The sequence below is a fragment of the Tasmannia lanceolata genome, unplaced genomic scaffold (genome assembly GCF_043159265.1).
Source record: "Tasmannia lanceolata isolate RefF3 unplaced genomic scaffold, GAP_Taslan_0.1 ptg000013l, whole genome shotgun sequence".
In the NCBI taxonomy this organism is placed as follows: domain Eukaryota; kingdom Viridiplantae; phylum Streptophyta; class Magnoliopsida; order Canellales; family Winteraceae; genus Tasmannia; species Tasmannia lanceolata.
In genome coordinates this window covers 6,263,182-6,335,270 of record NW_027518690.1, presented here as the reverse complement: position 1 = coordinate 6,335,270, position 72,089 = coordinate 6,263,182, and the positions used below count along the sequence as shown (strand labels likewise).

General features: G+C 38.4%; 4 protein-coding genes across 4 annotated transcripts; all 4 read left to right on the top strand.

Annotated features, from left to right (window-relative positions):
- Window positions 1-686: 686 nt before the first annotated feature.
- LOC143889634 (alpha-terpineol synthase, chloroplastic-like) lies at window positions 687-6,056 on the top strand. Its single transcript, XM_077393911.1, has 7 exons — window positions 687-944; window positions 1,332-1,593; window positions 1,672-2,047; window positions 4,495-4,713; window positions 4,828-4,966; window positions 5,311-5,559; window positions 5,644-6,056. The coding sequence occupies exons 1-7, from the start codon at window positions 714-716 to the stop codon at window positions 5,938-5,940; spliced, it is 1,773 nt and encodes a 590-aa protein (XP_077250026.1). The 5' UTR covers window positions 687-713; the 3' UTR covers window positions 5,941-6,056.
- Window positions 6,057-20,422: 14,366 nt separating this feature from the next.
- LOC143889633 (alpha-terpineol synthase, chloroplastic-like) lies at window positions 20,423-25,778 on the top strand. The gene is made up of 7 exons (XM_077393910.1): window positions 20,423-20,681; window positions 21,069-21,330; window positions 21,409-21,784; window positions 24,195-24,413; window positions 24,528-24,666; window positions 25,033-25,281; window positions 25,366-25,778. Exons 1-7 carry the CDS (start codon window positions 20,451-20,453, stop codon window positions 25,660-25,662), a joined length of 1,773 nt encoding a protein of 590 aa, XP_077250025.1. The 5' UTR covers window positions 20,423-20,450; the 3' UTR covers window positions 25,663-25,778.
- Window positions 25,779-40,215: 14,437 nt separating this feature from the next.
- On the top strand, window positions 40,216-45,522 carry LOC143889632 (alpha-terpineol synthase, chloroplastic-like). Its single transcript, XM_077393909.1, has 7 exons — window positions 40,216-40,474; window positions 40,862-41,123; window positions 41,202-41,577; window positions 43,961-44,179; window positions 44,294-44,432; window positions 44,777-45,025; window positions 45,110-45,522. Exons 1-7 carry the CDS (start codon window positions 40,244-40,246, stop codon window positions 45,404-45,406), a joined length of 1,773 nt encoding a protein of 590 aa, XP_077250024.1. The 5' UTR covers window positions 40,216-40,243; the 3' UTR covers window positions 45,407-45,522.
- Window positions 45,523-63,228: 17,706 nt separating this feature from the next.
- Window positions 63,229-64,609, top strand: LOC143889629 (alpha-terpineol synthase, chloroplastic-like). The gene is made up of 3 exons (XM_077393905.1): window positions 63,229-63,487; window positions 63,875-64,136; window positions 64,215-64,609. The coding sequence occupies exons 1-3, from the start codon at window positions 63,257-63,259 to the stop codon at window positions 64,592-64,594; spliced, it is 873 nt and encodes a 290-aa protein (XP_077250020.1). The 5' UTR covers window positions 63,229-63,256; the 3' UTR covers window positions 64,595-64,609.
- The last annotated feature ends 7,480 nt before the right edge of the window (window positions 64,610-72,089 follow it).

The following is a 72,089-nucleotide window of genomic DNA, read 5'->3' as shown; positions in this document are numbered from 1 at the left end:
ATAGCCACCAAGGTTAAAGCTATTGGGGTGAGGATAGCCACCAAAGTTAAAGCTATTGTAATTGGCATTCGATCTTCGCCAAGGTTAAGAAGATCAAATAGTGAAGCCATCAACGGGTTTGGTTGGTGGAGTGGAGTAGGCCTCGGATTTGAGGACCGAACCACTTTAAATCTCGGGTGCACTCTTTCTATCTCTTTGCTCTTTTATTTGCATTGCACCATTAGATTTAACTTGTATGCTTGAATATTAATTCTTGATCTCTTAATCTTAAAATCGGTTTAAAGGTTTTAAATTGGTAGATTCTATTTCTTAAAACAACCATATTCTCCCTCCTCATTGTGTTTCCAATCTAGTATAACTTGGGACCCCCCTACATCGGATTTTCAATGAGTCTATAAAATTCTTTACTCCTTCGGAGAAGGGAGGAGGAACTTCAACCATCCCAAACAGGACTTTTGTTTGATTCCAGAAGGACCCCAAAAGATGCTTTCCACCATTGATAAAACCTGTCTCATTGGCACACTCTCTATGGCCCTACCAAGCTTGTGATTCCATCTCCCTTGGTAGGTCCACCTTGAGGAGCGCATGTTAAAACAACCATTTTTTTTTATAACCACATTTTTATTTCACGTGTTACATACATACATATGACAGGGATCGGAAGAGGGTATAAAGATCCTCATCATTCTTCTTACAATTATAGCTCAACTAAGATGGCTCTTTCTCTCATCTCTCTCTCCAACCCTTGCTCCTTCTCACGCTTGCTACCTTCTCTTCTGCCTTCACCTACAGCTCCAGCTAGGAGAAATGCACACATGGCTATGAAGATTACATGCAGTCTAAGCACCCATATGTTGGAGACGACCATTAATCGACGATCAGCAAATTACTCAAAAAGTGTTGGGGATTATGACTTCATTCAGTCACTAAAGAGTGATTACACAGTAATTATTGCAATTCATAGTATTTTCTATCGTTGATGCGAAGGATTTACACTTATTTTTCCGTTCATTATGCCATATTATAGTACCAGATCTAAATTTATTGTAATCAAACGTATGTCAATTTTCAATCACATGTTTTGTGGGGCATGTTAGAATATATTAGATTTGGTAAGATCTGGCCATTCGATCATCCAATGTTAGTTTAATTACCTAGGATAGATTACGATACTTGTCTAGATAAGAATAATCTTCATTGATCTATTTTCATACTTTCCTTACTATCTTTTTATGTTTATACTTTAATTGCTCTATATAAACATTCATTAGGGTTTTGTGTAATCATTCTTGCATAGCCAGTAAATCCAATTTTCTCTCTAATCTTTATAGGTTCATATGTACGAGAGACAAATCGAGAAGATGAAGGAAGATGTGAGGCGTTTGCTCAAAAGAGTGGACCAACCCTTAGCTCAATTGAAGCTGATTGATACCCTTCAACGCCTTGGTGTGGGATATCACTTCAAGAATGAGTTTAAGGAAGCTTTAGGTAACATATCCACCGATGAAAGCAGCATGAGGATGGAGGGCGATCTCTACGCAACAGCTCTCCGATTTGGGCTCCTTAGACAACATGGGTTTGAAGTCTCACCAGGTAAATTTACTCTCATGCCATAACAGTTTTTCTAAACTTGTTGTAATCCCTGAAGTTTGTATTTTTCGTGAGAAACAGACGTTTTCAATGGCTTCATGGACGAGAAAGGCAACTTAGTGGCATCACTTTGTGAGGATATAGAGGGTATGTTGAGCTTGTACGAAGCTTCATACCTAGGTTTCGAAGGGGAGATAGTCTTGGACGAGGCCAAAGCATTCACGATTAGGTATCTCAAGGATTTCAAAGAGAAGAAGTTAGATCAAGACTTGAAAAGGCGTGTCGAGCATGCCTTGGAGCTTCCTTTCCATTGGAGGATGCCAAGGTTACAGGCTAGGTGGTACATAGAAACATATGTTGGAGAAAAAGACATGAACCCTTTCTTATTTCAGTTTGCTAAGCTGGATTACAACATGGGGCAGGCTACATACCAGACCAATATTAAAGCTGTGTCTAGGTAAGCACATATGAAATATCACCCTTGTACAACTCTCTCTCTCTCTCTCTCTCAGATACATATACATCCATACATAGATACAAATATATATATATATATATATATATATATATATATACATACAAATATATATATATATATGTATACATACATATATATGTATATATATACATATATATATATATATATATATATATATATATATATATATATATATATATATATATATATATATATATATATATATATAATATTACTTAAATGGGAATTGCTAGCGTCCATCGCAAAAGGCATTTCGCGGCTGGTATGTCGCATGTCAAACCACCCAACTTGTTAATGAAGAAGGCATTTCGTAGAAGGCATTTCGCGGCTGGGCTTTATTTAATTATAAACTATGGAGATTTTATATGGTCCCTGAACATGAAGTCTAGTGTCGGGATCACGGCCCTTGATATTTGATCCAAAAAGTAAGCTGCAGTTGTATCAAATATCAAAGGCTGTACTTTTGTCATACTGCCTACACAGGACTCGATGCTTGGGCACCCTATAATTTCTCTAAATTATAGATAGGGGACTGATATCTACAGTACCATATTAGTTATGATTATTGCACTATTTACTTTGTTTTAGGGCAATGATGAATTCGTACCCCCTGCAGTTTGCATACGCACCCCTTATACCATGATTTGACGTGAACCAGTGCTTAACTTTAACACTTTTTGACGTCAAATCACGCTATAAGCGAGCGTATGCGTACTGCAGGGGTGCGAATTTATCATTGTCCTTGTTTTATTCTTTTTTAATTAGCTTTCCATGACTTTGCGTAAATATGGGAGTGTCTAGGTAACTTTGCAAAAGCAATTTGCAGCCTTTTCTTTTTGGGAGAAAAGGGCTAGGGGTGCAACTTGGGTCGGGCTCAACCCGAACCCGACGGTTCAACCTTTGGCTCGGGTTATATGTTGTCATTTTCTCGGGTTGGGTTGGGAAAAGCCAACCCAATTTAATTTCAGGTTAGGTGAGGGTTGAGGCCTTGGCAACCCGACCCGACCCGACCCGAGTTGCACCCCTAAAAAGGGCCAACTCATATGAGTTAAACAGATAAGACAATTTGAGGTGAGTTGGCTTTTGTCTTGTAAAAAAAGAGGGGCCACAAAATGCCATTGTCCATTATTGCAATAATCACACTCCCATCTTTTTTAACAAGCTTTTAGCAATGTTCTAGTTGGCTATTGGCAGATGATAGAAATCCAAAAAAGTTATGCATGGCCAATCAATGACGGTCTGAAAAAACTAGTGGGGCTTTATCATCAGTACACTGGTGCTGATATCATTTCCGTATACATCTAACGGATGTCAAATTGCCAACTCTTATGAGTGAAATGGATAAGAAAATTTGAGAGTTGGCTCTTGTGTCTTAGAAAAGAGGGGCTGCGAAATGGCTTTGTCCATAATTGCTAATTTGCAATAATCACACTCCCATCTTCATTGACAATTTTCTATTTAGAGGATGATAGAAAGGGGAAGGATATTCCCCTCCCCCCTCTACGGATAAAATTCCCCCTTTAACGTTATTCGTTAAGTTTTAAAGGCAAAGAAAAACGTTAAAGGGGGTGAATTTATCCTCAAGCAGTAAACCATTCTCACAGAAAGCGTTAGGGCTGGTAATTTCACCAGTGAAAACGGGGATCCGCCCCACACGGGGCGGGGATTCTCCGACTTGGAGCGGGGACGTGGACTTAAAATATTCTCGAAAGCGGGGACAGGGGCGGGGATGGGGGTGGAGATGGCCCCGCCCCGCCCCGCCCCATTTTAATATGCAAGCCATTATCAATATCCACTTATTTTAGTAATGTTTTGGTATTTTTTTGTTAACAGTAAATATTTCTTTTAGGCTAGTGATATTGGCACTACCATATTTTGATAAGTGCACAAACACAACTTGTTTTTTTCCTTTTAAGGGCGTTAAAAACCTTTTTTGAGTAGAGGATTTTTAGTCCAGGATAGGGGCGGGGCGGGGATGGGGATTAGATATTCCCCGCGAAGCGGAACGGGGATTCCCCGCCATCCCCGAAGCGGGGACGGGGACAAGGAATGCAACATCCGGCCCAGCCCCGCCCCGCCCTGTTGCCAGGCTTAGAAAGCGTTAACCGTGGGGGGTATAATTTCCCTTATAGAAATCACTAAAAATTAATTGACCGACAATAAATTAAGGGTGATGATATCCCCCCCCCCCCCCCTTATAACATGATTTGACATAAAGTTGCCCACTTTTCACATCAAATCAGGTTATAAGAGGAGTGTGCACTTAATGCAGGGGGAGTGAAAATATCATCTCCCTAAATTAATGACGGCCTAAAAAAGAGGGAAGTTATTATCAACACACTGGTGCTGATATCATTTCTGTATACATGTCACATTTGTCTTTTTCTGTTGCTCTTAACTCATAGGTGGTGGAAGAATTTGGGACTTGGTAAGCAGTTGAGCTTTTCTAGAGACCGTTTGCTGGAGTGCTTCTTATGGGCTCTTGGAACCATGTCAAAACCAGAATTTGGATACAGTAGAGAAGTGGTTACAAAAGTTAATCAACTAATAACAACCATTGATGATGTCTATGATGTCTATGGCTCAATAGAAGAATTGGAGCTCTTTACTGATGTTGTTGACAGGTAGAGAGTTTGTATGTATATTTGGGATCTCAACTAGAGAGTTTGCCAATATTCCAGGACCCTACAATACTTGTCAAATTCTAATATATCAAACATTTGATGTACTTTTTGCAGATGGGATGTTAACTCTTTGGAAAAACTTCCAGAGTACATGAAGATATGTTTTATGGCTCTCTTCAACACTACCAACGAAATGGCTTATGTGGTCCTAAAAGAACAAGGATTGGAAATCACAAGGCACCTGAAGAAACTGGTAGTGCATTCATTCTTTCCCTTATCAAGTTAATTTTCACTCTTTGACAATTCAACTGTAATTTCAAAACTCCTCCAAGCCATTGTTAACTCACTAGATTCTAGTCCCTTCAATATGGATGAGTTCTTGTTCAAGTCCGAATGTTTCCCTCAACGTTAATCAAAACACCTTTGACTCTCCTGCTGTGACTGCCTCAATTGTCTACTCGGTCGGGCAACTAACTACTAGAACAAACCGCATCGAGTTGACTAGGATTCGTACACCCTCATTTTAAAAGTAATTTCATTATCATGCGCGCCCAATTTGTGTTTAAGATATCTAATGAGAGGTTTTATTTAATTTAGTGGGCAGATTTATGTAAAGCATACCTTGTGGAGGCAAAATGGTATTGCAATGGATATACGCCGACACTTGATGAGTATCTAAGCAATGCCTGGATTTCAATATCAGGACCAGTTGTGCTAGCCCATGCTTATTTATCAGCGAAAACAAAGATAACAAATGATGCACTTGATTGCATAGACAAGTATTCTAACCTTTTACGCTGGTCGTCGATGATTCTTCGACTTTGGGATGATTGGGGGACTTCAACGGTAAATTGCCTATACTTAGCTTCTATGTTGCACTATTTAATTCGCCGACTTAATTGTATATTTATAATTTTTTCAACATTATAGGACGAGCTAGCAAGAGGTGATGTTCCCAAATCGATCCAATGTTACATGCACGAAACAGGTGCAACAGAGGAAGTTGCTCGTGAACATATAAGAGGTCTAATTAGTGGTACATGGAAGAAGTTGAATAAAGAATCTTTCTCCTGTTCCCTTCCTGAATCTCTAATCAATGCTGCATTGGATCTTGCAAGGATGTCCCAATGCTATTATGAATTTGGTGATGGATTTGGTTCCCCAGATAAAGAGACTGAAGAGCGATTCAGATCATTGCTGGTTGAACCCATTTCGATTAAGGAATAAGAAGTCTTATTTGGTCTATATAGATGATTATCAATTTCTTAATAGTAGATATCGGATGATATATTAATGTAACATTATTTATATGATTATGAACTTGCAATAAAGAGATTGAAATAGACTTTGCCTTTATAATTATTTAAAACCCATTTTATGTTGTGGACTGACAAGAATATTTATATGGAAAAATACGCTCATTGGCAGAAGGAAAAAATCCATATCCAATAGAACAAATCTATAGTTACACACACACATATGGGAAAACAATTTCTGAGCTCGAGCTCTGATGGCTTTCTGAACTCAAGCATCAAAAACTCAAGTGGGGTCACATTTTTGGAGTGATCCAAAGCATTCATTTGAATAGACCTCACATAGATAGGGTGTGTACCAAAAATCATGTCCATAGGACCATCCTAACCCATCCAAAAGTGGAGGGAAAATGGACATATACTGTTTCTCCACAAATCTGCCCATTTTTCCCTCCACAAATGGAAGGGTTAGGATGATCCTAACCACCTTTGTTTTTGTGAACACCCTATCTATGTAGGGGTCTTTCAAATGAATGCATTGGATCACCCCAAAAAATGTGGGCCCACACTGTTTTTGACCTCAACCTCAGAAACAGTTTTCCCTACACACACACACACACACTCACTAGTAACCCGGACCCATGCTATGTATGGGTGTAAACTGGCGGGCCCTGCCCCATCAAAGTATGCGTCGCAAAATAGTAGGAATCACACTCAAAATCAGAGCACAAGGCAAACCGATGGGAATGTTTCTGAAAATTTTGATGAAGTATGCAGAGAATTTGTATCTAAGACAAGGATGAAAACTCCCTTGAATTCGTTAGGATTAACATTTTGTACTGTGCTAATGAAACTCCCAGGACTCAACTATGGATGTTTGTAAAGACCATGCAATCCAGCAGTTCTTCAGATTATCAGAATTACAAACATATCTGATCCATATTCATTCTCTTCTTAGTAATGCGATGACAGAACCCCGAAAAATAAGTGGTATTAGAATGAAAGAAATGAGCACAATATTATATTTTAACATGCCCCATAAAACATGACAAAGAGTTTCTAGAACACCGGAAAATTCAAAGATGAAAGTGATGGAATGCCATGAAGCTTTCAAGGACTCTTCCATAGTTCCATGTAGGGAAACGATCGCCTCCTTGAGCTTATAGCTCAGCTCCACACTTTTAACTCAATCTCCACTCAACAAAATGTGTAATGATCCCAAAAAAGTGCTTTCTATAGGCTCGACCAATCCAAGCAGAACTCTATATCACACAGTAAGATGCAGAGACATTGAAATTAAGAAACATCAAGTTGCAATACAGGAATTGAATGTAACAGTTTCTTAATTTCAATGTCTCCGCATCTTACTATGTAGGAACTGAATGTAACAATCTTATTCTCAATGTCTCTACATCTTACTGTGTATGAACTGAATGTAACAATTCATGTCGAATAGTTTTTTGATCCATTAGAACTAGAAGAATTCTTAAGAAGGTGTTGGGTATATAATATAACCCATGTATGTTCTAATATAAGCCCAAAAAGATAATTGACCGGTGTAGTGGGCCTATTTGGGCTAGAGCCCACTAACCTATTAAAACCCTAGTGTATCTAATATATGTAGGGGCTGGAGGCAACAAACTTGGTATTCCAAACTAGATACCATGGGTGTAATGCTTCAAGCAACCTCTTGCTTGAACTAATTACTCTAACAATCTTGAAGCATTAGGTTTAAACCCTAATTTGGGCATGAGATTATAGCACACAAGAATCGATTTGGGCGTGCTATTATCGGTCGTGAAGAACCCTCTTTGCCGGAGAAAACATCAACGAGGGTTCTAAACTCCCACATCGGCTTAGGTCACGGATTCACACAGAGATGGTGAATTTTGGGCAGATCTTCAATCTTTCTTTCCCACCTGCAAGAAGCTTAAAAAGAAAGAAGAGAGACGAATTTCTTTCCCACCTGCAAATCACCCATTAAAAGATTTTTAAGATATTTGTAGAATCTTCTTTGGCTTCTTCAATATTTCTGTCCTCCCTTTTTGGCTTTTTCTAATCTGGGCAGAGAGACCATGTGTGTGAAGGATAGAGAAGAGGTGGGTGAAGGGATGGATTTTCATTCAAGGATTTTGAATACCCAGATCGAGAATTGGGAGAAAGATTCTCAGATTAGTCCCAATGATCGGATTTCTTCTCCCATTTTGGGTGAGAAATCTGAGACGACACTATACAACCGCCGGTTGATTCTCGCTGGAATCAAACAATTACACACACAGGGGAAGCAAACCTCCCTCGGATTTGGGGATTATCTCGGAACCCTTTCTCACGGCAGTTGATCTTTGGGTTCTTCTCTCTATCTCACTCTGGAATTTTGTTTTTGGGATGAAACCCATCTTGACGATACAAATTTGGGTATCTGTTGATTTGGGTCAAAATTAATTTGGTGTCTGAATCCCTACTTGTGGCTGCAAGTTCTGGTGGCCTAAAACTGCTTATCCTTGGAGGCCGACCGAACAGCAGCAGTTGGGTTTGGTGTGGATTCTTGTGGCCGGTACTTCTTGCCGTCGGGTCCCTTTCTCGTTGGTTTTGCCGATTTTTTTTTCGCAGGGCTATTTCTGGCGAGAAATCTGGACAGGATTTACAAGATAACAACTTTGTAAATCGCGAGTTATACAGAAGGCCAATCTGTTTTGGGATTTGCAACTGGTTTTAGACCAGTTCTTGCCAACTAGTTTTGCCGACAGTTGGATAGTCTGAACAACCCTCGCCTCGGGTTTCGCCTTGGCTGGTTCTTTGTTCTTGGTTCACCCCCTGTAAATCCCAATAGGTTGGGTTTGGGTTTTTCCCTTGGTGGTAATCTCTTGCTGTTGGGCTTCATCTTGGATATCTCGGATTCGAGTTTGGATTTGGTTCGCGACTTGGTTATTCTTATTTGGTTATCGCGCTTCGCAAATCAGGTGCACTCTTTCCATATTTTATTTTGGTAAATTAGACTAAAATGGACAAGACTGTAATTCCCTTTGAGATGGTCAAACGTTAATCGTTTGGACACACCATATAAGGAAGCTACTATGTTGGTAGATAAGGCTGAGCCTAAAAGTTTCACTACCATGTTGAAAAAAAAAGGGCCAGTACTTCTTCAAATTGGTGGTCGGATACAGAAGCCATTTGTCATGCTCACAACTCAAAGAAAATTTTCACTGGTGTTATCGAAGTAAAGGAGACTGGTACAGTGGCTAGTGGAGCAGACATGGAGGTCACTCACACTGGTACTGTGAACTTGGCCCTTTCTTCAGGTAAACAACTAACTTTATAAGATGTTAAAGTAGTTACTATTATTTTGGTATATGCACTTCATTTATATGTGGTAGAGTACCCAAGAATTTTGGTGAGGACTTTGTCACCTACCCTTTGGAGAATGATCCATCATCCTATCAGGAAGTGATGAGATCTAGGGACTCTTTGTTATGGGCAGAAGCCATTCATGATTAAATGAGCTCTCTGTCAGAGAATTTAACTTGACAGCTAGTCGATTTGCCAAAAAGGGCTAAGACTATGGGCTGTAAGTAGATATTTGTATGTGCTTATACAAAATTTTGTTATGGTCTTAATCAAACACCTAAATTGTGACATCAAAAATTTGACAAAGTAGTAAAGAGCTTTGGGTTTTCTGATCAATTACTCTGATAAATGCTTTTACTATCATTTTGTGTCAAATAAGGTCATGATTATTTGCTTATATGTAGATGTTGATTCTTGTTTCCAATCTCTCTCTGTGGTGAGTAATGTGAAACTAACCTTGGGTAAATAATTCGACATGAAAAGACCTCGGTGTTGTTAACACCATTCTTGGTACGAAAGTAAGTTTTTGAAAGGCAAGGAATCGCCCTTGGCCTAGCCCATTATATGAAAAAAAAAAAACATACTTTCCTTTTGAGGATGCAGTGAGTGCAAACCGATTGAGACACCATTTTAATGATACCAAGAAGCTGATCTCTAAGGAAGAGACAGTGTGAATCAGTTAGATTATTCTAAACTGATTGGTAGTCTCATGTATGTTATGTGTTGCACTAGGCCAGACATAGCCTTTACAGTTGCCATGATGAGTCTTTAGACTAGCAATCCTGGCCATGAGCATCGGCTGCCCTTATGAGGCTGATGAGATCTCTTTCGAGTACTCAAGAGTATGCTCAAAACTATGGTGGCCATCCACTTATCGTGGAAGAATAGTCTGATGTATCATAGGGATCAGAATCAAGGGACAGCAAATCTACTGCTGTTGTGTGGAAGTTGAATTGGAACTTTATGCTCTAGCTTCAGTTGCAAATGAAAACAGAGGAGATAAAGATTCTGATTATGGTTATGGACATTCCACTGACCCAGTTAAGGATTAATTCCTTAAGTGTGCCCTCGCCAAGGGAGTGAACAAAGATCGAATCCCTTAACCCCATCAAAACTGTGGGGGAGATGGGGTTAAAGTCTGTATAGACAGGACTTAACCTACATCCATGTTATTTTGAATCTTCGAATCTCCCTTTGGGCCAAGATAGGCACTTGATATGTTTCGATGATGTTTACAGTTGTTGTGTGTCATTCCACATTTGATGACATGTCCTTTTTGGGAAAAGTTGTACATTCCAAACTTGATGATACATCTTAACTCAAATATGGATAAGATGACTGTAACATTCCAAAAAGAAACATGAAATAATTCTTTGCAAAAGTAACTATTTGGTCTTGTTCTTTATTGAAACTTGACAAGTAGGAATGGTTCTTTGCAAAAGAAGCTATTTAGGTCTTGTTCTTTATTTAAACTTGACAATGATGCCTGTGGTGAGAGTGATACTGATACTTTTTCATCCATTTAAGAAATTGTACTATGTTCTTATGGTAGAACTAGATACTTTCGTGAATTATGGGATTGTACTAAGTTCTTCTTAAAGTAGAATTAGATACTTTCATGTGTAATTCATGTTTTACACAACTGATTGGATTCATTCTCATGAAATCCATATTTTGATAATTCACAGGGATTAGCGAAAAAGGAGGAGCTTGTCTTGATTTGGACTTTGATGATGATGATGACTTACTTGATGAGTAAATCTTCTAAAGTCATAAAGACTATGCTTTCATTTCAGTATGTATAGAGTTCACTTTTTTGTGGAACTTTATTTTGGATCTCGATGAGAATCATACCCCATTAATGAATTCATCTAAGATCAGTGGGGTTCACTTATATGTGAAACTTCCTTTTGGTTGAGTTTAGCTTGTTGTATATCTAAAACTCTTGGTTTGTCATAAAAGGATTCGTGTTTGCAGTTGGATTACAGATCTTTTATGATATAGACCATATGGTGATGTGGATGATTCAATATTTTGTTGTGAACATTACACTATCTATCTATTGGATTGTGCTATATGTAGAACATAGGAGGAGATTGTTGGGTATATAATATAACCCATGTATGTTCTAATATAAGCCCAAAAAGATAATGGACCGGTGTAGTGGGCCTATTTGGGCTAGAGCCCACTAACCTATTAAAACCCTAGTGTATCTAATATATATAGGGGCTGGAGGCAACAAACTTGGTATTCCAAACTAGATACCTTGGGTGTAATGCTTCAAGCAACCTCTTGCTTGAACTAATTACTCTAACAGAAGGCAACTCATGTATTATATCTTGGAGCCAATCTGATAATAGGTGTAAGGATCTAACTCAGATTTAGGCAGAATCTCCAAAAGAAAATTCGTGAAAGAGCCTCTGAATTCAAATTCTGATAAAGTACAGACTCAGAGCCGGTGGAATTTGTTAAACAACTCTATGTTGACTTTTATTTTTAAAAAAACAAAAGTTCTTTATTATTCAAAATTTACAAGAGGGGATTCTATTTTGTCTTTTTGTGGTTTGTCCTTTAGGACTTACTTTATGCTTTTGAAAGCCTCTCCCAAAATTTGAACTTCCCTCCAAAGGAGCTAATGTCTTGTGAAAACCTTTAGTCCAAGATGGGAAGTTTATGAGGAAAAGAGTGTCCATATATATATACTTCCACTCTGATTGTCTTGTGAATGAGAAAGTGGAAAAAGAGAGACCCTCACGCATGAGCCGTCGGTTGGCCCGGTGGGCTAGACCATATCACACGCGCGCGTGGGTTCGAAGCTCTTCTTTTATTTTTCCTTTTTTCCTCTCATATTTTTCTTAAAAAATAATAATTTTGTTACCGTTTGGAAACGTCTCCACGTGCTTAGTGGGCCGTTTAGGAAACGCTAATTACGCAATAAGTATCGCAACGTTTCGATTCCCAACGGATTCTGTCCTTTCTATAAAAATTGGATTTAGAGAAAGAAAAATCTATCCCAAGCGGAAAGTCTTCCTCTCTCCTCGTTCATCTCCTTTCTGCAACTGTTGTTTTCTCCAAAGCTTTCTGATAAAGGCATTTTTGGCACTAATAAGCGAGTTCTAAGGCATCCGGGTTGTGTGAGTGCACACCCCTGGAGCGAGAGTTGTTGTATCCTGGAGGCATACGCCCATCTGCACCGTTGATTCGTCATAGTGGGCGCGAGATTTGCCTTAAGGACAGTGAAAGAGCCTCTGAATTCAGATTCTGATAAAGTACAAACTCAGAGCCGGTGGAATTTGTTAAACAACTCTATACAAGTGCAAATTTTCCCAGTGCTAAATTAGATTAGATCCTACAAGAGGGCCGAGCTTTAGAGTTGAGAAACTGTCACGCAAGAGAAAGGGTAAGGGAAAAGGAAGATGATACAATACTTTCAAATTTGTAGTTTTGGCTCTAATGGTAGGCCACAAAGATAAAATTGGCAGCAGGATCGGAAAAGAATTAGGATCCTTTTTATAGAAATTGCTCTGATACCAATTTTAATGTGGATCAGAGGTGGGTCAGCAGTAGACGAAGAATTCCATGGAATTTCTGAAAATTATAAAAAATGAAAACACTAGTTTCACGAAGAAAAATGAGGAAAATGTGAGTTAAATCCATCGAATTAATATGCATACAACAATGAAGGGCAAATAGAAGAGAAGGAAGAATAATCTACTTGAAATGTAAAGTAGAAAGGTAGAGAGGGAAAGTACATCCTTATAGTCAAGGAGCTCTCCTTACTCTCCTCCACATCTTCCCCTCAAAGCCACCAAGAACTTTCCCCAAAGAGGCTAGAAATTCTCCTCAGCCTTGGCTAGAAAACACTCAATTATCTATAGTTAAAAGCTCATGTTAACTCTCTCTCTCTCTCTCTCTCACACACACACAAATATCATGAAAGTCCAGATGAATTGCCGTGATTAGATGATATTAACTATTTAATGAATCCCAAGTCTTTTATAACAAGCAAAAAAATTTTACTGTAAGCAGTACTAAGTTGTTACTATGAAACAAGCAAAATTAATTCTTTTAGGCCATTTTTGGATGGCAGGAATTTTCAGGAAAAGTTTGGAAAAGAATTTTTTTCCCAAAATTTCCTCCTTTTCCAGTGTTTGGTTACACATGAAAAAGTAACTAGAACTGGTGCAGTTCAAGTTTTATTTAGATGAACCTTCAATTTATAATAATATTCCTCTAAATCAGCCATAATCACAACATTTCTGATGCAGTGCATCTTGCTTTCCAATTTTACCATTCGGAATTAGGAAGTTACCATTTCAATCATTACCTAAAAGATATCGGTTTCATTTTACCAAGTTACCAACCATGGCAACAAGTGCCAATCCGTGGGATTTATATTTAGGAAACTAGCCTTTGTTAGTTTAATAATTTAGCAGATTCCTTTCTTAAGTCTAGCTAAATAGTAATAAATTACTTTTTAATTAGTACCCGATAGGAATGAGATCTAAAACAACTTTTATTTTCTATTTAATTTTTCAATGCAAAATTATGTAAGATCTTTACACCTAGATTAGAGTTGCTACTTTCTTTGTTTGTTTTTAGTTTCCAAAGTTAGAATAAGGATCTCATTAGCCTATTTAAACTCAATGTAATGGAGAAGATCTTGGTTTTTTTGACAATTAAAGTATTGAATGAAGAGGGTTCTTTTATTGTGGAGAAAAGGTGTTTTTAGACTTCTTTCTTAGAGTTTCCCTCCAACATGGGTTAGCTTTTGAGCACCACAATTATCTTTTGTTATTTTTTTCGGATCATCATCGCCGTTATCGATCGCACGCCCATCCGGCGTCAATTGGTATCAAAGCTAGGCTCTGCGGGAGTTTTATCTACTGTGGATCCAGGAAGGCGATGATTATCTAATCGATGAAGCAATTGTAACTGGGTGAAATTCCTATCTTTTATGGTGATACTGAGTATGAGTGCACTACTTGGATCGAGGCTATCAAGACGTGTTGCGAGCCATACGGACTGAGCCAAAAATATTTGATTTGGTATGCCAAGGAGACTATAGCAAGTCGCGCCAAATCTTTATGGATACTCATGGAGCAAGAGCGGCGCAAATTGAGAAGACCACCATTCGATAATTGGGAGGAGGTACGTGGTCATTTCTTAAAAATGTTTGCACCGGTAACGTATCAACATGCCATAGATTTTCAGGCTAGAAAAGTGCGTAACCAAAAAGCCCAAAAGGCCAAGGACTTTGCTAGAAGAAAAACCGCATGCCTTACAATTCAAAAGACATGGCGAATGTACCGGACTAAGAAGGAATACCGAAGTCAAGTTAATTCTGTCACTATTATTCAAAGTTGGGTTCGTCAGAAAATTGCCCGTGACAATTACTTGCGAATCAAATGGGCTACATATGTCATTCAACAAGCCTGGAGAAATCGAATCACTCGGCATCGTTCACGTGAGCATCAAAATCCACCAACGGAAGATCTAAAGATCACCGATAGCAAATTGGAATGTCAGGTAAAAAATTTGACACGCCAATTAAATGAAGAACGTGAGTTGCGCCTCGGAAAGGAGGGAGCTTTGCAAGACCTTAAGTGTAAATTCAAGGCCTTGAGGGAACGCTTCCAAGAGTCAAAGGGCTATGTAAACAAGCATAACTATCATGTGAAGGACAAAGATCGGCCCCACGTCGATGATTGGCCATCCGTTGAGAATAGTGACGGGTTCTTTCTACCTCAACAACCTCGATTCAACGAGCAATCGAGAGCAAGTTTTCAAGTCAAATCAAGTACCATCGCTCACCCAAAAATGCCAGATTAATAGCACGATGGAAGTATTTGATTCGTTGGAAAGGACTTCAGTTCGAGGTAGGCGCGAGAAGTTATGCTACCATGGCAACTCATATCCTTTACTCATAATTCAAATTGGAACTCGTGGTCGAGTTTTTTCAAGAAGAGGAGTCAGATGCAGGGCATCTTGCTTTGCAATTTTATCATTCGGTATTTGGAAGTTACCATTTCAATCATTACCTAAAAGATATCAGTTTCATTTTACCAAGTTACCAACCATGGCAACAAGTGCCAATCCGTGGGATTTAGATTTAGAAAACTAGCCTTTGTTAGTTTAATAATTTAGCAGATTCTTTTCTTAAGTCTAGCTAAATAGTAATAAATTACTTTTTAATTAGTACCCAATAGGAATGAGATCTAAAACAGCTTTTATTTTCTATTTAATTTTTCAATGCAAAATTATGTAAGATCTTTACACCTAGATTAGAGTTGCTACTTTCTTTGCTTGTTTTTAGTTTCCAAAGTTAGAATAAGGATCTCATTAGCCTATTTAAACTCAATGTAATGGAGAAGATCTTGGTTTTTTTGACAATTAAAGTATTGAATGAAAAGGGTTCTTTTCTTGTGGATAAAAGGTGTTTTTATATTTTTTTCATGGAGTTTCCCTCCAATGTGGGTTAGCTTTTGAGCACCACAATTATCTTTTGTTATTTTTTTCTTCAAATCATCAATCATCATCGCCGTTATCGATCGCATGCCCATCCGGCATCAATTTCTCACTAACTAATAGAAACAAAATGAAACAAAAAAAAATCCTATGAAACAAATTTCCATCAAAAATGTTTTATCTCAATCCAAACAGGCAGAGATCAATTTTCGTAGGCAGATGCAACAATAGAAATTTGTTAGAAGAATTCCCAAAGGCCCATTTTGGATTGGATGAAATTTTTGGAAAACTTCGAAAAAGAAAAAGGTTCATAAAATTTCATTCTTTTCCATTCCTTGATTACACGTGAAAAAAAGTGACTTGAGCCGCCACCATCCAAGCTTTATTTACAAGGACCTTTAATTTATAAATATATCTCTAAATTTATCATGTCCTTCTAAATTATGGAAATAAAAAAATCCTAAGAAAATATTTTCCTCAAAAATGTGTTTCCTGCAACCCAAACAGTAGACCTAGCAAACGAGTGGGCCGGGCAGGGTCAAAATGACCTGGTAAAATTTACGGGTCACGAATGTTGGACCCGCACCAGGCTCGTACGGGCCAGGTCGACCTGCGGGTCACCCCTTTTTTTGGTAAAAAAAAATTTTCCTGAATTTTTAAGATTTTTATTGTTTTTATAGGTATTCGCTAGCCACCTTCGCCAAAGGCTACTTTTCGCCCATCCTTTGATGTTAGCCATTTCTGTGACTTTTTGAGAGATTTGCCTTATTCTTGACGTGGTGAAAATTGCACCGAAGTACCACTTCTGCAAAGGTGGCAAGCATAATAAAAATCATTAGTGAATAATAATGATGCCGTAAGTCCTAAGTTTTGGACAAAAGTTACGGAAAAATGGCTTGAAAGTAAAAAGACTAGGAAAAAAAGTATTGAAAGAGCTTTATATGACAACTACGGAAAAAACTATAAAGAAAATGCATGAATACATGACAATTACGGAAAAAATCCCAAAATAAAACATTGTTTCATTTGAAGTGAATTGTGGCAGACTTTAATGCTTTTTTAAGTCAAATCACATTAACAGAGGGGCGCATAATCCTACAGGAGGGTGAAAAATCATCTCCCTTTTTTTCCTGGGGCTGATAAAGTCACCAAAAAAAACCCCTATCCGCCCACTTTCCGATTGTGAAGTTCAGTCTTTTTTTTTTTGAAATGGCAAGATGAATTCATTAAAAAGGAAGGGGACCGAGGTGGGCCTCAACCAAAATTACAAGAAAATAAAACAAGAATAACAAGAAAGACAAATCTCAGGGAGGAAGGAAGTCAAACCACTCCAACTCCAACCTCCTAACTCCACTCCTAACTACACTTAAAAGAAGAGTGGGTATGGTTTCGTAAATAACGGCAAAGTCAAGGGCATTGTGGCTTTGATTAGTGTTAGAGGAAAGGGGGAAAAAATGCGTGTTTACATATATATCTATCTTAAATGCTTATCATGTGATTAGAGTGGGAGCAACGGCAACAGGCCAAATTGTGATGGCCAGCAATATCCATGGCTGATATCACCTCATTACATGTGGCAATTGATCTATCCGTACGATGATTGTTTTCCTTAGGCTCCGTTTGTTTCTTTTTCCGCGTAAAATGGACATAAAACCAAGGGTTGGGGTTGGGCTTGTAGCTTTAATGGTTGATTATTTGTTCCTCAACCTTGAGGTCGCAGGTTCAATCCCAATTTACTTTACCTCAAAAAAAGGATTAACTATTTTTACTAGGGTCAGGCCTCTCTAGTGTACTAATGACTACTCTTTTACACTGAAGGGGGCTATAGCAAGTGTAAAAAGGGGGGTAAATATATCATTTCCTTTAACCAATGTAGTCCTTTTAAACATTTAGTGTAATCTTCAGGGTATTATATTACCATGTTTGCCGACAGGATATTTTTTTTTAGAGATCGCGCGAGTTTATTCATTCCCAAGTTTCAAAAAAAAAAAAAAAACATGAAACATGACTAACTATTGATAGATGTGATAAGTCTTTTTCTCCGTTTTACTACCACACGCCATGCTTGTTGATTGTAAGCAAACCAGGACTTCCCATAAAGCAAAATTTCGTCTTTGGAGAAATATCTCGTGTTACATGAGATGGAGGAGGGTATAACTAATCTCACCATTATTCTCACAATCATAGCTTTGAATAAGATGGCGCTCCCTATACTTTCACTCGCCATCCCATGCTCCTTCTCACGGCTGCCACCTTCTCTTCTACATTCAACTATACCTCGAAGAACTGTAAATATGGCTAAGCACATCACATGCACTCTAACCACCCAAACGTTTGAGGAGACGATTAATCGTCGATCAGCAAATTACCCACAAAGCTTTGGGGATTATGACTTCATTCAGTCACTAAAGAGTGATTACACGGTTATTATTGCACTCCATGGTGTTTTCTAACAATGATGCAATGGATTTGTAGTATAACTTCATTCAGTCACTAAAGAGTGATTACACAGTAATTATTGCAATTCATAGTATTTTCTATCGTTGATGCGAAGGATTTACATTGATTTTTCCGTTCATTATGCCATATTATAGTACCAGATCTAAATTTATTGTAATCAAACGTATGTCAATTTTCAATCACATTTTTTGTGGGGCATGTTAGAATATATTAGATCTGGTAAGCCCTGAGCCCAACACAAACTTGAGCCCCCGTCTCATTTCAAAATTCCTTAGAAAACATCCATGTACAAGGGAAAGTCGGCGTGCACCTAATCGCATGGGTCTGACACCTTTTCCAATGAAAAGTGAAAAATGGATAGTCCCACATCAACTAAGCACAAAAACTTGCCTCGTTCAGTGAGTGTAAGCCCAATGGTTTTCACCTTGGCATTCCCATCTTGTTTTGATGATTCCAATACACAAGTGATCTTTTATCACTAATGTGTTTGAATGTCTAAGTTGTAGATTATGATAAAGTAAGATCAAGGATGCTTGGATTGAAGGCCAAGAAGCTCACATTGGACCACCAATTGGAAGGCCAAAGTCATCAAGCAAGAAGTCATGAAGACTTGAAGACATGAAGAAATTCATATTCAAGACCATTTTTTGTCTTTTAGAATGTATTTGATCCAAACCTAGATTAGGCTTTTAGAGGCATAATTAAGTTAATCTCACACACCATAAATAAACAAGTGATTGTATTTGTGGAGTTCCAACACCTTGGAACCCTCATAGCAATCCCATCATGGTTGAGAATTGGAAGCCCAAAACAGAATTGAAAATCTGCTCTGCATAGGCTTCTCGGAACTCCGAGAGTTTTTCTCGGAACTCCGAGAGTTTTTCTCGGAACTCCGAGAATTCTCGGAACTCCGAGAATTATTCTCGGAACTCCGAGAAAAGGTCCAGTAGATCATTTTCATCTTCTGTTAGGATTCCCGGAACTCCGAGATTTTTTCTCGGAACTCCGAGAATTATTCTCGGAACTCCGAGAACACTCCAACGGTCTGAAAAAGAGCCGTTTGGAATTTTGCTAGAATTACCTCAATGCCATTGAACGGTCATATTTTGGTTTTCCTATAAATATGGGTGTTCTAAACATACAAACCATCAATCCTAACACTCTAAAACTTCATTTGAATATCCAAGAGTGAATCAAACTTCAATTGTGCCTCTCATCACCATCTTTAGGATTTGGATCATAGGCTCAAATTTGTACATCCATTTTGTAACCCTTGTGAGGGATTTTTCATTTCTTTCTTTCAACCTTCGAGTGTTGTATTCGGGCGAGTATTCGGAGAAGCGAAGCCCATTCTCCGTGGTGAGAATAGCCACCAAGGTTAAAGTTGTACATCCATTTTGTAACCCTTGTGAGGGATTTTTCATTTCTTTCTTTCAACCTTCGAGTGTTGTATTCGGGCGAGTATTCGGAGAAGCGAAGCCCATTCTCCGTGGTGAGAATAGCCACCAAGGTTAAAGCTATTGGGGTGAGGATAGCCACCAAAGTTAAAGCTATTGTAATTGGCATTCGATCTTCGCCAAGGTTAAGAAGATCAAATAGTGAAGCCATCAACGGGTTTGGTTGGTGGAGTGGAGTAGGCCTCGGATTTGAGGACCGAACCACTTTAAATCTCGGGTGCACTCTTTCTATCTCTTTGCTCTTTTATTTGCATTGCACCATTAGATTTAACTTGTATGCTTGAATATTAATTCTTGATCTCTTAATCTTAAAATCGGTTTAAAGGTTTTAAATTGGTAGATTCTATTTCTTAAAACAACCATATTCTCCCTCCTCATTGTGTTTCCAATCTAGTATAACTTGGGACCCCCCTACATCGGATTTTCAATGAGTCTATAAAATTCTTTACTCCTTCGGAGAAGGGAGGAGGAACTTCAACCATCCCAAACAGGACTTTTGTTTGATTCCAGAAGGACCCCAAAAGATGCTTTCCACCATTGATAAAACCTGTCTCATTGGCACACTCTCTATGGCCCTACCAAGCTTGTGATTCCATCTCCCTTGGTAGGTCCACCTTGAGGAGCGCATGTTAAAACAACCATTTTTTTTTATAACCACATTTTTATTTCACGTGTTACATACATACATATGACAGGGATCGGAAGAGGGTATAAAGATCCTCATCATTCTTCTTACAATTATAGCTCAACTAAGATGGCTCTTTCTCTCATCTCTCTCTCCAACCCTTGCTCCTTCTCACGCTTGCTACCTTCTCTTCTGCCTTCACCTACAGCTCCAGCTAGGAGAAATGCACACATGGCTATGAAGATTACATGCAGTCTAAGCACCCATATGTTGGAGACGACCATTAATCGACGATCAGCAAATTACTCAAAAAGTGTTGGGGATTATGACTTCATTCAGTCACTAAAGAGTGATTACACAGTAATTATTGCAATTCATAGTATTTTCTATCGTTGATGCGAAGGATTTACACTTATTTTTCCGTTCATTATGCCATATTATAGTACCAGATCTAAATTTATTGTAATCAAACGTATGTCAATTTTCAATCACATGTTTTGTGGGGCATGTTAGAATATATTAGATTTGGTAAGATCTGGCCATTCGATCATCCAATGTTAGTTTAATTACCTAGGATAGATTACGATACTTGTCTAGATAAGAATAATCTTCATTGATCTATTTTCATACTTTCCTTACTATCTTTTTATGTTTATACTTTAATTGCTCTATATAAACATTCATTAGGGTTTTGTGTAATCATTCTTGCATAGCCAGTAAATCCAATTTTCTCTCTAATCTTTATAGGTTCATATGTACGAGAGACAAATCGAGAAGATGAAGGAAGATGTGAGGCGTTTGCTCAAAAGAGTGGACCAACCCTTAGCTCAATTGAAGCTGATTGATACCCTTCAACGCCTTGGTGTGGGATATCACTTCAAGAATGAGTTTAAGGAAGCTTTAGGTAACATATCCACCGATGAAAGCAGCATGAGGATGGAGGGCGATCTCTACGCAACAGCTCTCCGATTTGGGCTCCTTAGACAACATGGGTTTGAAGTCTCACCAGGTAAATTTACTCTCATGCCATAACAGTTTTTCTAAACTTGTTGTAATCCCTGAAGTTTGTATTTTTCGTGAGAAACAGACGTTTTCAATGGCTTCATGGACGAGAAAGGCAACTTAGTGGCATCACTTTGTGAGGATATAGAGGGTATATTGAGCTTGTACGAAGCTTCATACCTAGGTTTCGAAGGGGAGATAGTCTTGGACGAGGCCAAAGCATTCACGATTAGGTATCTCAAGGATTTCAAAGAGAAGAAGTTAGATCAAGACTTGAAAAGGCGTGTCGAGCATGCCTTGGAGCTTCCTTTCCATTGGAGGATGCCAAGGTTACAGGCTAGGTGGTACATAGAAACATATGTTGGAGAAAAAGACATGAACCCTTTCTTATTTCAGTTTGCTAAGCTGGATTACAACATGGGGCAGGCTACATACCAGACCAATATTAAAGCTGTGTCTAGGTAAGCACATATGAAATATCACCCTTGTACAACTCTCTCTCTCTCTCTCTCTCTCTCTCTCTCTCTCAGATACATATACATCCATACATAGATACAAATATATATATATATATATATATATATATATATATACATACAAATATATATATATATATATATATATATGTATATATATACATACATATATATGTATATATATACATATATATATATATATATATAAATATTACTTAAATGGGAATTGCTAGCGTCCATCGCAAAAGGCATTTCGCGGCTGGTATGTCGCATGTCAAACCACCCAACTTGTTAATGGAGAAGGCATTTCGTAGAAGGCATTTCGCGGCTGGGCTTTATTTAATTATAAACTATGGAGATTTTATATGGTCCCTGAACATGAAGTCTAGTGTCGGGATCACGGCCCTTGATATTTGATCCAAAAAGTAAGCTGCAGTTGTATCAAATATCAAAGGCTGTACTTTTGTCATACTGCCTACACAGGACTCGATGCTTGGGCACCCTATAATTTCTCTAAATTATAGATAGGGGACTGATATCTACAGTACCATATTAGTTATGATTATTGCACTATTTACTTTGTTTTAGGGCAATGATGAATTCGTACCCCCTGCAGTTTGCATACGCACCCCTTATACCATGATTTGACGTGAACCAGTGCTTAACTTTAACACTTTTTGACGTCAAATCACGCTTTAAGCGAGCGTATGCGTACTGCAGGGGTGCGAATTTATCATTGTCCTTGTTTTATTCTTTTTTAATTAGCTTTCCATGACTTTGCGTAAATATGGGAGTGTCTAGGTAACTTTGCAAAAGCAATTTGCAGCCTTTTCTTTTTGGGAGAAAAGGGCTAGGGGTGCAACTTGGGTCGGGCTCAACCCGAACCCGACGGTTCAACCTTTGGCTCGGGTTATATGTTGTCATTTTCTCGGGTTGGGTTGGGAAAAGCCAACCCAATTTAATTTCAGGTTAGGTGAGGGTTGAGGCCTTGGCAACCCGACCCGACCCGACCCGAGTTGCACCCCTAAAAAGGGCCAACTCATATGAGTTAAACAGATAAGACAATTTGAGGTGAGTTGGCTTTTGTCTTGTAAAAAAAGAGGGGCCACAAAATGCCATTGTCCATTATTGCAATAATCACACTCCCATCTTTTTTAACAAGCTTTTAGCAATGTTCTAGTTGGCTATTGGCAGATGATAGAAATCCAAAAAAGTTATGCATGGCCAATCAATGACGGTCTGAAAAAACTAGTGGGGCTTTATCATCAGTACACTGGTGCTGATATCATTTCCGTATACATCTAACGGATGTCAAATTGCCAACTCTTATGAGTGAAATGGATAAGAAAATTTGAGAGTTGGCTCTTGTGTCTTAGAAAAGAGGGGCTGCGAAATGGCTTTGTCCATAATTGCTAATTTGCAATAATCACACTCCCATCTTCATTGACAATTTTCTATTTAGAGGATGATAGAAAGGGGAAGGATATTCCCCTCCCCCCTCTACGGATAAAATTCCCCCTTTAACGTTATTCGTTAAGTTTTAAAGGCAAAGAAAAATGTTAAAGGGGGTGAATTTATCCTCAAGCAGTAAACCATTCTCACAGAAAGCGTTAGGGCTGGTAATTTCACCAGTGAAAACGGGGATCCGCCCCACACGGGGCGGGGATTCTCCGACTTGGAGCGGGGACGTGGACTTAAAATATTCTCGAAAGCGGGGACAGGGGCGGGGATGGGGGTGGAGATGGCCCCGCCCCGCCCCATTTTAATATGCAAGCCATTATCAATATCCACTTATTTTAGTAATGTTTTGGTATTTTTTTGTTAACAGTAAATATTTCTTTTAGGCTAGTGATATTGGCACTACCATATTTTGATAAGTGCACAAACACAACTTGTCTTTTTCCTTTTATGGGCGTTAAAAACCTTTTTTGAGTAGAGGATATTTAGTCCAGGACAGGGGCGGGGCGGGGATGGGGAATAGATATTCCCCGCGAAGCGGAACGGGGATTCCCCGCCATCCCCGAAGCGGGGACGGGGACAAGGAATGCAACATCCGGCCCAGCCCCGCCTCGCCCTGTTGCCAGGCTTAGAAAGCGTTAACCGTGGGGGGGTATAATTTCCTTATAGAAATCACTAAAAATTAATTGACCGACAATAAATTAAGGGTGATGATATCCCCCCCCCCTTATAATATGATTTGACATAAAGTTGCCCACTTTTCACATCAAATCAGGTTATAAGAGGAGTGTGCACTTAATGCAGGGGGAGTGAAAATATCATCTCCCTAAATTAATGAAGGCCTAAAAAAGAGGGAAGTTATTATCAACACACTGGTGCTGATATCATTTCTGTATACATGTCACATTTGTCTTTTTCTGTTGCTCTTAACTCATAGGTGGTGGAAGAATTTGGGACTTGGTAAGCAGTTGAGCTTTTCTAGAGACCGTTTGCTGGAGTGCTTCTTATGGGCTCTTGGAACCATGTCAAAACCAGAATTTGGATACAGTAGAGAAGTGGTTACAAAAGTTAATCAACTAATAACAACCATTGATGATGTCTATGATGTCTATGGCTCAATAGAAGAATTGGAGCTCTTTACTGATGTTGTTGACAGGTAGAGAGTTTGTATGTATATTTGGGATCTCAACTAGAGAGTTTGCCAATATTCCAGGACCCTACAATACTTGTCAAATTCTAATATATCAAACATTTGATGTACTTTTTGCAGATGGGATGTTAACTCTTTGGAAAAACTTCCAGAGTACATGAAGATATGTTTTATGGCTCTCTTCAACACTACCAACGAAATGGCTTATGTGGTCCTAAAAGAACAAGGATTGGAAATCACAAGGCACCTGAAGAAACTGGTAGTGCATTCATTCTTTCCCTTATCAAGTTAATTTTCACTCTTTGACAATTCAACTGTAATTTCAAAACTCCTCCAAGCCATTGTTAACTCACTAGATTCTAGTCCCTTCAATATGGATGAGTTCTTGTTCAAGTCCGAATGTTTCCCTCAACGTTAATCAAAACATCCCTCAACGTTAATCAAAACACCTTTGACTCTCCTGTTGTGACTGCCTCAATTGTCTACTCGGTTGGGCAACTAACTACTAGAACAAACCGCATCGAGTTGACTAGGATTCGTACACCCTCATTTTAAAAGTAATTTCATTATCATGCGCGCCCAATTTGTGTTTAAGATATCTAATGAGAGGTTTTATTTAATTTAGTGGGCAGATTTATGTAAAGCATACCTTGTGGAGGCAAAATGGTATTGCAATGGATATACGCCGACACTTGATGAGTATCTAAGCAATGCCTGGATTTCAATATCAGGACCAGTTGTGCTAGCCCATGCTTATTTATCAGCGAAAACAAAGATAACAAATGATGCACTTGATTGCATAGACAAGTATTCTAACCTTTTACGCTGGTCGTCGATGATTCTTCGACTTTGGGATGATTGGGGGACTTCAAAGGTAAATTGCCTATACTTAGCTTCTATGTTGCACTATTTAATTCGCCGACTTAATTGTATATTTATAATTTTTTCAACATTATAGGACGAGCTAGCAAGAGGTGATGTTCCCAAATCGATCCAATGTTACATGCACGAAACAGGTGCAACAGAGGAAGTTGCTCGTGAACATATAAGAGGTCTAATTAGTGATACATGGAAGAAGTTGAATAAAGAATCTTTCTCCTGTTCCCTTCCTGAATCTCTAATCAATGCTGCATTGGATCTTGCAAGGATGTCCCAATGCTATTATGAATTTGGTGATGGATTTGGTTCCCCAGATAAAGAGACTGAAGAGCGATTCAGATCATTGCTGGTTGAACCCATTTCGATTAAGGAATAAGAAGTCTTATTTGGTCTATATAGATGATTATCAATTTCTTAATAGTAGATATCGGATGATATATTAATGTAACATTATTTATATGATTATGAACTTGCAATAAAGAGATTGAAATAGACTTTGCCTTTATAATTATTTAAAACCCATTTTATGTTGTGGACTGACAAGAATATTTATATGGAAAAATACGCTCATTGGCAGAAGGAAAAAATCCATATCCAATAGAACAAATCTATAGTTACACACACACATATGGGAAAACAATTTCTGAGCTCGAGCTCTGATGGCTTTCTGAACTCAAGCATCAAAAACTCAAGTGGGGTCACATTTTTGGAGTGATCCAAAGCATTCATTTGAATAGACCTCACATAGATAGGGTGTGTACCAAAAATCATGTCCATAGGACCATCCTAACCCATCCAAAAGTGGAGGGAAAATGGACATATACTGTTTCTCCACAAACCTGCCCATTTTTCCCTCCACAAATGGAAGGGTTAGGATGATCCTAACCACCTTTGTTTTTGTGAACACCCTATCTATGTAGGGGTCTTTGAAATGAATGCATTGGATCACCCCAAAAAATGTGGGCCCACACTGTTTTTGACCTCAACCTCAGAAACAGTTTTCCCTACACACACACACACTCACTAGTAACCCGGACCCATGCTATGTATGGGTGTAAACTGGCGGGCCCTGCCCCATCAAAGTATGCGTCGCAAAATAGTAGGAATCACACTCAAAATCAGAGCACAAGGCAAACCGATGGGAATATTTCTGAAAATTTTGATGAAGTATGCAGAGAATTTGTATCTAAGACAAGGATGAAAACTCCCTTGAATTCGTTAGGATTAACATTTTGTACTGTGCTAATGAAACTCCCAGGACTCAACTATGGATGTTTGTAAAGACCATGCAATCCAGCAGTTCTTCAGATTATCAGAATTACAAACATATCTGATCCATATTCATTCTCTTCTTAGTAATGCGATGACAGAACCCCGAAAAATAAGTGGTATTAGAATGAAAGAAATGAGCACAATATTATATTTTAACATGCCCCATAAAACATGACAAAGAGTTTCTAGAACACCGGAAAATTCAAAGATGAAAGTGATGGAATGCCATGAAGCTTTCAAGGACTCTTCCATAGTTCCATGTAGGGAAACGATCGCCTCCTTGAGCTTATAGCTCAGCTCCACACTTTTAACTCAATCTCCACTCAACAAAATGTGTAATGATCCCAAAAAAGTGCTTTCTATAGGCTCGACCAATCCAAGCAGAACTCTATATCACACAGTAAGATGCAGAGACATTGAAATTAAGAAACATCAAGTTGCAATACAGGAATTGAATGTAACAGTTTCTTAATTTCAATGTCTCCGCATCTTACTATGTAGGAACTGAATGTAACAATCTTATTCTCAATGTCTCTACATCTTACTGTGTATGAACTGAATGTAACAATTCATGTCGAATAGTTTTTGGATCCATTAGAACTAGAAGAATTCTTAAGAAGGTGTTGGGTATATAATATAACCCATGTATGTTCTAATATAAGCCCAAAAAGATAATTGACCGGTGTAGTGGGCCTATTTGGGCTAGAGCCCACTAACCTATTAAAACCCTAGTGTATCTAATATATGTAGGGGCTGGAGGCAACAAACTTGGTATTCCAAACTAGATACCATGGGTGTAATGCTTCAAGCAACCTCTTGCTTGAACTAATTACTCTAACAGAAGGCAACTCATGTATTATATCTTGGAGCCAATCTGATAATAGGTGTAAGGATCTAACTCAGATTTAGGCAGAATCTCCAAAAGAAAATTCGTGAAAGAGCCTCTGAATTCAAATTCTGATAAAGTACAGACTCAGAGCCGGTGGAATTTGTTAAACCCTAATTTGGGCATGAGATTATAGCACACAAGAATCGATTTGGGCGTGCTATTATCGGCCGTGAAGAACCCTCTTTGCCGGAGAAAACATCAACGAGGGTTCTAAACTCCCACATCGGCTTAGGTCACGGATTCACACAGAGATGGTGAATTTTGGGCAGATCTTCAATCTTTCTTTCCCACCTGCAAGAAGCTTAAAAAGAAAGAAGAGAGACAAATTTCTTTCCCACCTGCAAATCACCCATTAAAAGATTTTTAAGATATTTGTAGAATCTTCTTTGGCTTCTTCAATATTTCTGTCCTCCCTTTTTGGCTTTTTCTAATCTGGGCAGAGAGACCATGTGTGTGAAGGATAGAGAAGAGGTGGGTGAAGGGATGGATTTTCATTCAAGGATTTTGAATACCCAGATCGAGAATTGGGAGAAAGATTCTCAGATTAGTCCCAATGATCGGATTTCTTCTCCCATTTTGGGTGAGAAATCTGAGACGACACTATACAACCGCCGGTTGATTCTCGCTGGAATCAAACAATTACACACACAGGGGAAGCAAACCTCCCTCGGATTTGGGGATTATCTCGGAACCCTTTCTCACGGCAGTTGATCTTTGGGTTCTTCTCTCTATCTCACTCTGGAATTTTGTTTTTGGGATGAAACCCATCTTGACGATACAAATTTGGGTATCTGTTGATTTGGGTCAAAATTAATTTGGTGTCTGAATCCCTGCTTGTGGCTGCAAGTTCTGGTGGCCTAAAACTGCTTATCCTTGGAGGCCGACCGAACAGCAGCAGTTGGGTTTGGTGTGGATTCTTGTGGCCAGTACTTCTTGCCGTCGGGTCCCTTTCTCGTTGGTTTTGCCGATTTTTTTTTCGCAGGGCTATTTCTGGCGAGAAATCTGGACAGGATTTACAAGATAACAACTGTGTAAATCACGAGTTATACAGAAGGCCAATCTGTTTTGGGATTTGCAACTGGTTTTAGACCAGTTCTTGCCAACTAGTTTTGCCGACAGTTGGATAGTCTGAACAACCCTCGCCTCGGGTTTCGCCTTGGCTGGTTCTTTGTTCTTGGTTCACCCCCTGTAAATCCCAATAGGTTGGGTTTGGGTTTTTCCCTTGGTGGTAATCTCTTGCTGTTGGGCTTCATCTTGGATATCTCGGATTCGAGTTTGGATTTGGTTCGCGACTTGGTTATTCTTATTTGGTTATCGCGCTTCGCAAATCAGGTGCACTCTTTCCATATTTTATTTTGGTAAATTAGACTAAAATGGACAAGACTGTAATTCCCTTTGAGATGGTCAAACGTTAATCGTTTGGACACACCATATAAGGAAGCTACTATGTTGGTAGATAAGGCTGAGCCTAAAAGTTTCACTACCATGTTGAAAAAAAAAAGGGCCAGTACTTCTTCAAATTGGTGGTCGGATACAGAAGCCATTTGTCATGCTCACAACTCAAAGAAAATTTTCACTGGTGTTATCGAAGTAAAGGAGACTGGTACAGTGGCTAGTGGAGCAGACATGGAGGTCACTCACACTGGTACTGTGAACTTGGCCCTTTCTTCAGGTAAACAACTAACTTTATAAGATGTTAAAGTAGTTACTATTATTTTGGTATATGCACTTCATTTATATGTGGTAGAGTACCCAAGAATTTTGGTGAGGACTTTGTCACCTACCCTTTGGAGAATGATCCATCATCCTATCAGGAAGTGATGAGATCTAGGGACTCTTTGTTATGGGCAGAAGCCATTCATGATTAAATGAGCTCTCTGTCAGAAAATTTAACTTGACAGCTAGTCGATTTGCCAAAAAGGGCTAAGACTATGGGCTGTAAGTAGATATTTGTATGTGCTTATACAAAATTTTGTTATGGTCTTAATCAAACACCTAAATTGTGACATCAAAAATTTGACAAAGTAGTAAAGAGCTTTGGGTTTTCTGATCAATTACTCTGATAAATGCTTTTACTATCATTTTGTGTCAAATAAGGTCATGATTATTTGCTTATATGTAGATGTTGATTCTTGTTTCCAATCTCTCTCTGTGGTGAGTAATGTGAAACTAACCTTGGGTAAATAATTCGACATGAAAAGACCTCGGTGTTGTTAACACCATTCTTGGTACGAATGTAAGTTTTTGAAAGGCAAGGAATCGCCCTTGGCCTAGCCCATTATATGAAAAAAAAAAAACATACTTTCCTTTTGAGGATGCAGTGAGTGCAAACCGATTGAGACACCATTTTAATGATACCAAGAAGCTGATCTCTAAGGAAGAGACAGTGTGAATCAGTTAGATTATTCTAAACTGATTGGTAGTCTCATGTATGTTATGTGTTGCACTAGGCCAGACATAGCCTTTACAGTTGCCATGATGAGTCTTTAGACTAGCAATCCTGGCCATGAGCATCGGCTGCCCTTATGAGGCTGATGAGATCTCTTTCGAGTACTCAAGAGTATGCTCAAAACTATGGTGGCCATCCACTTATCGTGGAAGAATAGTCTGATGTATCATAGGGATCAGAATCAAGGGACAGCAAATCTACTGCTGTTGTGTGGAAGTTGAATTGGAACTTTATGCTCTAGCTTCAGTTGCAAATGAAAACAGAGGAGATAAAGATTCTGATTATGGTTATGGACATTCCACTGACCCAGTTAAGGATTAATTCCTTAAGTGTGCCCTCGCCAAGGGACTGAACAAAGATCGAATCCCTTAACCCCATCAAAACTGTGGGGGAGATGGGGTTAAAGTCTGTATAGACAGGACTTAACCTACATCCATGTTATTTTGAATCTTCGAATCTCCCTTTGGGCCAAGATAGGCACTTGATATGTTTCGATGATGTTTACAGTTGTTGTGTGTCATTCCACATTTGATGACATGTCCTTTTTGGGAAAAGTTGTACATTCCAAACTTGATGATACATCTTAACTCAAATATGGATAAGATGACTGTAACATTCCAAAAAGAAACATGAAATAATTCTTTACAAAAGTAACTATTTGGTCTTGTTCTTTATTGAAACTTGACAAGTAGGAATGGTTCTTTGCAAAAGAAGCTATTTAGGTCTTGTTCTTTATTGAAACTTGACAATGATGCCTGTGGTGAGAGTGATACTGATACTTTTTCATCCATTTAAGAAATTGTACTATGTTCTTATGGTAGAACTAGATACTTTCGTGAATTATGGGATTGTACTAAGTTCTTAAGGTAGAATTAGATACTTTCATGTGTAATTCATGTTTTACACAACTGATTGGATTCATTCTCATGAAATCCATATTTTGATAATTCACAAGGATTAGCGAAAAAGGAGGAGCTTGTCTTGATTTGGACTTTGATGATGATGATGACTTACTTGATGAGTAAATCTTCTAAAGTCATAAAGACTATGCTTTCATTTCAGTATGTATAGAGTTCACTTTTTGTGGAACTTTATTTTGGATCTCGATGAGAATCATACCCCATGAATGAATTCATCTAAGATCAGTGGGGTTCACTTATATGTGAAACTTCCTTTTGGTTGAGTTTAGCTTGTTGTATATCTAAAACTCTTGGTTTGTCATAAAAGGATTCGTGTTTGCAGTTGGATTACAGATCTTTTATGATATAGACCATATGGTGATGTGGATGATTCAATATTTTGTTGTGAACATTACACTATCTATCTATTGGATTGTGCTATATGTAGAACATAGGAGGAGATTGTTGGGTATATAATATAACCCATGTATGTTCTAATATAAGCCCAAAAAGATAATGGACCGGTGTAGTGGGCCTATTTGGGCTAGAGCCCACTAACCTATTAAAACCCTAGTGTATCTAATATATATAGGGGCTGGAGGCAACAAACTTGGTATTCCAAACTAGATACCTTGGGTGTAATGCTTCAAGCAACCTCTTGCTTGAACTAATTACTCTAACAGAAGGCAACTCATGTATTATATCTTGGAGCCAATCTGATAATAGGTGTAAGGATCTAACTCAGATTTAGGCAGAATCTCCAAAAGAAAATTCGTGAAAGAGCCTCTGAATTCAAATTCTGATAAAGTACAGACTCAGAGCCGGTGGAATTTGTTAAACAACTCTATGTTGACTTTTATTTTTTTAAAAACAAAAGTTCTTTATTATTCAAAATTTACAAGAGGGGATTCTATTTTGTCTTTTTGTGGTTTGTCCTTTAGGACTTACTTTATGCTTTTGAAAGCATCTCCCAAAATTTGAACTTCCCTCCAAAGGAGCTAATGTCTTGTGAAAACCTTTAGTCCAAGATGGGAAGTTTATGAGGAAAAGAGTGTCCATATATATATACTTCTACTCTGATTGTCTTGTGAATGAGAAAGTGGAAAAAGAGAGACCCTCACGCATGAGCCGTCGGTTGGCCCGGTGGGCTAGACCATATCACACGCGCGCGTGGGTTCGAAGCTCTTCTTTTATTTTTCCTTTTTTCCTCTCATATTTTTCTTAAAAAATAATAATTTTGTTACCGTTTGGAAACGTCTCCACGTGCTTAGTGGGCCGTTTAGGAAACGCTAATTACGCAATAAGTATCGCAACGTTTCGATTCCCAACGGATTCTGTCCTTTCTATAAAAATTGGATTTAGAGAAAGAAAAATCTATCCCAAGCGTAAAGTCTTCCTCTCTCCTCGTTCATCTCCTTTCTGCAACTGTTGTTTTCTCCAAAGCTTTCTGATAAAGGCATTTTTGGCACTAATAAGCGAGTTCTAAGGCATCCGGGTTGTGTGAGTGCACACCCCTGGAGCGAGAGTTGTTGTATCCTGGAGGCATACGCCCATCTGCACCGTTGATTCGTCATAGTGGGCGCGAGATTTGCCTTAAGGACAGTGAAAGAGCCTCTGAATTCAGATTCTGATAAAGTACAAACTCAGAGCCGGTGGAATTTGTTAAACAACTCTATACAAGTGCAAATTTTCCCAGTGCTAAATTAGATTAGATCCTACAAGAGGGCCGAGCTTTAGAGTTGAGAAACTGTCACGCAAGAGAAAGGGTAAGGGAAAAGGAAGATGATACAATACTTTCAAATTTGTAGTTTTGGCTCTAATGGTAGGCCACAAAGATAAAATTGGCAGCAGGATCGGAAAAGAATTAGGATCCTTTTTATAGAAATTGCTCTGATACCAATTTTAATGTGGATCAGAGGTGGGTCAGCAGTAGACGAAGAATTCCATGGAATTTCTGAAAATTATAAAAAATGAAAACACTAGTTTCACGAAGAAAAATGAGGAAAATGTGAGTTAAATCCATCGAATTAATATGCATACAACAATGAAGGGCAAATAGAAGAGAAGGAAGAATAATCTACTTGAAATGTAAAGTAGAAAGGTAGAGAGGGAAAGTACATCCTTATAGTCAAGGAGCTCTCCTTACTCTCCTCCACATCTTCCCCTCAAAGCCACCAAGAACTTTCCCCAAAGAGGCTAGAAATTCTCCTCAGCCTTGGCTAGAAAACACTCAATTATCTATAGTTAAAAGCTCATGTTAACTCTCTCTCTCTCTCTCTCTCTCTCTCTCACACACAAATATCATGAAAGTCCAGATGAATTGCCGTGATTAGATGATATTAACTATTTAATGAATCCCAAGTCTTTTATAACAAGCAAAAAAATTTTACTGTAAGCAGTACTAAGTTGTTACTATGAAACAAGCAAAATTAATTCTTTTAGGCCATTTTTGGATGGCAGGAATTTTCAGGAAAAGTTTGGAAAAGAATTTTTTTCCCAAAATTTCCTCCTTTTCCAGTGTTTGGTTACACATGAAAAAGTAACTAGAACTGGTGCAGTTCAAGTTTTATTTAGATGAACCTTCAATTTATAATAATATTCCTCTAAATCAGCCATAATCACAACATTTCTGATGCAGTGCATCTTGCTTTCCAATTTTACCATTCGGAATTAGGAAGTTACCATTTCAATCATTACCTAAAAGATATCGGTTTCATTTTACCAAGTTACCAACCATGGCAACAAGTGCCAATCCGTGGGATTTATATTTAGGAAACTAGCCTTTGTTAGTTTAATAATTTAGCAGATTCCTTTCTTAAGTCTAGCTAAATAGTAATAAATTACTTTTTAATTAGTACCCGATAGGAATGAGATCTAAAACAACTTTTATTTTCTATTTAATTTTTCAATGCAAAATTATGTAAGATCTTTACACCTAGATTAGAGTTGCTACTTTCTTTGTTTGTTTTTAGTTTCCAAAGTTAGAATAAGGATCTCATTAGCCTATTTAAACTCAATGTAATGGAGAAGATCTTGGTTTTTTTGACAATTAAAGTATTGAATGAAGAGGGTTCTTTTATTGTGGAGAAAAGGTGTTTTTAGACTTCTTTCTTAGAGTTTCCCTCCAACATGGGTTAGCTTTTGAGCACCACAATTATCTTTTGTTATTTTTTTCGGATCATCATCGCCGTTATCGATCGCACGCCCATCCGGCGTCAATTGGTATCAAAGCTAGGCTCTGCGGGAGTTTTATCTACTGTGGATCCAGGAAGGCGATGATTATCTAATCGATGAAGCAATTGTAACTGGGTGAAATTCCTATCTTTTATGGTGATACTGAGTATGAGTGCACTACTTGGATCGAGGCTATCAAGACGTGTTGCGAGCCATACGGACTGAGCCAAAAATATTTGATTTGGTATGCCAAGGAGACTATAGCAAGTCGCGCCAAATCTTTATGGATACTCATGGAGCAAGAGCGGCGCAAATTGAGAAGACCACCATTCGATAATTGGGAGGAGGTACGTGGTCATTTCTTAAAAATGTTTGCACCGGTAACGTATCAACATGCCATAGATTTTCAGGCTAGAAAAGTGCGTAACCAAAAAGCCCAAAAGGCCAAGGACTTTGCTAGAAGAAAAACCGCATGCCTTACAATTCAAAAGACATGGCGAATGTACCGGACTAAGAAGGAATACCGAAGTCAAGTTAATTCTGTCACTATTATTCAAAGTTGGGTTCGTCAGAAAATTGCCCGTGACAATTACTTGCGAATCAAATGGGCTACATATGTCATTCAACAAGCCTGGAGAAATCGAATCACTCGGCATCGTTCACGTGAGCATCAAAATCCACCAATGGAAGATCTAAAGATCACCGATAGCAAATTGGAATGTCAGGTAAAAAATTTGACACGCCAATTAAATGAAGAACGTGAGTTGCGCCTCGGAAAGGAGGGAGCTTTGCAAGACCTTAAGTGTAAATTCAAGGCCTTGAGGGAACGCTTCCAAGAGTCAAAGGGCTATGTAAACAAGCATAACTATCATGTGAAGGACAAAGATCGGCCCCACGTCGATGATTGGCCATCCGTTGAGAATAGTGACGGGTTCTTTCTACCTCAACAACCTCGATTCAACGAGCAATCGAGAGCAAGTTTTCAAGTCAAATCAAGTACCATCGCTCACCCAAAAATGCCAGATTAATAGCACGATGGAAGTATTTGATTCGTTGGAAAGGACTTCAGTTCGAGGTAGGCGCGAGAAGTTATGCTACCATGGCAACTCATATCCTTTACTCATAATTCAAATTGGAACTCGTGGTCGAGTTTTTTCAAGAAGAGGAGTCAGATGCAGGGCATCTTGCTTTGCAATTTTATCATTCGGTATTTGGAAGTTACCATTTCAATCATTACCTAAAAGATATCAGTTTCATTTTACCAAGTTACCAACCATGGCAACAAGTGCCAATCCGTGGGATTTAGATTTAGGAAACTAGCCTTTGTTAGTTTAATAATTTAGCAGATTCTTTTCTTAAGTCTAGCTAAATAGTAATAAATTACTTTTTAATTAGTACCCAATAGGAATGAGATCTAAAACAGCTTTTATTTTCTATTTAATTTTTCAATGCAAAATTATGTAAGATCTTTACACCTAGATTAGAGTTGCTACTTTCTTTGCTTGTTTTTAGTTTCCAAAGTTAGAATAAGGATCTCATTAGCCTATTTAAACTCAATGTAATGGAGAAGATCTTGGTTTTTTTGACAATTAAAGTATTGAATGAAAAGGGTTCTTTTCTTGTGGATAAAAGGTGTTTTTATATTTTTTTCATGGAGTTTCCCTCCAATGTGGGTTAGCTTTTGAGCACCACAATTATCTTTTGTTATTTTTTTCTTCAAATCATCAATCATCATCGCCGTTATCGATCGCATGCCCATCCGGCATCAATTTCTCACTAACTAATAGAAACAAAATGAAACAAAAAAAAATCCTATGAAACAAATTTCCATCAAAAATGTTTTATCTCAATCCAAACAGGCAGAGATCAATTTTCGTAGGCAGATGCAACAATAGAAATTTGTTAGAAGAATTCCCAAAGGCCCATTTTGGATTGGATGAAATTTTTGGAAAACTTCGAAAAAGAAAAAGGTTCATAAAATTTCATTCTTTTCCATTCCTTGATTACACGTGAAAAAAAGTGACTTGAGCCGCCACCATCCAAGCTTTATTTACAAGGACCTTTAATTTATAAATATATCTCTAAATTTATCATGTCCTTCTAAATTATGGAAATAAAAAAATCCTAAGAAAATATTTTCCTCAAAAATGTGTTTCCTGCAACCCAAACAGTAGACCTAGCAAACGAGTGGGCCGGGCAGGGTCAAAATGACCTGGTAAAATTTACGGGTCACGAATGTTGGACCCGCACCAGGCTCGTACGGGCCAGGTCGACCTGTGGGTCACCCCTTTTTTTGGTAAAAAAAAATTTTCGTGAATTTTTAAGATTTTTACTGTTTTTATAGGTATTCGCTAGCCACCTTCGCCAAAGGCTACTTTTCGCCCATCCTTTGATGTTAGCCATTTCTGTGACTTTTTGAGAGATTTGCCTTATTCTTGACGTGGTGAAAATTGCACCGAAGTACCACTTCTGCAAAGGTGGCAAGCATAATAAAAATCATTAGTGAATAATAATGATGCCGTAAGTCCTAAGTTTTGGACAAAAGTTACGGAAAAATGGCTTGAAAGTAAAAAGACTAGGAAAAAAAGTATTGAAAGAGCTTTATATGACAACTACGGAAAAAACTATAAAGAAAATGCATGAATACATGACAATTACGGAAAAAATCCCAAAATAAAACATTGTTTCATTTGAAGTGAATTGTGGCAGACTTTAATGCTTTTTTAAGTCAAATCACATTAACAGAGGGGCGCATAATCCTACAGGAGGGTGAAAAATCATCTCCCTTTTTTTCCTGGGGCTGATAAAGTCACCAAAAAAAACCCCTATCCGCCCACTTTCCGATTGTGAAGTTCAGTCTTTTTTTTTTTGAAATGGCAAGATGAATTCATTAAAAAGGAAGGGGACCGAGGTGGGCCTCAACCAAAATTACAAGAAAATAAAACAAGAATAACAAGAAAGACAAATCTCAGGGAGGAAGGAAGTCAAACCACTCCAACTCCAACCTCCTAACTCCACTCCTAACTACACTTAAAAGAAGAGTGGGTATGGTTTCGTAAATAACGGCAAAGTCAAGGGCATTGTGGCTTTGATTAGTGTTAGAGGAAAGGGGGGAAAAACGCGTGTTTACAGATATATCTATCTTAAATGCTTATCATGTGATTAGAGTGGGAGCAACGGCAACAGGCCAAATTGTGATGGCCAGCAATATCCATGGCTGATATCACCTCATTACATGTGGCAATTGATCTATCCGTACGATGATTGTTTTCCTTAGGCTCCGTTTGTTTCTTTTTCCGCGTAAAATGGACATAAAACCAAGGGTTGGGGTTGGGCTTGTAGCTTTAATGGTTGATTATTTGTTCCTCAACCTTGAGGTCGCAGGTTCAATCCCAATTTACTTTACCTCAAAAAAAGGATTAACTATTTTTACTAGGGTCAGGCCTCTCTAGTGTACTAATGACTACTCTTTTACACTGAAGGGGGCTATAGCAAGTGTAAAAAGGGGGGTAAATATATCATTTCCTTTAACCAATGTAGTCCTTTTAAACATTTAGTGTAATCTTCAGGGTATTATATTACCATGTTTGCCGACAGGATATTTTTTTTTAGAGATCGCGCGAGTTTATTCATTCCCAAGTTTCAAAAAAAAAAAAAAACATGAAACATGACTAACTATTGATAGATGTGATAAGTCTTTTTCTCCGTTTTACTACCACACGCCATGCTTGTTGATTGTAAGCAAACCAGGACTTCCCATAAAGCAAAATTTTGTCTTTGGAGAAATATCTCGTGTTACATGAGATGGAGGAGGGTATAACTAATCTCACCATTATTCTCACAATCATAGCTTTGAATAAGATGGCGCTCCCTATACTTTCACTCGCCATCCCATGCTCCTTCTCACGGCTGCCACCTTCTCTTCTACATTCAACTATACCTCGAAGAACTGTAAATATGGCTAAGCACATCACATGCACTCTAACCACCCAAACGTTTGAGGAGACGATTAATCGTCGATCAGCAAATTACCCACAAAGCTTTGGGGATTATGACTTCATTCAGTCACTAAAGAGTGATTACACGGTTATTATTGCACTCCATGGTGTTTTCTAACAATGATGCAATGGATTTGTAGTATAACTTCATTCAGTCACTAAAGAGTGATTACACAGTAATTATTGCAATTCATATTATTTTCTATCGTTGATGCGAAGGATTTACATTGATTTTTCCGTTCATTATGCCATATTATAGTACCAGATCTAAATTTATTGTAATCAAACGTATGTCAATTTTCAATCACATTTTTTGTGGGGCATGTTAGAATATATTAGATCTGGTAAGCCCTGAGCCCAACACAAACTTGAGCCCCCGTCTCATTTCAAAATTCCTTAGAAAACATCCATGTACAAGGGAAAGTCGGCGTGCACCTAATCGCATGGGTCTGACACCTTTTCCAATGAAAAGTGAAAAATGAATAGTCCCACATCAACTAAGCACAAAAACTTGCCTCGTTCAATGAGTGTAAGCCCAATGGTTTTCACCTTGGCATTCCCATCTTGTTTTGATGATTCCAATACACAAGTGATCTTTTATCACTAATGTGTTTGAATGTCTAAGTTGTAGATTATGATAAAGTAAGATCAAGGATGCTTGGATTGAAGGCCAAGAAGCTCACATTGGACCACCAATTGGAAGGCCAAAGTCATCAAGCAAGAAGTCATGAAGACTTGAAGACATGAAGAAATTCATATTGAAGACCATTTTTTGTCTTTTAGAATGTATTTGATCCAAACCTAGATTAGGCTTTTAGAGGCATAATTAAGTTAATCTCACACACCCTAAATAAACAAGTGATTGTATTTGTGGAGTTCCAACACCTTGGAACCCTCATAGCAATCCCATCATGGTTGAGAATTGGAAGCCCAAAACAGAATTGAAAATCTGCTCTGCATAGGCTTCTCGGAACTCCGAGAGTTTTTCTCGGAACTCCGAGAATTATTCTCGGAACTCCGAGAAAAGGTCCAGTAGATCATTTTCATCTTCTGTTAGGATTCCCGGAACTCCGAGATTTTTTCTCGGAACTCCGAGAACACTCCAACGGTCTGAAAAAGAGCCGTTTGGAATTTTGCTAGAATTACCTCAATGCCATTGAACGGTCATATTTTGGTTTTCCTATAAATATGGGTGTTCTAAACATACAAACCATCAATCCTAACACTCTAAAACTTCATTTGAATATCCAAGAGTAAATCAAACTTCAATTGTGCCTCTCATCACCATCTTTAGGATTTGGATCATAGGCTCAAATTTGTACATCCATTTTGTAACCCTTGTGAGGGATTTTTCATTTCTTTCTTTCAACCTTCGAGTGTTGTATTCGGGCGAGTATTCGGAGAAGCGAAGCCCATTCTCCGTGGTGAGAATAGCCACAAAGGTTAAAGTTGTACATCCATTTTGTAACCCTTGTGAGGGATTTTTCATTTCTTTCTTTCAACCTTCGAGTGTTGTATTCGGGCGAGTATTCGGAGAAGCGAAGCCCATTCTCCGTGGTGAGAATAGCCACCAAGGTTAAAGCTATTGGGGTGAGGATAGCCACCAAAGTTAAAGCTATTGTAATTGGCATTCGATCTTCGCCAAGGTTAAGAAGATCAAATAGTGAAGCCATCAACGGGTTTGGTTGGTGGAGTGGAGTAGGCCTCGGATTTGAGGACCGAACCACTTTAAATCTCGGGTGTAATCTTTCTATCTCTTTGCTCTTTTATTTGCATTGCACCATTAGATTTAACTTGTATGCTTGAATATTAATTCTTGATCTCTTAATCTTAAAATCGGTTTAAAGGTTTTAAATTGGTAGATTCTATTTCTTAAAACAACCATATTCTCCCTCCTCATTGTGTTTCCAATCTAGTATAACTTGGGACCCCCCTACATCGGATTTTCAATGAGTCTATAAAATTCTTTACTCCTTCGGAGAAGGGAGGAGGAACTTCAACCATCCCAAACAGGACTTTTGTTTGATTCCAGAAGGACCTCAAAAGATGCTTTCCACCATTGATAAAACCTGTCTCATTGGCACACTCTCTATGGCCCTACCAAGCTTGTGATTCCATCTCCCTTGGTAGGTCCACCTTGAGGAGCGCATGTTAAAACAACCATTTTTTTTTATAACCACATTTTTATTTCACGTGTTACATACATACATATGACAGGGATCGGAAGAGGGTATAAAGATCCTCATCATTCTTCTTACAATTATAGCTCAACTAAGATGGCTCTTTCTCTCATCTCTCTCTCCAACCCTTGCTCCTTCTCACGCTTGCTACCTTCTCTTCTGCCTTCACCTACAGCTCCAGCTAGGAGAAATGCACACATGGCTATGAAGATTACATGCAGTCTAAGCACCCATATGTTGGAGACGACCATTAATCGACGATCAGCAAATTACTCAAAAAGTGTTGGGGATTATGACTTCATTCAGTCACTAAAGAGTGATTACACAGTAATTATTGAAATTCATAGTATTTTCTATCGTTGATGCGAAGGATTTACACTTATTTTTCCGTTCATTATGCCATATTATAGTACCAGATCTAAATTTATTGTAATCAAACGTATGTCAATTTTCAATCACATGTTTTGTGGGGCATGTTAGAATATATTAGATTTGGTAAGATCTGGCCATTCGATCATCCAATGTTAGTTTAATTACCTAGGATAGATTACGATACTTGTCTAGATAAGAATAATCTTCATTGATCTATTTTCATACTTTCCTTACTATCTTTTTATGTTTATACTTTAATTGCTCTATATAAACATTCATTAGGGTTTTGTGTAATCATTCTTGCATAGCCAGTAAATCCAATTTTCTCTCTAATCTTTATAGGTTCATATGTACGAGAGACAAATCGAGAAGATGAAGGAAGATGTGAGGCGTTTGCTCAAAAGAGTGGACCAACCCTTAGCTCAATTGAAGCTGATTGATACCCTTCAACGCCTTGGTGTGGGATATCACTTCAAGAATGAGTTTAAGGAAGCTTTAGGTAACATATCCACCGATGAAAGCAGCATGAGGATGGAGGGCGATCTCTACGCAACAGCTCTCCGATTTGGGCTCCTTAGACAACATGGGTTTGAAGTCTCACCAGGTAAATTTACTCTCATGCCATAACAGTTTTTCTAAACTTGTTGTAATCCCTGAAGTTTGTATTTTTCGTGAGAAACAGACGTTTTCAATGGCTTCATGGACGAGAAAGGCAACTTAGTGGCATCACTTTGTGAGGATATAGAGGGTATGTTGAGCTTGTACGAAGCTTCATACCTAGGTTTCGAAGGGGAGATAGTCTTGGACGAGGCCAAAGCATTCACGATTAGGTATCTCAAGGATTTCAAAGAGAAGAAGTTAGATCAAGACTTGAAAAGGCGTGTCGAGCATGCCTTGGAGCTTCCTTTCCATTGGAGGATGCCAAGGTTACAGGCTAGGTGGTACATAGAAACATATGTTGGAGAAAAAGACATGAACCCTTTCTTATTTCAGTTTGCTAAGCTGGATTACAACATGGGGCAGGCTACATACCAGACCAATATTAAAGCTGTGTCTAGGTAAGCACATATGAAATATCACCCTTGTACAACTCTCTCTCTCTCTCTCTCTCTCTCTCTCTCAGATACATATACATCCATACATAGATACAAATATATATATATATATATATATATATACATACAAATATATATATACATACATATATATATGTATATATACACATATATATATATATATATATATATATATATATTACTTAAATGGGAATTGCTAGCGTCCATCGCAAAAGGCATTTCGCGGCTGGTATGTCGCATGTCAAACCACCCAACTTGTTAATGGAGAAGGCATTTCGTAGAAGGCATTTCGCGGCTGGGCTTTATTTAATTATAAACTATGGAGATTTTATATGGTCCCTGAACATGAAGTCTAGTGTCGGGATCACGGCCCTTGATATTTGATCCAAAAAGTAAGCTGCAGTTGTATCAAATATCAAAGGCTGTACTTTTGTCATACTGCCTACACAGGACTCGATGCTTGGGCACCCTATAATTTCTCTAAATTATAGATAGGGGACTGATATCTACAGTACCATATTAGTTATGATTATTGCACTATTTACTTTGTTTTAGGGCAATGATGAATTCATACCCCCTGCAGTTTGCATACGCACCCCTTATACCATGATTTGACGTGAACCAGTGCTTAACTTTAACACTTTTTGACGTCAAATCACGCTATAAGCGAGCGTATGCGTACTGCAGGGGTGCGAATTTATCATTGTCCTTGTTTTATTCTTTTTTAATTAGCTTTCCATGACTTTGCGTAAATATGGGAGTGTCTAGGTAACTTTGCAAAAGCAATTTGCAGCCTTTTCTTTTTGGGAGAAAAGGGCTAGGGGTGCAACTTGGGTCGGGCTCAACCCGAACCCGACGGTTCAACCTTTGGCTCGGGTTATATGTTGTCATTTTCTCGGGTTGGGTTGGGAAAAGCCAACCCAATTTAATTTCAGGTTAGGTGAGGGTTGAGGCCTTGGCAACCCGACCCGACCCGACCCGAGTTGCACCCCTAAAAAGGGCCAACTCATATGAGTTAAACAGATAAGACAATTTGAGGTGAGTTGGCTTTTGTCTTGTAAAAAAAGAGGGGCCACAAAATGCCATTGTCCATTATTGCAATAATCACACTCCCATCTTTTTTAACAAGCTTTTAGCAATGTTCTAGTTGGCTATTGGCAGATGATAGAAATCCAAAAAAGTTATGCATGGCCAATCAATGACGGTCTGAAAAAACTAGTGGGGCTTTATCATCAGTACACTGGTGCTGATATCATTTCCGTATACATCTAACGGATGTCAAATTGCCAACTCTTATGAGTGAAATGGATAAGAAAATTTGAGAGTTGGCTCTTGTGTCTTAGAAAAGAGGGGCTGCGAAATGGCTTTGTCCATAATTGCTAATTTGCAATAATCACACTCCCATCTTCATTGACAATTTTCTATTTAGAGGATGATAGAAAGGGGAAGGATATTCCCCTCCCCCCTCTACGGATAAAATTCCCCCTTTAACGTTATTCGTTAAGTTTTAAAGGCAAAGAAAAACGTTAAAGGGGGTGAATTTATCCTCAAGCAGTAAACCATTCTCACAGAAAGCGTTAGGGCTGGTAATTTCACCAGTGAAAACGGGGATCCGCCCCACACGGGGCGGGGATTCTCCGACTTGGAGCGGGGACGTGGACTTAAAATATTCTCGAAAGCGGGGACAGGGGCGGCGATGAGGGTGGAGATGGCCCCGCCCCGCCCCATTTTAATATGCAAGCCATTATCAATATCCACTTATTTTAGTAATGTTTTGGTATTTTTTTGTTAACAGTAAATATTTCTTTTAGGCTAGTGATATTGGCACTACCATATTTTGATAAGTGCACAAACACAACTTGTCTTTTTCCTTTTATGGGCGTTAAAAACCTTTTTTGAGTAGAGGATTTTTAGTCCAGGATAGGGGCGGGGCGGGGATGGGGATTAGATATTCCCCGCGAAGCGGAACGGGGATTCCCCGCCATCCCCGAAGCGGGGACGGGGACAAGGAATGCAACATCCGGCCCAGCCCAGCCCCGCCCTGTTGCCAGGCTTAGAAAGCGTTAACCGTGGGGGGTATAATTTCCCTTATAGAAATCACTAAAAATTAATTGACCGACAATAAATTAAGGGTGATGATATCCCCCCCCCCCCCTTATAACATGATTTGACATAAAGTTGCCCACTTTTCACATCAAATCAGGTTATAAGAGGAGTGTGCACTTAATGCAGGGGGAGTGAAAATATCATCTCCCTAAATTAATGACGGCCTAAAAAAGAGGGAAGTTATTATCAACACACTGGTGCTGATATCATTTCTGTATACATGTCACATTTGTCTTTTTCTGTTGCTCTTAACTCATAGGTGGTGGAAGAATTTGGGACTTGGTAAGCAGTTGAGCTTTTCTAGAGACCGTTTGCTGGAGTGCTTCTTATGGGCTCTTGGAACCATGTCAAAACCAGAATTTGGATACAGTAGAGAAGTGGTTACAAAAGTTAATCAACTAATAACAACCATTGATGATGTCTATGATGTCTATGGCTCAATAGAAGAATTGGAGCTCTTTACTGATGTTGTTGACAGGTAGAGAGTTTGTATGTATATTTGGGATCTCAACTAGAGAGTTTGCCAATATTCCAGGACCCTACAATACTTGTCAAATTCTAATATATCAAACATTTGATGTACTTTTTGCAGATGGGATGTTAACTCTTTGGAAAAACTTCCAGAGTACATGAAGAAATGTTTTATGGCTCTCTTCAACACTACCAACGAAATGGCTTATGTGGTCCTAAAAGAACAAGGATTGGAAATCACAAGGCACCTGAAGAAACTGGTAGTGCATTCATTCTTTCCCTTATCAAGTTAATTTTCACTCTTTGACAATTCAACTGTAATTTCAAAACTCCTCCAAGCCATTGTTAACTCACTAGATTCTAGTCCCTTCAATATGGATGAGTTCTTGTTCAAGTCCGAATGTTTCCCTCAACGTTAATCAAAACACCTTTGACTCTCCTGCTGTGACTGCCTCAATTGTCTACTCGGTCGGGCAACTAACTACTAGAACAAACCGCATCGAGTTGACTAGGATTCGTACACCCTCATTTTAAAAGTAATTTCATTATCATGCGCGCCCAATTTGTGTTTAAGATATCTAATGAGAGGTTTTATTTAATTTAGTGGGCAGATTTATGTAAAGCATACCTTGTGGAGGCAAAATGGTATTGCAATGGATATACGCCGACACTTGATGAGTATCTAAGCAATGCCTGGATTTCAATATCAGGACCAGTTGTGCTAGCCCATGCTTATTTATCAGCGAAAACAAAGATAACAAATGATGCACTTGATTGCATAGACAAGTATTCTAACCTTTTACGCTGGTCGTCGATGATTCTTCGACTTTGGGATGATTGGGGGACTTCAACGGTAAATTGCCTATACTTAGCTTCTATGTTGCACTATTTAATTCGCCGACTTAATTGTATATTTATAATTTTTTCAACATTATAGGACGAGCTAGCAAGAGGTGATGTTCCCAAATCGATCCAATGTTACATGCACGAAACAGGTGCAACAGAGGAAGTTGCTCGTGAACATATAAGAGGTCTAATTAGTGGTACATGGAAGAAGTTGAATAAAGAATCTTTCTCCTGTTCCCTTCCTGAATCTCTAATCAATGCTGCATTGGATCTTGCAAGGATGTCCCAATGCTATTATGAATTTGGTGATGGATTTGGTTCCCCAGATAAAGAGACTGAAGAGCGATTCAGATCATTGCTGGTTGAACCCATTTCGATTAAGGAATAAGAAGTCTTATTTGGTCTATATAGATGATTATCAATTTCTTAATAGTAGATATCGGATGATATATTAATGTAACATTATTTATATGATTATGAACTTGCAATAAAGAGATTGAAATAGACTTTGCCTTTATAATTATTTAAAACCCATTTTATGTTGTGGACTGACAAGAATATTTATATGGAAAAATACGCTCATTGGCAGAAGGAAAAAATCCATATCCAATAGAACAAATCTATAGTTACACACACACATATGGGAAAACAATTTCTGAGCTCGAGCTCTGATGGCTTTCTGAACTCAAGCATCAAAAACTCAAGTGGGGTCACATTTTTGGAGTGATCCAAAGCATTCATTTGAATAGACCTCACATAGATAGGGTGTGTACCAAAAATCATGTCCATAGGACCATCCTAACCCATCCAAAAGTGGAGGGAAAATGGACATATACTGTTTCTCCACAAATCTGCCCATTTTTCCCTCCACAAATGGAAGGGTTAGGATGATCCTAACCACCTTTGTTTTTGTGAACACCCTATCTATGTAGGGGTCTTTCAAATGAATGCATTGGATCACCCCAAAAAATGTGGGCCCACACTGTTTTTGACCTCAACCTCAGAAACAGTTTTCCCTACACACACACACACTCACTAGTAACCCGGACCCATGCTATGTATGGGTGTAAACTGGCGGGCCCTGCCCCATCAAAGTATGCGTCGCAAAATAGTAGGAATCACACTCAAAATCAGAGCACAAGGCAAACCGATGGGAATGTTTCTGAAAATTTTGATGAAGTATGCAGAGAATTTGTATCTAAGACAAGGATGAAAACTCCCTTGAATTCGTTAGGATTAACATTTTGTACTGTGCTAATGAAACTCCCAGGACTCAACTATGGATGTTTGTAAAGACCATGCAATCCAGCAGTTCTTCAGATTATCAGAATTACAAACATATCTGATCCATATTCATTCTCTTCTTAGTAATGCGATGACAGAACCCCGAAAAATAAGTGGTATTAGAATGAAAGAAATGAGCACAATATTATATTTTAACATGCCCCATAAAACATGACAAAGAGTTTCTAGAACACCGGAAAATTCAAAGATGAAAGTGATGGAATGCCATGAAGCTTTCAAGGACTCTTCCATAGTTCCATGTAGGGAAACGATCGCCTCCTTGAGCTTATAGCTCAGCTCCACACTTTTAACTCAATCTCCACTCAACAAAATGTGTAATGATCCCAAAAAAGTGCTTTCTATAGGCTCGACCAATCCAAGCAGAACTCTATATCACACAGTAAGATGCAGAGACATTGAAATTAAGAAACATCAAGTTGCAATACAGGAATTGAATGTAACAGTTTCTTAATTTCAATGTCTCCGCATCTTACTATGTAGGAACTGAATGTAACAATCTTATTCTCAATGTCTCTACATCTTACTGTGTATGAACTGAATGTAACAATTCATGTCGAATAGTTTTTGGATCCATTAGAACTAGAAGAATTCTTAAGAAGGTGTTGGGTATATAATATAACCCATGTATGTTCTAATATAAGCCCAAAAAGATAATTGACCGGTGTAGTGGGCCTATTTGGGCTAGAGCCCACTAACCTATTAAAACCCTAGTGTATCTAATATATGTAGGGGCTGGAGGCAACAAACTTGGTATTCCAAACTAGATACCATGGGTGTAATGCTTCAAGCAACCTCTTGCTTGAACTAATTACTCTAACAATCTTGAAGCATTAGGTTTAAACCCTAATTTGGGCATGAGATTATAGCACACAAGAATCGATTTGGGCGTGCTATTATCGGTCGTGAAGAACCCTCTTTGCCGGAGAAAACATCAACGAGGGTTCTAAACTCCCACATCGGCTTAGGTCACGGATTCACACAGAGATGGTGAATTTTGGGCAGATCTTCAATCTTTCTTTCCCACCTGCAAGAAGCTTAAAAAGAAAGAAGAGAGACGAATTTCTTTCCCACCTGCAAATCACCCATTAAAAGATTTTTAAGATATTTGTAGAATCTTCTTTGGCTTCATCAATATTTCTGTCCTCCCTTTTTGGCTTTTTCTAATCTGGGCAGAGAGACCATGTGTGTGAAGGATAGAGAAGAGGTGGGTGAAGGGATGGATTTTCATTCAAGGATTTTGAATACCCAGATCGAGAATTGGGAGAAAGATTCTCAGATTAGTCCCAATGATCGGATTTCTTCTCCCATTTTGGGTGAGAAATCTGAGACGACACTATACAACCGCCGGTTGATTCTCGCTGGAATCAAACAATTACACACACAGGGGAAGCAAACCTCCCTCGGATTTGGGGATTATCTCGGAACCCTTTCTCACGGCAGTTGATCTTTGGGTTCTTCTCTCTATCTCACTCTGGAATTTTGTTTTTGGGATGAAACCCATCTTGACGATACAAATTTGGGTATCTGTTGATTTGGGTCAAAATTAATTTGGTGTCTGAATCCCTGCTTGTGGCTGCAAGTTCTGGTGGCCTAAAACTGCTTATCCTTGGAGGCCGACCGAACAGCAGCAGTTGGGTTTGGTGTGGATTCTTGTGGCCGGTACTTCTTGCCGTCGGGTCCCTTTCTCGTTGGTTTTGCCGATTTTTTTTTCGCAGGGCTATTTCTGGCGAGAAATCTGGACAGGATTTACAAGATAACAACTTTGTAAATCGCGAGTTATACAGAAGGCCAATCTGTTTTGGGATTTGCAACTGGTTTTAGACCAGTTCTTGCCAACTAGTTTTGCCGACAGTTGGATAGTCTGAACAACCCTCGCCTCGGGTTTCGCCTTGGCTGGTTCTTTGTTCTTGGTTCACCCCCTGTAAATCCCAATAGGTTGGGTTTGGGTTTTTCCCTTGGTGGTAATCTCTTGCTGTTGGGCTTCATCTTGGATATCTCGGATTCGAGTTTGGATTTGGTTCGCGACTTGGTTATTCTTATTTGGTTATCGCGCTTCGCAAATCAGGTGCACTCTTTCCATATTTTATTTTGGTAAATTAGACTAAAATGGACAAGACTGTAATTCCCTTTGAGATGGTCAAACGTTAATCGTTTGGACACACCATATAAGGAAGCTACTATGTTGGTAGATAAGGCTGAGCCTAAAAGTTTCACTACCATGTTGAAAAAAAAAAGGGCCAGTACTTCTTCAAATTGGTGGTCGGATACAGAAGCCATTTGTCATGCTCACAACTCAAAGAAAATTTTCACTGGTGTTATCGAAGTAAAGGAGACTGGTACAGTGGCTAGTGGAGCAGACATGGAGGTCACTCACACTGGTACTGTGAACTTGGCCCTTTCTTCAGGTAAACAACTAACTTTATAAGATGTTAAAGTAGTTACTATTATTTTGGTATATGCACTTCATTTATATGTGGTAGAGTACCCAAGAATTTTGGTGAGGACTTTGTCACCTACCCTTTGGAGAATGATCCATCATCCTATCAGGAAGTGATGAGATCTAGGGACTCTTTGTTATGGGCAGAAGCCATTCATGATTAAATGAGCTCTCTGTCAGAAAATTTAACTTGACAGCTAGTCGATTTGCCAAAAAGGGCTAAGACTATGGGCTGTAAGTAGATATTTGTATGTGCTTATACAAAATTTTGTTATGGTCTTAATCAAACACCTAAATTGTGACATCAAAAATTTGACAAAGTAGTAAAGAGCTTTGGGTTTTCTGATCAATTACTCTGATAAATGCTTTTACTATCATTTTGTGTCAAATAAGGTCATGATTATTTGCTTATATGTAGATGTTGATTCTTGTTTCCAATCTCTCTCTGTGGTGAGTAATGTGAAACTAACCTTGGGTAAATAATTCGACATGAAAAGACCTCGGTGTTGTTAACACCATTCTTGGTACGAAAGTAAGTTTTTGAAAGGCAAGGAATCGCCCTTGGCCTAGCCCATTATATGAAAAAAAAAAAAAACATACTTTCATTTTGAGGATGCAGTGAGTGCAAACCGATTGAGACACCATTTTAATTATACCAAGAAGCTGATCTCTAAGGAAGAGACAGTGTGAATCAGTTAGATTATTCTAAACTGATTGGTAGTCTCATGTATGTTATGTGTTGCACTAGGCCAGACATAGCCTTTACAGTTGCCATGATGAGTCTTTAGACTAGCAATCCTGGCCATGAGCATCGGCTGCCCTTATGAGGCTGATGAGATCTCTTTCGAGTACTCAAGAGTATGCTCAAAACTATGGTGGCCATCCACTTATCGTGGAAGAATAGTCTGATGTATCATAGGGATCAGAATCAAGGGACAGCAAATCTACTGCTGTTGTGTGGAAGTTGAATTGGAACTTTATGCTCTAGCTTCAGTTGCAAATGAAAACAGAGGAGATAAATATTCTGATTATGGTTATGGACATTCCACTGACCCAGTTAAGGATTAATTCCTTAAGTGTGCCCTCGCCAAGGGAGTGAACAAAGATCGAATCCCTTAACCCCATCAAAACTGTGGGGGAGATGGGGTTAAAGTCTGTATAGACAGGACTTAACCTACATCCATGTTATTTTGAATCTTCGAATCTCCCTTTGGGCCAAGATAGGCACTTGATATGTTTCGATGATGTTTACAGTTGTTGTGTGTCATTCCACATTTGATGACATGTCCTTTTTGGGAAAAGTTGTACATTCCAAACTTGATGATACATCTTAACTCAAATATGGATAAGATGACTGTAACATTCCAAAAAGAAACATGAAATAATTCTTTGCAAAAGTAACTATTTGGTCTTGTTCTTTATTGAAACTTGACAAGTAGGAATGGTTCTTTGCAAAAGAAGCTATTTAGGTCTTGTTCTTTATTGAAACTTGACAATGATGCCTGTGGTGAGAGTGATACTGATACTTTTTCATCCATTTAAGAAATTGTACTATGTTCTTATGGTAGAACTAGATACTTTCGTGAATTATGGGATTGTACTAAGTTCTTCTTAAGGTAGAATTAGATACTTTCATGTGTAATTCATGTTTTACACAACTGATTGGATTCATTCTCATGAAATCCATATTTTGATAATTCACAGGGATTAGCGAAAAAGGAGGAGCTTGTCTTGATTTGGACTTTGATGATGATGATGACTTACTTGATGAGTAAATCTTCTAAAGTCATAAAGACTATGCTTTCATTTCAGTATGTATAGAGTTCACTTTTTTGTGGAACTTTATTTTGGATCTCGATGAGAATCATACCCCATTAATGAATTCATCTAAGATCAGTGGGGTTCACTTATATGTGAAACTTCCTTTTGGTTGAGTTTAGCTTGTTGTATATCTAAAACTCTTGGTTTGTCATAAAAGGATTCGTGTTTGCAGTTGGATTACAGATCTTTTATGATATAGACCATATGGTGATGTGGATGATTCAATATTTTGTTGTGAACATTACACTATCTATCTATTGGATTGTGCTATATGTAGAACATAGGAGGAGATTGTTGGGTATATAATATAACCCATGTATGTTCTAATATAAGCCCAAAAAGATAATGGACCGGTGTAGTGGGCCTATTTGGGCTAGAGCCCACTAACCTATTAAAACCCTAGTGTATCTAATATATATAGGGGCTGGAGGCAACAAACTTGGTATTCCAAACTAGATACCTTGGGTGTAATGCTTCAAGCAACCTCTTGCTTGAACTAATTACTCTAACAGAAGGCAACTCATGTATTATATCTTGGAGCCAATCTGATAATAGGTGTAAGGATCTAACTCAGATTTAGGCAGAATCTCCAAAAGAAAATTCGTGAAAGAGCCTCTGAATTCAAATTCTGATAAAGTACAGACTCAGAGCCGGTGGAATTTGTTAAACAATTCTATGTTGACTTTTATTTTTTTTAAAACAAAAGTTCTTTATTATTCAAAATTTACAAGAGGGGATTCTATTTTGTCTTTTTGTGGTTTGTCCTTTAGGACTTACTTTATGCTTTTGAAAGCCTCTCCCAAAATTTGAACTTCCCTCCAAAGGAGCTAATGTCTTGTGAAAACCTTTAGTCCAAGAGGGGAAGTTTATGAGGAAAAGAGTGTCCATATATATATACTTCCACTCTGATTGTCTTGTGAATGAGAAAGTGGAAAAAGAGAGACCCTCACGCATGAGCCGTCGGTTGGCCCGGTGGGCTAGACCATATCACACGCGCGCGTGGGTTCGAAGCTCTTCTTTTATTTTTCCTTTTTTCCTCTCATATTTTTCTTAAAAAATAATAATTTTGTTACCGTTTGGAAACGTCTCCACGTGCTTAGTGGGCCGTTTAGGAAACGCTAATTACGCAATAAGTATCGCAACGTTTCGATTCCCAACGGATTCTGTCCTTTCTATAAAAATTGGATTTAGAGAAAGAAAAATCTATCCCAAGCGGAAAGTCTTCCTCTCTCCTCGTTCATCTCCTTTCTGCAACTGTTGTTTTCTCCAAAGCTTTCTGATAAAGGCATTTTTGGCACTAATAAGCGAGTTCTAAGGCATCCGGGTTGTGTGAGTGCACACCCCTGGAGCGAGAGTTGTTGTATCCTGGAGGCATACGCCCATCTGCACCGTTGATTCGTCATAGTGGGCACGAGATTTGCCTTAAGGACAGTGAAAGAGCCTCTGAATTCAGATTCTGATAAAGTACAAACTCAGAGCCGGTGGAATTTGTTAAACAACTCTATACAAGTGCAAATTTTCCCAGTGCTAAATTAGATTAGATCCTACAAGAGGGCCGAGCTTTAGAGTTGAGAAACTGTCACGCAAGAGAAAGGGTAAGGGAAAAGGAAGATGATACAATACTTTCAAATTTGTAGTTTTGGCTCTAATGGTAGGCCACAAAGATAAAATTGGCAGCAGGATCGGAAAAGAATTAGGATCCTTTTTATAGAAATTGCTCTGATACCAATTTTAATGTGGATCAGAGGTGGGTCAGCAGTAGACGAAGAATTCCATGGAATTTCTGAAAATTATAAAAAATGAAAACACTAGTTTCACGAAGAAAAATGAGGAAAATGTGAGTTAAATCCATCGAATTAATATGCATACAACAATGAAGGGCAAATAGAAGAGAAGGAAGAATAATCTACTTGAAATGTAAAGTAGAAAGGTAGAGAGGGAAAGTACATCCTTATAGTCAAGGAGCTCTCCTTACTCTCCTCCACATCTTCCCCTCAAAGCCACCAAGAACTTTCCCCAAAGAGGCTAGAAATTCTCCTCAGCCTTGGCTAGAAAACACTCAATTATCTATAGTTAAAAGCTCATGTTAACTCTCTCTCTCTCTCTCTCTCTCTCTCTCTCACACACAAATATCATGAAAGTCCAGATGAATTGCCGTGATTAGATGATATTAACTATTTAATGAATCCCAAGTCTTTTATAACAAGCAAAAAAATTTTACTGTAAGCAGTACTAAGTTGTTACTATGAAACAAGCAAAATTAATTCTTTTAGGCCATTTTTGGATGGCAGGAATTTTCAGGAAAAGTTTGGAAAAGAATTTTTTTCCCAAAATTTCCTCCTTTTCCAGTGTTTGGTTACACATGAAAAAGTAACTAGAACTGGTGCAGTTCAAGTTTTATTTAGATGAACCTTCAATTTATAATAATATTCCTCTAAATCAGCCATAATCACAACATTTCTGATGCAGTGCATCTTGCTTTCCAATTTTACCATTCGGAATTAGGAAGTTACCATTTCAATCATTACCTAAAAGATATCGGTTTCATTTTACCAAGTTACCAACCATGGCAACAAGTGCCAATCCGTGGGATTTATATTTAGGAAACTAGCCTTTGTTAGTTTAATAATTTAGCAGATTCCTTTCTTAAGTCTAGCTAAATAGTAATAAATTACTTTTTAATTAGTACCCGATAGGAATGAGATCTAAAACAACTTTTATTTTCTATTTAATTTTTCAATGCAAAATTATGTAAGATCTTTACACCTAGATTAGAGTTGCTACTTTCTTTGTTTGTTTTTAGTTTCCAAAGTTAGAATAAGGATCTCATTAGCCTATTTAAACTCAATGTAATGGAGAAGATCTTGGTTTTTTTGACAATTAAAGTATTGAATGAAGAGGGTTCTTTTATTGTGGAGAAAAGGTGTTTTTAGACTTCTTTCTTAGAGTTTCCCTCCAACATGGGTTAGCTTTTGAGCACCACAATTATCTTTTGTTATTTTTTTCGGATCATCATCGCCGTTATCGATCGCACGCCCATCCGGCGTCAATTGGTATCAAAGCTAGGCTCTGCGGGAGTTTTATCTACTGTGGATCCAGGAAGGCGATGATTATCTAATCGATGAAGCAATTGTAACTGGGTGAAATTCCTATCTTTTATGGTGATACTGAGTATGAGTGCACTACTTGGATCGAGGCTATCAAGACGTGTTGCGAGCCATACGGACTGAGCCAAAAATATTTGATTTGGTATGCCAAGGAGACTATAGCAAGTCGCGCCAAATCTTTATGGATACTCATGGAGCAAGAGCGGCGCAAATTGAGAAGACCACCATTCGATAATTGGGAGGAGGTACGTGGTCATTTCTTAAAAATGTTTGCACCGGTAACGTATCAACATGCCATAGATTTTCAGGCTAGAAAAGTGCGTAACCAAAAAGCCCAAAAGGCCAAGGACTTTGCTAGAAGAAAAACCGCATGCCTTACAATTCAAAAGACATGGCGAATGTACCGGACTAAGAAGGAATACCGAAGTCAAGTTAATTCTGTCACTATTATTCAAAGTTGGGTTCGTCAGAAAATTGCCCGTGACAATTACTTGCGAATCAAATGGGCTACATATGTCATTCAACAAGCCTGGAGAAATCGAATCACTCGGCATCGTTCACGTGAGCATCAAAATCCACCAATGGAAGATCTAAAGATCACCGATAGCAAATTGGAATGTCAGGTAAAAAATTTGACACGCCAATTAAATGAAGAACGTGAGTTGCGCCTCGGAAAGGAGGGAGCTTTGCAAGACCTTAAGTGTAAATTCAAGGCCTTGAGGGAACGCTTCCAAGAGTCAAAGGGCTATGTAAACAAGCATAACTATCATGTGAAGGACAAAGATCGGCCCCACGTCGATGATTGGCCATCCGTTGAGAATAGTGACGGGTTCTTTCTACCTCAACAACCTCGATTCAACGAGCAATCGAGAGCAAGTTTTCAAGTCAAATCAAGTACCATCGCTCACCCAAAAATGCCAGATTAATAGCACGATGGAAGTATTTGATTCGTTGGAAAGGACTTCAGTTCGAGGTAGGCGCGAGAAGTTATGCTACCATGGCAACTCATATCCTTTACTCATAATTCAAATTGGAACTCGTGGTCGAGTTTTTTCAAGAAGAGGAGTCAGATGCAGGGCATCTTGCTTTGCAATTTTATCATTCGGTATTTGGAAGTTACCATTTCAATCATTACCTAAAAGATATCAGTTTCATTTTACCAAGTTACCAACCATGGCAACAAGTGCCAATCCGTGGGATTTAGATTTAGGAAACTAGCCTTTGTTAGTTTAATAATTTAGCAGATTCTTTTCTTAAGTCTAGCTAAATAGTAATAAATTACTTTTTAATTAGTACCCAATAGGAATGAGATCTAAAACAGCTTTTATTTTCTATTTAATTTTTCAATGCAAAATTATGTAAGATCTTTACACCTAGATTAGAGTTGCTACTTTCTTTGTTTGTTTTTAGTTTCCAAAGTTAGAATAAGGATCTCATTAGCCTATTTAAACTCAATGTAATGGAGAAGATCTTGGTTTTTTTGACAATTAAAGTATTGAATGAAAAGGGTTCTTTTCTTGTGGATAAAAGGTGTTTTTATATTTTTTTCATGGAGTTTCCCTCCAATGTGGGTTAGCTTTTGAGCACCACAATTATCTTTTGTTATTTTTTTTCTTCAAATCATCAATCATCATCGCCGTTATCGATCGCATGCCCATCCGGCATCAATTTCTCACTAACTAATAGAAACAAAATGAAACAAAAAAAAATCCTATGAAACAAATTTCCATCAAAAATGTTTTATCTCAATCCAAACAGGCAGAGATCAATTTTCGTAGGCAGATGCAACAATAGAAATTTGTTAGAAGAATTCCCAAAGGCCCATTTTGGATTGGATGAAATTTTTGGAAAACTTCGAAAAAGAAAAAGGTTCATAAAATTTCATTCTTTTCCATTCCTTGATTACAGGTGAAAAAAAGTGACTTGAGCCGCCACCATCCAAGCTTTATTTACAAGGACCTTTAATTTATAAATATATCTCTAAATTTATCATGTCCTTCTAAATTATGGAAATAAAAAAATCCTAAGAAAATATTTTCCTCAAAAATGTGTTTCCTGCAACCCAAACAGTAGACCTAGCAAACGAGTGGGCCGGGCAGGGTCAAAATGACCTGGTAAAATTTACGGGTCACGAATGTTGGACCCGCACCAGGCTCGTACGGGCCAGGTCGACCTGCGGGTCACCCCTTTTTTTGGTAAAAAAAAAATTTTCCTGAATTTTTAAGATTTTTATTGTTTTTATAGGTATTCGCTAGCCACCTTCGCCAAAGGCTACTTTTCGCCCATCCTTTGATGTTAGCCATTTCTGTGACTTTTTGAGAGATTTGCCTTATTCTTGACGTGGTGAAAATTGCACCGAAGTACCACTTCTGCAAAGGTGGCAAGCATAATAAAAATCATTAGTGAATAATAATGATGCCGTAAGTCCTAAGTTTTGGACAAAAGTTACGGAAAAATGGCTTGAAAGTAAAAAGACTAGGAAAAAAAGTATTGAAAGAGCTTTATATGACAACTACGGAAAAAACTATAAAGAAAATGCATGAATACATGACAATTGCGGAAAAAATCCCAAAATAAAACATTGCTTCATTTGAAGTGAATTGTGGCAGACTTTAATGCTTTTTTAAGTCAAATCACATTAACAGAGGGGCGCATAATCCTACAGGAGGGTGAAAAATCAGCTCCCTTTTTTTCCTGGGGCTGATAAAGTCACCAAAAAAAACCCCTATCCGCCCAATTTCCGATTGTGAAGTTCAGTCTTTTTTTTTTTGAAATGGCAAGATGAATTCATTAAAAAGGAAGGGGACCGAGGTGGGCCTCAACCAAAATTACAAGAAAATAAAACAAGAATAACAAGAAAGACAAATCTCAGGGAGGAAGGAAGTCAAACCACTCCAACTCCAACCTCCTAACTCCACTCCTAACTACACTTAAAAGAAGAGTGGGTATGGTTTCGTAAATAACGGCAAAGTCAAGGGCATTGTGGCTTTGATTAGTGTTAGAGGAAAGGGGGAAAAAAACGCGTGTTTACAGATATATCTATCTTAAATGCTTATCATGTGATTAGAGTGGGAGCAACGGCAACAGGCCAAATTGTGATGGCCAGCAATATCCATGGCCGATATCACCTCATTACATGTGGCAACTGATCTATCCGTACGATGATTGTTTTCCTTAGGCTCCGTTTGTTTCTTTTTCCGCGTAAAATGGACATAAAACCAAGGGTTGGGGTTGGGCTTGTAGCTTTAATGGTTGATTATTTGTTCCTCAACCTTGAGGGCGCAGGTTCAATCCCAATTTACTTTACCTCAAAAAAAGGATTAACTATTTTTACTAGGGTCAGGCCTCTCTAGTGTACTAATGACTACTCTTTTACACTGAAGGGGGCTATAGCAAGTGTAAAAAGGGGGGTAAATATATCATTTCCTTTAACCAATGTAGTCCTTTTAAACATTTAGTGTAATCTTCAGGGTATTATATTACCATGTTTGCCGACAGGATATTTTTTTTTAGAGATCGCGCGAGTTTATTCATTCCCAAGTTTCAAAAAAAAAAAAAAAACATGAAACATGACTAACTATTGATAGATGTGATAAGTCTTTTTCTCCGTTTTACTACCACACGCCATGCTTGTTGATTGTAAGCAAACCAGGACTTCCCATAAAGCAAAATTTCGTCTTTGGAGAAATATCTCGTGTTACATGAGATGGAGGAGGGTATAACTAATCTCACCATTATTCTCACAATCATAGCTTTGAATAAGATGGCGCTCCCTATACTTTCACTCGCCATCCCATGCTCCTTCTCACGGCTGCCACCTTCTCTTCTATATTCAACTATACCTCGAAGAACTCTAAATATGGCTAAGCACATCACATGCACTCTAACCACCCAAACGTTTGAGGAGACGATTAATCGTCGATCAGCAAATTACCCACAAAGCTTTGGGGATTATGACTTCATTCAGTCACTAAAGAGTGATTACACGGTTATTATTGCACTCCATGGTGTTTTCTAACAATGATGCAATGGATTTGTAGTATAACTTCATTCAGTCACTAAAGAGTGATTACACAGTAATTATTGCAATTCATAGTATTTTCTATCGTTGATGCGAAGGATTTACATTGATTTTTCCGTTCATTATGCCATATTATAGTACCAGATCTAAATTTATTGTAATCAAACGTATGTCAATTTTCAATCACATTTTTTGTGGGGCATGTTAGAATATATTAGATCTGGTAAGCCCTGAGCCCAACACAAACTTGAGCCCCCGTCTCATTTCAAAATTCCTTAGAAAACATCCATGTACAAGGGAAAGTCGGCGTGCACCTAATCGCATGGGTCTGACACCTTTTCCAATGAAAAGTGAAAAATGAATAGTCCCACATCAACTAAGCACAAAAACTTGCCTCGTTCAATGAGTGTAAGCCCAATGGTTTTCACCTTGGCATTCCCATCTTGTTTTGATGATTCCAATACACAAGTGATCTTTTATCACTAATGTGTTTGAATGTCTAAGTTGTAGATTATGATAAAGTAAGATCAAGGATGCTTGGATTGAAGGCCAAGAAGCTCACATTGGACCACCAATTGGAAGGCCAAAGTCATCAAGCAAGAAGTCATGAAGACTTGAAGACATGAAGAAATTCATATTGAAGACCATTTTTTGTCTTTTAGAATGTATTTGATCCAAACCTAGATTAGGCTTTTAGAGGCATAATTAAGTTAATCTCACACACCCTAAATAAACAAGTGATTGTATTTGTGGAGTTCCAACACCTTGGAACCCTCATAGCAATCCCATCATGGTTGAGAATTGGAAGCCCAAAACAGAATTGAAAATCTGCTCTGCATAGGCTTCTCGGAACTCCGAGAGTTTTTCTCGGAACTCCGAGAATTCTCGGAACTCCGAGAATTATTCTCGGAACTCCGAGAAAAGGTCCAGTAGATCATTTTCATCTTCTGTTAGGATTCCCGGAACTCCGAGAATTCTCGGAACTCCGAGAATTATTCTCGGAACTCCGAGAACACTCCAACGGTCTGAAAAAGAGCCGTTTGGAATTTTGCTGGAATTACCTCAATGCCATTGAACGGTCATATTTTGGTTTTCCTATAAATATGGGTGTTCTAAACATACAAACCATCAATCCTAACACTCTAAAACTTCATTTGAATATCCAAGAGTGAATCAAACTTCAATTGTGCCTCTCATCACCATCTTTAGGATTTGGATCATAGGCTCAAATTTGTACATCCATTTTGTAACCCTTGTGAGGGATTTTTCATTTCTTTCTTTCAACCTTCGAGTGTTGTATTCGGGCGAGTATTCGGAGAAGCGAAGCCCATTCTCCGTGGTGAGGATAGCCACCAAGGTTAAAGCTATTGGGGTGAGGATAGCCACCAAAGTTAAAGCTATTGTAATTGGCATTCGATCTTCGCCAAGGTTAAGAAGATCAAATAGTGAAGCCATCAACGGGTTTGGTTGGTGGAGTGGAGTAGGCCTCGGATTTGAGGACCGAACCACTTTAAATCTCGGGTGCACTCTTTCTATCTCTTTGCTCTTTTATTTGCATTGCACCATTAGATTTAACTTGTATGCTTGAATATTAATTCTTGATCTCTTAATCTTAAAATCGGTTTAAAGGTTTTAAATTGGTAGATTCTATTTCTTAAAACAACCATATTCTCCCTCCTCATTGTGTTGCCAATCTAGTATAACTTGGGACCCCCCTACATCGGATTTTCACTTGGTATCAAAGCCTTGGCTCTTAAAAGATTTTAAAATTTTTGTGAAAGTTATTTCAAAAATCTAACTAGGGAAAGATTTTATTTGGCAACTTCTAATTGTGAAATGGCACACCAAATTGGAACCGGACTTCCGGAAGGCCATTCCACAACTAGACCTCCTTTCTTCAATGGGTCAAACTATGGACATTGGAAAACAAGGATGCGCATCTATATTCTTTCGATAGATGTGGAACTTTGGTACATTGTTGAAAATGGATACAATGTACCTTCCAAACCATTTGAAGAATGGAATGTGGTAGAGAAAAGGCAAGCTAATTTGAACTACAAAGCAATAAATTCCTTGTTTTGTGCCTTAGCTACCGAGGAGTTTAATAGAGTTGCTCTTTTTGATTCCGCCAAGACTATTTGGGATACCCTTGCGACTACCCATGAGGGAACATCACAAGTCAAGGATTCCAAAATAAACTTGTTAAAGAGCAAGTATGAAATGTTTAGAATGAGTCCAAACGAGAGTATTTCGGAAATGTATACTCGTTTTTCTATTATTTCTAACGAACTAGCTAATCTTGGTAAATCTTATCCTACTGATGAGCTTGTAAGTAAGTTGCTTAGGTCTCTTCCTCCACATTGGGATCCAAAGGTCACCGCGATTCAAGAATCAAAGAATCTCAAGACGCTAACCATGGAGGAGCTTGTAGGATCTCTCATCACCCATGAGATGCTCCTTACTAGCCGACAAGAGGAAAAGAAGCCAAAGGAGAAGGAGAGGGAATTTAGATCCCTAGCACTCAAGGCTTCCAAGGAAGACTCATCAAGTGAAGCGGATAGTGACGAAGAAGAAGCGTTACGAAGATTCAAGAGCTTGTGGAGAAAGAAGCATAAGAAAGATAAGAAGAAGAAAGAAGAAAGTGATGTTGATGGAGCCTTAAGATGCTTCAATTGCAAGAAGATTGGACACAAAAGACCGGATTGTCCACTTCTAAAATCAACTTCCTCTAAGTACAAGGGTAAGAAGGATTGGAAGAAGCATAAGGCTCTTGCCGCCGGTTGGGATGCGTTAAGCACATCGGGCAAAAGCTCAAGTGAAGGGGAAGAAAATAAAAAAGATGATCTTTGCTTCATGACATTCACCCATGAAGTTGAGGTAAACTCTAACCCCTCATATTCTTCATCTAGTAGTAAAAGTGATAGCATACCTTATGATGAATTGTGTGAAACCTTGCATACCCAAATTTCCAAAAACAAAGTTCTTAAAAAATCCATTTTAAAGTTAGAAAAAGAACTTGAATTTTTGAAAGTTGATTTATCTTCTTCCATATCTCAAGAACAAGTTAATCTTGCAAATCATAAACTTGAGATTGATACCCTTAAGGGTAGTTTGGATGAGAAATCTTGCCAACTTGTAAAATTTCAAAATATGGCAAGCTCCTCCAATTCTTATGAAGATGAAAGAAATGAGCTTTTAGTTCAAACATCCCATCTTCATAATGAAAATGAGAGACTTAGATTATGTTTACATGGATTTCTAAATGGAAATAAAATTATTGACATAATCCTAAGTAAAACTAGTCTTAGACCTCAACATGCTTATCATGATAGGACTAGTGTATCTAACCCTCTTGTTAGATGCCATTTTTGTGGAATGAATGGTCATTACCAATTCCAATGTGCATCCAAGAGTAGGGCTAGATGTGGGACCAAGAAATCTTGGGTTCCCAAAACCCCCATATGATGTTATTCATATTATGTAGATTAGGGGTTTTTGAACTTAAAATTGAATATATTTCATTTGTATGGTTTTTTGATAACCCCTCTTGTACTGTAAAATTATTTTAACTAGGGGGAGTTAAAATTGAATTTTTCTTTGAAAAAGGGGGAGCTTTAAAATTGTAAATTTTAAACCCTTTGTTTTTCTTACCCCTTCTTTTTGTTGACGACAAAGGGGGAGAAGAATCTAGAGTAAAGACTCTAGAGTAAGAAAAATGTGAAAAGAGTAAATGCCTTAATTTGTAAATCTCTTGTGCTTGTCATCATCAAAAAGGGGGAGATTGTAAGCCCAATGGTTTTCACCTTGGCATTCCCATCTTGTTTTGATGATTCCAATACACAAGTGATCTTTTATCACTAATGTGTTTGAATGTCTAAGTTGTAGATTATGATAAAGTAAGATCAAGGATGCTTGGATTGAAGGCCAAGAAGCTCACATTGGACCACCAATTGGAAGGCCAAAGTCATCAAGCAAGAAGTCATGAAGACTTGAAGACATGAAGAAATTCATATTGAAGACCATTTTTTGTCTTTTAGAATGTATTTGATCCAAACCTAGATTAGGCTTTTAGAGGCATAATTAAGTTAATCTCACACACCCTAAATAAACAAGTGATTGTATTTGTGGAGTTCCAACACCTTGGAACCCTCATAGCAATCCCATCATGGTTGAGAATTGGAAGCCCAAAACAGAATTGAAAATCTGCTCTGCATAGGCTTCTCGGAACTCCGAGAGTTTTTCTCGGAACTCCGAGAAAAGGTCCAGTAGATCATTTTCATCTTCTGTTAGGATTCCCGGAACTCCGAGATTTTTTCTCGGAACTCCGAGAATTCTCGGAACTCCGAGAATTATTCTCGGAACTCCAAGAACACTCCAACGGTCTGAAAAAGAGCCGTTTGGAATTTTACTAGAATTACCTCAATGCCATTGAACGGTCATATTTTGGTTTTCCTATAAATATGGGTGTTCTAAACATACAAACCATCAATCCTAACACTCTAAAACTTCATTTGAATATCCAAGAGTGAATCAAACTTCAATTGTGCCTCTCATCACCATCTTTAGGATTTGGATCATAGGCTCAAATTTGTACATCCATTTTGTAACCCTTGTGAGGGATTTTTCATTTCTTTCTTTCAACCTTCGAGTGTTGTATTCAGGCGAGTATTCGGAGAAGCGAAGCCCATTCTCCGTGGTGAGAATAGCCACCAAGGTTAAAGTTGTACATCCATTTTGTAACCCTTGTGAGGGATTTTTCATTTCTTTCTTTCAACCTTCGAGTGTTGTATTCGGGTGAGTATTCGGAGAAGCGAAGCCCATTCTCCGTGGTGAGGATAGCCACCAAGGTTAAAGCTATTGGGGTGAGGATAGCCACCAAAGTTAAAGCTATTGTAATTGGCATTCGATCTTCGCCAAGGTTAAGAAGATCAAATAGTGAAGCCATCAACGGGTTTGGTGGTGGAGTGGAGTAGGCCTCGGATTTGAGGACCGAACCACTTTAAATCTCGGGTGCACTCTTTCTATCTCTTTGCTCTTTTATTTGCATTTCACCATTAGATTTAACTTGTATGCTTGAATATTAATTCTTGTTCTCTTAATCTTAAAATCGGTTTAAAGGTTTTAAATTGGTAGATTCTATTTCTTAAAACAACCATATTCTCCCTCCTCATTGTGTTGCCAATCTAGTATAACTTGGGACCCCCCTACATCGGATTTTCAATGAGTCTATAAAATTCTTTACTCCTTCGGAGAAGGGAGGAGGAACTTCAACCATCCCAAACAGGACTTTTGTTTGATTCCAGAAGGACCCCAAAAGATGCTTTCCACCATTGATAAAACCTGTCTCATTGGCACACTCTCTATGGCCCTACCAAGCTTGTGATTCCATCTCCCTTGGTAGGTCCACCTTGAGGAGCGCATGTTAAAACAACCATTTTTTTTTATAACCACATTTTTATTTCACGTGTTACATACATACATATGACAGGGATCGGAAGAGGGTATAAAGATCCTCATCATTCTTCTTACAATTATAGCTCAACTAAGATGGCTCTTTCTCTCATCTCTCTCTCCAACCCTTGCTCCTTCTCACGCTTGCTACCTTCTCTTCTGCCTTCACCTACAGCTCCAGCTAGGAGAAATGCACACATGGCTATGAAGATTACATGCAGTCTAAGCACCCATATGTTGGAGACGACCATTAATCGACGATCAGCAAATTACTCAAAAAGTGTTGGGGATTATGACTTCATTCAGTCACTAAAGAGTGATTACACAGTAATTATTGCAATTCATAGTATTTTCTATCGTTGATGCGAAGGATTTACACTTATTTTTCCGTTCATTATGCCATATTATAGTACCAGATCTAAATTTATTGTAATCAAACGTATGTCAATTTTCAATCACATGTTTTGTGGGGCATGTTAGAATATATTAGATTTGGTAAGATCTGGCCATTCGATCATCCAATGTTAGTTTAATTACCTAGGATAGATTACGATACTTGTCTAGATAAGAATAATCTTCATTGATCTATTTTCATACTTTCCTTACTATCTTTTTATGTTTATACTTTAATTGCTCTATATAAACATTCATTAGGGTTTTGTGTAATCATTCTTGCATAGCCAGTAAATCCAATTTTCTCTCTAATCTTTATAGGTTCATATGTACGAGAGACAAATCGAGAAGATGAAGGAAGATGTGAGGCGTTTGCTCAAAAGAGTGGACCAACCCTTAGCTCAATTGAAGCTGATTGATACCCTTCAACGCCTTGGTGTGGGATATCACTTCAAGAATGAGTTTAAGGAAGCTTTAGGTAACATATCCACCGATGAAAGCAGCATGAGGATGGAGGGCGATCTCTACGCAACAGCTCTCCGATTTGGGCTCCTTAGACAACATGGGTTTGAAGTCTCACCAGGTAAATTTACTCTCATGCCATAACAGTTTTTCTAAACTTGTTGTAATCCCTGAAGTTTGTATTTTTCGTGAGAAACAGACGTTTTCAATGGCTTCATGGACGAGAAAGGCAACTTAGTGGCATCACTTTGTGAGGATATAGAGGGTATGTTGAGCTTGTACGAAGCTTCATACCTAGGTTTCGAAGGGGAGATAGTCTTGGACGAGGCCAAAGCATTCACGATTAGGTATCTCAAGGATTTCAAAGAGAAGAAGTTAGATCAAGACTTGAAAAGGCGTGTCGAGCATGCCTTGGAGCTTCCTTTCCATTGGAGGATGCCAAGGTTACAGGCTAGGTGGTACATAGAAACATATGTTGGAGAAAAAGACATGAACCCTTTCTTATTTCAGTTTGCTAAGCTGGATTACAACATGGGGCAGGCTACATACCAGACCAATATTAAAGCTGTGTCTAGGTAAGCACATATGAAATATCACCCTTGTACAACTCTCTCTCTCTCTCTCTCTCTCTCTCTCTCTCTCTCTCTCAGATACATATACATCCATACATAGATACAAATATATATATATATATATATATATATATATATATATATATATATACATACAAATATATATATACATACATATATATATACATATATATATATATATATATATATATTACTTAAATGGGAATTGCTAGCGTCCATCGCAAAAGGCATTTCGCGGCTGGTATGTCGCATGTCTGTAGACACCCCATTTTGTTTTGTTTTAATCAACAAATAAATTAGTGTGTTAAATCCATGTGAGAACCCCCTCTATCATTGATTTATATGTTTTAGGTCATTAATATCTTGATCTGACTTTACGGATCATCAATCGGGACAAAATAAGCTAGGGTCACTTCATAGCCCGGACCCTGATTCCATTCCGAGACCCGATTTCCGTAAATCGTTAGATCAATGGCAGATCATGACCTGGGTCTAACCATCCAAAACCACCTAACCTCTCCTCTCATCCTAACCATTCAAACCTCACCTAACCTCACCTAACCTCTCCTCCCATCATAACCATCCAAACCTCACCTAACCTCACCTAACCTCACCTAACATCACTTAACCTCACCTAACCTTACCTAACCTCACCTAACCTCACCTAACCTCCTATCCCATTCTCCTATAAATACCCTCTCATCTTACCAAAGAAAAGAAGGAAAAAAAAGAAAAGAGGAGAGAACCCCTCTCTTAGAAAATTCAAGCCCTCTCTCTAGACCAAATCCCTCTTCTCCATAAGTTTGCATGGAATATCGTCTACAAAAAGGTATGTCTTTTGGAATTTTATTTTCTTTTCTATATTTGTAGGATTGAGTGTTGTTTTGCGTATATTTTGGTTGATGTCATGTTTAATTTTGTACTAGTTTGGCCTTGGTCATGTTCTCACTTATGCTAAATATGATTAATGTGTTAGGGTCATTAGAACCTATTTGCAATGGGATGTTGAAATCATTGGCTTGTTAGGGAATTTAGATTTCTTTTGGGAAAACAATTCATTAAAAATTTTGAACATTTACAAGAAAGAAAACTTGAATTTTACATGAATTATCAAAACCCATTTAATTTGGCTTACAAAACCTCCATCTTTCAATTGATAACAACAGCCCCCACTCCAATTTGATAACAACAGCCCCCACTCAATCTCAAGAACCCAATATCCATACCCCACCTTGCCAAGTAGATAAAAACAACCCCTTTTTCAAACATCCCATTTGAATCTAATCTCAGGCCCATTCAAGCCATTTTTCATATTCACCGTCTTTTAATCACTAAAAAAATAAGAACTATCAAAAGAAAACATGGGGGTGCCAATATCATTCCCGTCATAGTGCTAGCTGTTAGACTTTAAACAGATTTTTCGACCTCTAAACAACAGAATCGTGGGAAATGGTTAACTACAAAGTCGTAGATATTTTCGTGCCGTTTCCAACGAGTATTCGTGCTAGATCAGACAGCGAGCGGTTAAAAAGTTAAGTCCAAAATGGTTGCGGCACACCTTTAGGCATTTCCAGTTTAATGTTGCTGTCCTTTTGTTTGCAACACAAATTTGAACCTCTAAATCACAGATTTACAAACAATGGAGAACTACAAAGTTGTAGCCCTATAAAAGATCTTTCCAACGCATGTTTGTACGTTGAATTTGGCCAAGCGGTTAAAGAGTTACGACAGTTTTAGTGGGCTGCATTTGTCAGATCTTTTAATGGTCAATGGTTTGTCGAATTTGTGCAATTGTCAAAACTTGGTTGTGTTAACGTCATTTTCCAAACCAAAATCGAAAGACATTAATCTAAAGTACATCCAACCTAAAATTAACAAAACTAAAATTCACCCATTTAAAATCCACTGATAAAAATCCGTTAAAAGCCATTAACCAAAAGACCACTAAAAATTTCAAATGAAACTAAAACCTTCTAAATAAACAACTTTAAAAGCTACCAAACACACTAAATACCTTCAGATAATAAAAGCTTCAAGAAAACTCTAAAAGTTTCCACAAACCCAAAAGAATTCGAGATTCCCAAGAGCCGGTGGATTCAAAATTCCTTTAGGAACCCTTAGAGCCCAATTTAGGAACACTGGTGTCGTGTCGTGTCGTGTCCTAAGTTTTAGGGAGTCTTAGGTTTTAGGGAGTCCTAGAGTCAGGAGTCCAGCCTCATCACGGACGTTTGCTATGTATAGCAACCGTGCCATAGGTTTAGTTACACTAGTCACCCGATCTTTTCCATAGGACAAGCCTAGTAAACTAGGATGTAGGCTAACCTGCATTAGTCTAAGGGACAACTTGCATTTAGATAAGAATCATATAGCATCTTCGATGAAATCCTAAGATAATAAAATCCTCAACTTGAATTAAATAACTTCTCTTAAAACTGTTGAAACAGTCAATCCCGTCTAGGTCGGTGTCTTAGTTGAGTTAGGCATATGTAACTTAGCTTAGGTGCACCGAACTACGTCGACTCTGATCCCAGTGAGGCTTGGGTACGTAGGCAGCTTGGATGTCTGATGGCATACCACCCGCGAGTCGGCACCACAAACAAATTGTGGTGTTTTGTATATTAATATTCTTGTAAATGCTTAATCAAATCACTTAGGACTTTCCATTGAAATTAGAATTCTAGGATGCATGTCACTTAGTTCGCACATAAACATAGAGTTGAATGAGCCATTTAAAATAAATTCAAAAGAGTTAGCTTTTGGAATCGAAGACCGATTATCGGGCAGGAATGGTGCATGTGGTGGATAAATCCCCATACCTTCCATTCTCGTAACCAGGTAGCGAGTCTAGATTTCTGGTCAATTATGGGTCCTAGATCCCACATCTAGGTGGCGACTCTGTCATTTTCTTTCGTGTGGAATTCGGGTTGCCTTAGTGATCCCAAGTTCACATGAAAGATGAATTCAAATCAATCATAAAATGCACACGCCAATCGCGTGGTTACGAGAGACCAAGAGAGAGCGCGCGGCGGCTCGCGCCCACACCCCTCTCGCGGGATCGGGTACCACAGTCTGGCGACTCTGCTGGGGATCACCTAACTTCATCACAATTCCAAAGGATAACTTATTTGAATCTATTTTAACTGGCTCATGAAAACTCTATCTCTTGTATACTTGTCAGATTAGTTTGTCTTGTTTTATTTTCTCATCACATTTTACTTGAACTTAATCTAACAAAACCTGAAGGCATCATAGATTGCGCAAACATATTGCACACACTTACATCACTTGCATCTAAACCCTTGCATCTCACGTGCACACACGTCCTATTTTAGGAACCCGGAGTGTTATCTAGCATGGTTGACTGGGATTTCATCACCTGGTGCCTCTGTGCTAGAGAAACATTCCACCCTTAGCCTAGTACCTTTATGGTACGTAAACGGATCTCTTGTTCACGTACTGATACGCCGGACACTGGTACAGTATATCGAACAGGGATTCGCGCTAAGGGAACTCTTGGCCTTACCCCTAGATTAACCCACACATGCATGTAGTATACGAACACATGTGCATCACGTGTGTGAGCCTAGTTTAGGATATCCTACCTATTTGTGTCTAGATTAGGCCGTAGACCATCTTCCAATGGCTACGATCGGTCCTAGGTACACAAACAAAGTCATGAGTCGAGATCCTCTCTCCACTCCGATAGATTAGGATTAGGGTTGATGCCTTCAGGTAACACTGTTAAAATGTGTGAAGATTAAAAACTTTCCCTTTGGGGTTAGGATATAAATCCCATCATTTCCAAAGATCTCATAGGATTAGTCATTCATGATCTATCCGTTGAAAGCAATCTTATGCTATCTCATCTAATCTCTTGATCGTGCGTCTTTGATTCTTCTATCATACAATTCAATCGTATCTTCATGCCATCCCCTAACTGGCAGATGCAGAATCTCACAATCTTTCGATTATGCGTTCTCATGATCTGATCATGCCTGGTCCAGATAATCCAATCTTGCTTGTACCCCTGGTCTGTTCCTCCTCTAGGGGCTACCTTTTTCAAGATTATTTTGCTAAGTCCTTCAGAGTTCACTCTCAGAATCCTTGAGCTAGGGGCATTTCCCTATGCGAATCAGTCATCATTGTCCAAAATTGAAAGTATCAGCCATGATGATGTTCAGAACGAACCAGCCTTCGCCGAGCCTTCAACGCCAAACAGTTGCAGCAGTTAAAGTTTTAGTCACTTACTATTTTATGTTGAGTCAGTCATCATGGTCAGTATAATTGTTGAGTCCGGTCTTACAGTTAAAGGTCAATGCCTAGTCCAGGCAAGTTATCTTCTGTTTCCCTTTCTTATTTAGAGTTGTGAATCCTGAGAATGTTCAGGATAGGTCGTCTGATGTAATAGCTTTTCTTTAAATAAAATTTCGGTCAGTTCCAAAAAGTTCACTTGTGTCTGTTCTTAAGTGTGCTTCTGATCTTAAAATAAGACTCCCTCTTCAAATGAGGACAAAATTGACGAAACTCCACTTGAGTCACAGCAATTACTTGAACGAGAGGAGGAGCGCCAATCCCAACCTTTCAAAGATGAAATTGAAATGATAAACACTGGCACTGAAACTTTGATTCAGTGAATGCCGATTGAAAATACATTACCCTCTAAAGAGTGTGAAGAATTGATAAAATTATTTCAAGAATAAGAAGATTGTCTAGAAAAGCTACAACCGATACCAGGGGCAAGACATAGATAGAAGGTTCAAGAAAGAATGAAGTGAATATCATATGCTATGCAAGGGGCATAGAGTGGAAATAACTTTCATATTTCCAATCAATGACCTTGGTTCTCAAATTCATAACATGAAGCCAACAAATTCAAGATAAGAAGTTCAAGAACAAGTATTGAAAAGTGGTCATCAGATATCAAGAGTTACAAATCCATAGATGGAGGATGTCAAGGAACAAGTTTCGCTCTATGAAAGCCGAAAGCACGCATTAGAATCTTGAAAGAAGAAAATCCATTATCTTACCTGGAAATGCCGTCAAACTCCGTGAAAAAAAAAAAAGAGAAAAAAAAGAAATAAATAATCAGTACCAGACAGACTCTAGTAACCTAGATCGATTCCCAATCTGAACATCGAAAGGCCTCCTTTGGCCGATTAAATCCCAAAATCAAAACCCAATGTCAAAAGAATACCGATTTGCAAACCCTTCGAGCCTAAATCAAATTTTCTTGAAAACCCATCAAACTTGGGGCATTCCCCCGAACTACGCGAGACCTGATCCCTATACTGGGGTACGTAGGCAACTCGGTTGAACCGAGTTCGGTCGATTCAAAAAGGAAAAGAAATTCAATCCTTTCAAAAAAAAAACAGAGAGGGACAAGTTCCAAAAGAAGAGAAGTTAATTGTTCCAGAAAGAAAAGAAAAAAGGAAAAAAAAATCAAACAATTTATCTTCAAACTAGGGGCATTCGCCCTGAACTACACACGACCTGATTCCTACCTTGGGATATGTAGGCGACCTGTTCACAGGTTCGGTCGAAATCTTTGTTGAGCCTTAAGCCATTCTTTGAAAAGCCCTATCCTACCTATAAAAGTCCTTCTGGTGTTCAGAACTAATGAGCTAGGTCCTGAGATACAATAAAAAAATGAAATGATGATGAATAAGAAAAATAACGGAGTTTGAAGATCTGCTAGACTGAAAACCTGAAAGGGCGGTCTAGGCAAAATTTAAGATCATTCCCCTGCTAAGTTGAAAACCCGAAAGGGCGGCTTAGGCAAAAGCTAAGGGGATAGCCTGCTGGATCGAAAACCTAGAAAGGTGGTTCAGGCAAAAGTTAAGGCTAGCGCGGTCCGCCAAGTTAAAAACCCTGAAGAGGTGACTTGGTCACGGTAAGAGAATCAGTATAAGAAGGCAACAGCCGGTATCAAGACTGAAGATCAACTGAAGTTCAAGCAAATTCAAGTGATATCCTCAAAACTGGGGGCATTGAAGCTAAGCAATCTTAGGGGTCGTAATTAAATTCTTGAGGCATTACTGTTTCGAGGAAGAAGTCCGGTGTTTACCAATTGAAAAACTATTCCTTGAAAGGATAGACTTACCAAACAAAACATTAACTAAGTCAGAAGCATCACTATGTTTGTCAGTATAGTCAGTCAATCTTTATTATTCTAAGTTCACTCCTTCAGGGCTGCTCAATCCTTTGAGTAGTGCCTTTCATCTAAGTTTTCTCTTTAGAAAGAGTCAATTGTCGTTCCTATGTCCAAATGATGTAACTGTCTTGGTGAAGGAGGCCAGGCCTAGGCAGCTCCCTGCAATTATACCTGAAAGAGCTCGAGAATTTAGTCAAACAACTTCATTTCAAAGAAGATCAGCTCAGAAAAATTCAGAAGTAGAAACATCAGAAAGCCCAGCTTCCGTAAAAAGATCATACCCCAGGAAGGCACCTTAAGCTTGGAAGAACCTCAGATGCAATGGTGGTTGAGCCAATTTCTCAGAAAGATGAACCATTCAAATTCATAATTCCCTTCCGGTTAGTTATCCTGGTCAAGAAATGTTTATCTAAACACCTGTCAAGAAGCAGATCCCGCTTTTCCATGAGAGTCGTTGTTCTAAATTACCAATCTCAAATGTCTTGTTCAAGGTTTCAGTTATCAAAATCCCCAGAAGACAAGACCAGCAGTCTCTTTGAGAAAAATCTTGTTGAAGTTTCATAAAAATGTTCCTAATCCATTCTTGCTAGTAATGGTTCTTCGTTCCAAAGGTTTGCCGTTTCATCATTCGTCAAAGTCCTAGTTTCCAACATCTTTGTCGGGCACGATCCATAATATCCCCGATTTCATTGAGTTCAAAAAAATAAAAAATTCATCAAATCCAATCTTACGTCAAATTCAAGTTCATGGAAAATCTCTAAATTCTTCGAGCCCGTTTGTGAACGGTACCTCTTTTCTCGAGCCCATTTGCAAATGGCCTCGTCTTCTCCTTGAGCCCGTTTGTGAACGGTGCCTCATCTCTCGAGTCCATTTGTGAATGGTTTCGTCTTCTCCTTGAGCCCATTTGTGAACGGTGCCTCATTTTCTGAGTTCATTTATGAATGGTCTCATGTCCTCCTTGAGCCCGTTTGTGGACGGTGCCTCATTTCTAAAAAAATCAAAAATTCATCAAATCCAATCCCCAATTCAAAAAATCCAATCCTACGTCAAATTCAAATTCATAAAAATCTCTAAATTTTTCATTGTTGAATTCATCAATCAAAGCTATCTTGTGTCGTCGAGCCCGTTTGTGAACGGTGCCTCATTTCTCGAGCCCATTTGTGAATGGTCTCGTCTTCTCCTTGAGCCCGTTTGCGGACGGTACCTCATTTTCCAAAAATAAAAATTCATCAAATCCAATCCCCGATTCAAACAAATCCAATCTTACGTCAAATTCAAGTTCATGAAAAATCTCATGTCCTCTTTGAGCCCTTCTGTGAAAGGTGCCTCA

Excerpts from the sequence above, each read along its gene's own strand:
- LOC143889634 (XM_077393911.1), top strand. The coding sequence starts at position 714 with ATGGCTCTTTCTCTCATCTCTCTCTCCAACCCTTGCTCCTTCTCACGC. Across the intron at positions 4,714-4,827 it reads TTTACTGATGTTGTTGACAG|ATGGGATGTTAACTCTTTGG; the intron begins GTAGAGAGTTTG and ends TACTTTTTGCAG. Across the intron at positions 5,560-5,643 it reads ATGATTGGGGGACTTCAACG|GACGAGCTAGCAAGAGGTGA; the intron begins GTAAATTGCCTA and ends TCAACATTATAG.
- LOC143889633 (XM_077393910.1), top strand. The coding sequence starts at position 20,451 with ATGGCTCTTTCTCTCATCTCTCTCTCCAACCCTTGCTCCTTCTCACGC. Across the intron at positions 24,414-24,527 it reads TTTACTGATGTTGTTGACAG|ATGGGATGTTAACTCTTTGG; the intron begins GTAGAGAGTTTG and ends TACTTTTTGCAG. Across the intron at positions 24,667-25,032 it reads CAAGGCACCTGAAGAAACTG|TGGGCAGATTTATGTAAAGC; the intron begins GTAGTGCATTCA and ends TATTTAATTTAG.
- LOC143889632 (XM_077393909.1), top strand. The coding sequence starts at position 40,244 with ATGGCTCTTTCTCTCATCTCTCTCTCCAACCCTTGCTCCTTCTCACGC. Across the intron at positions 40,475-40,861 it reads CACTAAAGAGTGATTACACA|GTTCATATGTACGAGAGACA; the intron begins GTAATTATTGAA and ends TAATCTTTATAG. Across the intron at positions 45,026-45,109 it reads ATGATTGGGGGACTTCAACG|GACGAGCTAGCAAGAGGTGA; the intron begins GTAAATTGCCTA and ends TCAACATTATAG.
- LOC143889629 (XM_077393905.1), top strand. The coding sequence starts at position 63,257 with ATGGCTCTTTCTCTCATCTCTCTCTCCAACCCTTGCTCCTTCTCACGC. Across the intron at positions 63,488-63,874 it reads CACTAAAGAGTGATTACACA|GTTCATATGTACGAGAGACA; the intron begins GTAATTATTGCA and ends TAATCTTTATAG. Across the intron at positions 64,137-64,214 it reads TGGGTTTGAAGTCTCACCAG|ACGTTTTCAATGGCTTCATG; the intron begins GTAAATTTACTC and ends CGTGAGAAACAG.